The sequence below is a fragment of the Copadichromis virginalis genome, linkage group LG7 (assembly GCF_057382275.1).
Source record: "Copadichromis virginalis isolate Kocher_CV1m ecotype Utaka linkage group LG7, C_Virginalis_male_GT1.1, whole genome shotgun sequence".
NCBI classification, from domain to species: domain Eukaryota; kingdom Metazoa; phylum Chordata; class Actinopteri; order Cichliformes; family Cichlidae; genus Copadichromis; species Copadichromis virginalis.
Genome location: NC_140624.1, coordinates 11726441 through 11798529, shown reverse-complemented (window position 1 = coordinate 11798529; position 72089 = coordinate 11726441). Strand labels below are relative to the sequence as shown.

General features: G+C 39.6%; 1 long non-coding RNA gene across 1 annotated transcript; it reads left to right on the top strand.

Annotated features, from left to right (window-relative positions):
* The first annotated feature begins 21324 nt into the window (after nt 1-21324).
* On the top strand, nt 21325-71627 carry LOC146704534 (uncharacterized). Its single transcript, XR_014921664.1, has 3 exons — nt 21325-21654; nt 21900-22117; nt 71223-71627. It is a non-coding gene; the product is annotated as an uncharacterized LOC146704534 (long non-coding RNA).
* The last annotated feature ends 462 nt before the right edge of the window (nt 71628-72089 follow it).

The window sequence follows — 72089 nt, the reverse complement described above, 5'->3', positions numbered from 1 at the left end:
GTCTCATTATGTGCCAAGATTTGTCAAGTCAAGTCTCTCCACACTCTCAAATCGCGCTTTACAACATGTCGTTCGGCAGAACACTACAGATGGCTTACTTATCAACAGACCCTCCCACATGGAATGCCACAAACATGACAGCACAACACACTTGCAAAAATATACACAAACTGACATACAATGTAATCACACTCTGGAGACACGATTACACATACTGACACACAAACATGAGTCACATTTTTTAAGAAACCCTGATTTTTGAGATCATTGTGTAAGCTTTCTGGAGAAAATTGTAGACATTTTTTATTATTTTGAGGACTGCAATACACTTAAAAATAGTTGTAAGAATATTTCTAAATCTTTATTTTATCATGAATTATTTCCTCATGTCTAGTGAATCATACCAGAGGTGGCTCATAGTAGAATAAACCACCGATTAAAATGAAAAGCTTTAATAACTCATCTGCAAATGCTATCTTTACCAGCCTGGTCAGGTCACTGACCAAAGCTGAATTACAATAGCATTCCTCTACTTTATTATAGCAAACACAGTCCTTTACAGATCCAAGTTCTTTTTTTAAATAAGGAGTGTAACTCAGTGCATTGTGCCAGACTACTTCAGCTGCACTTACAAATGAATGAATGAATCACTGAAGCTACTGATTTACTACAGTGTGAATTCTGCTCAATATATTCACTGCAAAAGTCCTGTTGTATGATGTGTGTGAGTTATCAGGAACGAGAGAATGACAAATGCCTTGCACAACGATGCCAAAACCATTGCAAGAGTCAGTACAGTGCATTCAGAAGGTAGATTTAACCACTTGATTAGATGCATACATAATGCAATCTCATCAGTACAGTCATGGATAGAATGTAAATAGTAAGCAGGTGAACCAAATAATTATGGTTTATATACATACTGTATATTGATTTGATTTCCTACTACCTACTCAACTAAAACATGTTTAAAAAATAAATGACTTTATCAAGTTCAACATCCCAAAATCATGCAAAATTTTAAGATTCTAACCAGTCTACTTGGCATTATAACACTTTTCAAATTAGTAACCCTAACTCTTCCATAAGGACTATAATATGAAAGGTTAATCAAATCTGATAAGGGTTAATGGCTTAGGATGAATAACTATACTCTTTCAGCTGCCAACAATTAAAAGCCTAGGAAGACAATAATTCAGTACAACTTGAAAAACCTGAGTCTGTACAGTTAATAAACCAACTTGAATGAACATGAGGACAAAATATTTTTGTTAATATAAAGACTTTTCTTTCCGATGACCTTTCTCGCTAGCTCTCCAAACTCTTTTAGGCCATTGGAAGCCCTTGGTCAGGCTTTATCAGTGAGTTAACTCCAACGAAGTAGGCTAGATCAATAAGCCCACTCTCAGAAAGGAGCCAGAGCAGAGAGTTAGAGGCGCGGGGGAGAGAGATAGACGCAAGAGGCAGGGAGCAATCAGAGAGCTATGGATGTGTGCCTTCAGGAGTGGATCGATGCACTGACAGGAGCCCTGCTTTGTTCTCACACAGTGCTCAGATGTTAGGCATGCTTAACATGATTGCTTAAAGGTTTTTGTTTGCCTACTTGTGTTTTTGTTTGTCATTTGTCTACTTATAGTATATCATGCTGTCCCTTTTACAATGTAGACAGATCGTTAGGGTTGTTATCCTATGTCCCGTTGTTTTTTTTTTGTTATTGTTTTTTTCACAAAGTACGTCAAGATATGATTTTTTTTTTCAGCTAGACTTTTAGTAAGCATTTTATTCTGTCAAATTTCTGCAAAATTTCTACAAATGCTTAAGACATGGATAGCAACTAGTCCTTAAGTAACAAATACAAATATTTCAAATATGCTTCTGAATTAACAAACAAACAAGCAAAATTGTGTATTCAGACATATTTTGGCATCCACAATTTTCAGCTATGAAAACTATTTCTTTTTGCAAAATTTGGCTCTTACATCCTTGTCATTTCTCTAGATCAAGGGGTTGTCTTATTATTGCTAAATTGCTTTTTTCATCTTTCATCTCTACATATGGTCGTCCAAAGCATGTTAAATAATTTGCCATACTAAATGCTACGCCAGCAACTGCTTCTAACAAAAACTTGGGTGTGCCTTGGGTGTGTTAACCGCAAAGGACAAGTAGGTGTCAATAGATCTGCTCTCAGAGCGCATGGGCCGTTGAAACGCATGAGCTCTTTTCCAAGGCTTAATAAGATAGCACAGATGTGCCCTTGTCTCAGCCCAGCCCTACGTCTCATTGTACTTTGGCCTCCCAACCCTGCCATTGCAAGACCTCTATAGCACTGGCTGCATGAGAGGGTCTCATTAGGACAGACAAACGAAAACCGAGGGTCAAGGTATATAAAGGTAGCCACAGTTAAGGATCCTGCCTCTAAGATTAGATGGACGCTTCACCACATCCTAGGGCCACCCTGCAGACCTCTGGCCCTCCCAATCATGACCTCCAATATCCACCATTATTTGATGAAGCAGAGCTTGATAATTATTTTGCGTGGATGAAGAAGGGGGCACAGTGTGAAAGGAGTGTCTCATTCTAAGGGAAAGGATAGTAGGGGATGACAGAAAAAAACTAACAAAAAAAAAGATCAAAAGCAGGCCTTTCGCTTTTCATGCCTCAGAGGCTCCAAAGAGGATAAAGAACAATTGGGTCCTGGGTATCCTGTCCTCTCTGGCAATTAGACTCAGCTGATGAAGTGAAAGGGATGAATGGCAGGGTTCAAGGCCTTCTCTAGGATTCACACAACAGGATGTGTTTTTACCTTCTTCTCCTTTATCTTCAGCTCCCTTTAGAGCGGCAGAAATGCAGTTGAAATATTTCTAGATGAAGACAATGTAATTCAAGGTGCCAAATCTTAATCATAGGAACTGTTGAGACTCAAGAGGTGTGAGTCGAGTGAAAGGGCCAAGAGAGACGTGCATGTAATCGTACGTTCATGTACACATTTTTTTAAGGTCACAAAGACCATTATCTGTTTCAGTGAAAAAATAATGTGAGTGGATATAAATGTAGGATAATCAAGCCTGTGATATGAAATTTAAAAGCTTAAGAGAGTATCTCACAATTAGTATATCTAGTTTTGTTTTAATCTGCCTTTTTTCAAACCACATGACATTTCTTTAACATGATATAGTCACATACCCCTAACCAGTCGTGTTAGATACAACTACACAGCAAACAATAATTCTGTTTTTACTTTGCTTCATTATAACTGTGAATTAAGACAAAACATTTTAACTCAAATAGGCTTTTAATTACTAGGAAGGGTTGCAGGAAGTGTAGAGTTTATATTGTTGTTTCCCATGTGGGCTTGTCAGGGACATTTCGGGATTGAGCTAGGTTTATACACTGTTATGTCTAGTCTGTCATGCTAAATTCTTCATGTTTTTTCCACCATCTGTACAGTTCAGTTTTGTGTGCTGTTCATTATTTACATTTGTGTTAGATTAGTGACGCTGTGACACCATGAGTGCAGTGGGTTGCTTGTCTGATGATACAAATTGCAAAAAAAAAACCTAAAACTTCAGGTCATTTTGGTTGGTCCTTTGGCCAGGTATGACGAGTGGGAATGGAAGCATAATTCAAATATTCACATATATTGAAAACACCTCCGAAAACTGTTTACTGAGGTAACGAATGAAGTGATGTTTATTTTCATTTTCTCACTGTTTTCTTGTGTCTTCTTATTACGACTTCACTGACTTCTTAACACGAACAAAGTATGGCTGTTTGACTTTATGCAGCAACTCATGCCTGCTGGCTATGACAATAACATCCAGTTTGAAGACACCATCTTAGGGGGCTATTTGCACTTTACATACTTTCCATATATACTGTTTAGTGACAAGCCTGTGTTAGCATACACAGTTGTCTTCAGAATGATGCTCTCCTAATTGTTAAATCCATGCCGAGATAGTCAAGCTGCTGACTTTTTAATCAAGACTCAGAGAATACCCACAACTGCAGAAAGAAATAATTAACATGGCAAACAGGATAGGGTCAAAACAAGGCTTTGCATTAACCTAGGACAACTGGTAATAGAAGAAACACTCAGTTGCTAACTAGAATTGTAACATGTCACTAGCACTTTTGAAAAAGCACAGTATGGTCCCGCTTTAGGTCAAAAGGAAATTAAAAAAAATTTGAATATAGAAACTAGAAACTGTTATTATGAGTAGATGACACACTGGAAAAATGACCAGAGAAATGCTAAAATTAAAGTTGATTTGTAAATTGTTTTAAAAAGCAAAGCAAATCTCCCCATTGTCATTTTTTTAAAAGTTATTGAACAGTTAATAGAAGTAGAAAAATACATTTTTAGTCCAAAAAAAATTAGACTACTGAGAGGAAAATGTTATACTCTACATCCAGAGGCAAAAAGAAAACTCTAAATTCACATATTAGATTAAAAAAATAAGTCAATTAGCTTGCAGTATATTATCTAAATATGTGAAGGATACCCTTTCAAAAGGTCCATGTCAAATTCTTGACAGTTATACAAAATATATTAAACTTTAAACTTGGCCTGGCATTAAAATCCAAGCCAGATTCTCTAATGTGTAGGAAGAGGTATTAACCTGATACACAAAGTATGCTAAATGTTACATTTTGTCTTAATGACTGTTTTTGCATTAGTGAATCTGGTTTCAGTGCACTGAATTTTTTAGTTTTGGAGACGGAAGATGAAATGGGAAATATGCACGAAAAAACATTTTATGTGATTTGGATAAGGGCAAAGTTCTAGTGTTGTACTTTGAAGGCTACTGGATCCATTTCAGAGGAAAGTAAGTGAAATTAAGAAGAAAAAAATGCTGGGCACCATGTGTTAAGATGCTACTTGGAAGATGCTAAGCAGATACAGTCATGCCCCATGATATTCATATGCTGTATTTTCCACAAAATTGCACCCACACTGCTACTTTAATCTGAATACATAAACTTACAAACCACTTGCTGCTATTAGGTTATCATAGATTTCATTGAAAATTCCTTACAGTGCCCATGCCAGTAAATGGATCCCGTCTCTTAACTATACTGCTACACTGCACTAAAACCTTAAGATGATTAGTGATATTCTTTTTTTTTTTTTTTTTTTTTTTCTCTTAGATTAGTGATATTCTTAAAACCTAGCCCACTGATAATGTGTTTAAAGAAGCGATACGGCTTTTCCAAGCTTTGAGTTCAAAGTCTGAGAAGCATGGGGTCAGAGTGCCAATGGGCTAAACAAAGAGTAGCCAAAATGGGCTTTGGGGGATTTCAAACTCAGGCCCCTGAACCCCTTTGATCAAAACATAGCTACCGCTATAGAAATACTAAGTATCGAGTGCATGGAACTGTGCTGGTAGCAAAGAATCATGAGTTTGGCTTGTTGAATAAGAAGGTACAAAGTATGCTGGATATGTCACGAATATTATTATATAATAAAAAGACTTTAAGAACTATGAAAATACAATTTTTGTATGTAATGGTAGGTAGATTCTCAAATTATGTTATATAATGGCTTCCAAAGCTGCTATATTTTCAAACAGGATAGATGCAAGGGATGCTGTTGAACCTAGTATATTTGTTTAGATGTTTTCTATTTCACTTTTATTATCAATCATCACTTTTAGATATGATTTTAGACAAGATTTCTTTCAAATTTATATATAAAACTAATTACACATAAAGATTAATCAGGTGGTAAGCAGATTTTTCTTCCCCATCTGTTTTAAGGGTGGTATGGGCTAACTCACAAATATTCAACTGGCTAATTAGTTCTACTTTGACTCTCAGTGAATGCCAGTGTACTTAATGAAATAAACAAGAATAAAAATGACTGAAACTCAAACTTGAACAGATTTTCCCATCTTGAACAGCCCTGAGCAATTAAGCAGGTATGTTTTCATATTATTCTAATATTAAATCAATTACACCCAAGAGAATGTGACTGTGTCGGTTATCACGAAACTGTCAATGAGGCTAACAATATAGTATCAACAAATGTACAGTGAAATTGATGTCTTTTTTCTTAATTTAAGGAAAAGAATGTCATGAAGGGAATATTTATTATATGTAAGATATCTAAAGTTGTTAAATGAAAAAAGAAATGCGTATAATGTCAAACTGCACTTAATAAAAAAAGAAAACTTAATTTTATGTGATTATTAGCATCCTTCAGTACAACACCTCTGGGTATCAACAACAACAACAGATTAGTCTGGGAGAAAACCATATTGGCAAATGGAATATATGATGGAGAAGATAATTGCATTGTGAGAATTTCAATTAGCCTATGTAGGTCTTTGAATATTTCCTTATGGCACTGGTGGTTAGCTCATATTTAAACAGTTATCGCTGTGTTTCACAGTCCATTAAGAATGTTTTCAAAAGGTCCATAGTGAATGATGTAGTGTCTAGTACTTTCAGATAGACCTTATACTACTCCAACTTAGGAACATACAACTGCAATATAAACCACAACATATGTTGCACATCTGAGAGAGGGGCAGTTATGGCTTGTTACACCCAGAGTACTGCAGGCAAAGATTAAAAAAAGATTAGAGTCTACAAATGAATCTTTCCCTCATTGTTGTCTACCCTAGCTGTGGATTAAATCACTGTTTGGTATGTAACGCCATATAACAACGCTATAAATTTGGTTTTCATTAATTTTCCAACTTACCTCAAATAATTTGCTTCTTTGATTATGTCGCTATCAAACGATTTCATCAAATGCTTGGGTCTAAAACATTGTAGAGCACAAAATTAAGCAACAAATTTTGTTTTTTCCTAGCACACAATGCAAACCAAAGGTTTAATTTAGTATAAGACAAAAAAAACAGTAAAACTATCTTAATAGTGAAGCTAAACTAATCAGTTTTGGGCATTATAACTTGAAAATAACATTTAGTGATTAATTGACTATTAATGGCCATGATATAAAGAAAACACACATTTTATTTATTAATAATATGCATGAAACTCAAACAAAGGTAAATAGTTTTGAAGATTATGATGAATATCATATAACTTTACACCCCAGATTTAAGTCAGGAAAGGTTAACACTTTCTCAACAGGAATCTTCATTGCTTTATTTTTTAAGCTGACACAAACAATATAGCCAATATAGCCAATAGAAAAAGACAAACTTACTGCTATATTTTCTATTTATTCCACCCTGAAAAAGCCAATTACTGCATTAAAACATTATTTTTCAGCATGAAAGATATCTTCCTTTATAACAATGAACAAAATTTCATTTTATTATTTAATCTATTAGAACTGGTTGATGCCTCCTGATGACACAAATAGATGGGATGCACAAAATGTAATAGGCATCTTGTTTTAATTGTTCAAATTTTCTCTCTTTTTTTAAGGTGACAGGGCCATTACTCCAAAGTCACCACTTATCAGCAGTATCACCGAGGATTAATGGTTTCACTTCTGCTAGTAAGAAATGTTTAAGTTGTCCTGATTATCAGTGCAAGAAAAAGAATAATGGTTATTTGTCATTGTGTTAAGCAGTGGGAGAGACTAATCTAACAAAACACCGAGTTAAGAACACCATTAACCCTTTCTAGTGAAGCTGAGTGGGATGTGAGTTGGATTGTGCCCAACAGTGAAGCCCAGTGTCTAAAATAAATGCTTGTCTTTGTAAGAGCTGTGTCAATCTGACTCAGAGGTGCATTATCCATGAGCAGTTTATGCTATAGCAACTATAGTTACTCTGGCCTCCATACTGAGCTTAACATTTTCTACATTATTCACTATTTTTGGACTGTAATCACACTTTTATTGTGTAGGAGACAGTGACCTACAGAGGAAAAAAGGTTTGTTTTTATAATACTGCATAAGAAAAAAGAAAAGCTAATGGGACAACATCTACTTCCTTAAAGTTAATAACAGCCAGTCAGTCAAAGATACACAAACAAAAAAGGAAATTTCATAATGTTACAGTAAATATTACATTCATAACCCCATTGCAGAACACAAACTAAATATGGCAGTAAGTGAAAGATAACATTATAATGGTAAATGTTCAGACATTGAATTTAGTTTAGGACTTATACTTGTTCGCACCAGAACAATTACCACCAATATCTGGCATACTACCGATTTAACACATTTGTCTCGTAAAGGATTTTTTTTCCAGTGGTAGAGTCCCTGAAGCTTTTGTACTGGTGGTGCTGCTCCAGTAATCGCCTACATTATTTTCCTTGTCTGTCACCTTTATAGTATCTATTAGCCACTCTCTACTATCTGTTTGTGGGGCATTTTCTCTTCCTTTTTTCCCATGAATGTTTTATATATTGGAGGGAGAATGATTGTTCTTTGCAATGAGGCTAGCGCGTGGCCTCAGTAAGACAAATTGCTCCAGAACGTCTAAATGGCAGTCAATGATAACTCATTGTAAGGAGAGTAAGTGACTTCCAATGGAGTGGATAGGGGACAGAGAATAATGGCAGAGCACAGGTGAAAAATAGATGTTTGGCTCAGTGTAATTACTCCATTAGGGGGCTCTCTGTTAATCTACCAAGCCACAGCAAGTGTTTTTACAGCGATGAGGAGGTGACAGGCGAAAATGACTGCAACTGGACAGAGAGGAGCCGCGCTGCCTCCCCAGTCACAACACACTCTATGAAGTGTTTACTAATGGACAAATGTACTCCCAGTCTGTGCTCTATGCGGCATGCCATATGAGCTACTCCAGTCAGAAGTTCATATAGTGATAGATGTATTGATGAAGCTCCTCAATGAGCTGACATATTAATTACCTGCAGTATGGTCCCATGCATGCAGAGTGCTTTAACCTTCACTGTCTCTGTTTTGTGCTGAAGGATGGATCAGCTGTGTGCCTGTTAAATATGAAAATCTGGGTTAGAACAAAAAAGGGACAAAGGAAAACCCACCCGCTGGAAATCAACACCCCCATTCTGCTGATTTTCCAGACAAACATAATGATAACAATTTTTTGACCATTTGGTGTCTGCTGCTTCCGCCTGTGGCAATCTAGACAAAAGAAGCCTGGAAAAAAAATGCTCCAATATGGTCTTAAGAGTTTATTCTGACCATACAATCTGTTTTCTTAAGTCAACTTTTAAAACACTGCTACGAGCAGTGCCCACAGCATTATCAGTGAAGCTCAGATTGACCTGGTATTCACCTTTATACCATTTCCCATCTGTTTAGGTTCCACCCTAGAATTCATCCCAGTTGGCTGTAGGCCCACTTTGCATTGGGCTTTCTCCGTGAAACCCTGAACAAAACCCTGTAGGAGCTAGACTTTCTGTTCGGCCTATTTCAGAGGAAGATTTCAGCTTGCATCCCAGGATTTCAGCACCTGACTTTTTCCAAGTGCTTTCCAATGTAAAAAAAACAACAACAAAAAAAACAACAACAACAAAAAAAAACATAAAGACGAAAGCGGAAAAATTTAACCATTTGTTTCAGCGCAACTTTAAATTTAACTCAAATAAGTCGAATATCCCTGCACCTCAACAGCAGTAACTATGGGTTTATATAGTGAGAGGAAAACTGCCTGCAAACAAGCTGGTTACATTAGCCGACAACGAGTTTATTCGAATTTCTTTAAACGCATCTATTTTCATTCAAGTTACATTAGAGGCTACATCCTTGATTATAGCTGTTCTCCTTACTGCAGCTTATTAGATAGGAGGGACCGACCTTCAACTTGATGAGAAAAAATAAATAAAAATAAATAAAGCTATCAGCAGGCAGGAATGGCTCAAAACACACACAAAGGCACCAATACAAGGCGTCCAGCTGGACAATTTTCTCTGCCCCAAAAGCTACAGGTTGCGGTTAGGGGACTTCAAATGGTAAGGACAGTGAGAGGTGCCATTATCACTCAGTGATGAAAACGAGCACGGTGACCCGATTAAAGCGAGAATTTCTGGGTCATGGTCTTGTTTTTCAATGCTTAATTTGTCTATCGATAGTGACACGGTCCGCGGCTTGCACCTACCTGTAATATTATCTTTCTAAAAGTCGTGGTTCAGACAGGGCCCTTGTCACTGTAACCCAACACGGAGTGAGTGAGCGGATTAGCCCGCAGCGTGTAGCGGGGGGGAAGAGCAGGCTGCCTGCCTGTGCTGTGCAAGTTGCGGGCTGCGGCGCCACTCAGTGGACGCTCCGGTTTCAAGAGCTCCTGCTTCACCGTGGGGTCTCAGTCACTGCAGTCTGCTGTGCGTGAACGATACAAAGTGTTTCTCGAGTTTTTAAACCATACATAGATAGATAGATAGATAGATAGATAGATAGATAGATAGATAGATAGATAGATAGATAGATAGATAGATAGATAGATAGATAGATAGATAGATAGATAGATAGATAGATAGCAAAACCTTCTTTAATACTTCTATTGAAGACAAGTAATGATAAGTAATAGCTGGACCTACATACAGCCACATAAGATATGCATAACAAATGCAAGCGTTGCTTTCTGTCTTACATTGCACAAGAGTATTGGGAATACTATGGACCTACACTTTAGCCTTCACCTGAGCTGAAACTAGGTATAGCTTGTTTAGGTGGCCTTTGGTGTGTGATGTATGGTAACAAATAACAGTTCACAGTGTCTGTGGTCTAGCCTTCTCAGGGCTCCCTTTGCATCAGACACAGTCCCCTTCATCTCATGCTAATGTAGTGCAAAAAAGATATCCAGCTTTAAAGACATGGCAGTGAGTTTAAAAAAAGGCTGTGCTTAGTGTTTGAAGTCATAAATGTGACAGAAGACTTCAAGAGAAAAGACCCAAGACTGGCAGTCTAAAGATGAGTGAGAGGCGGACAGGGAACATGTTTTTTTCCCATCCAGAGGGATATTCTGTGGCCAAGCTTGATTATTAGAGATGAAGGACAAGCTGAGAGGATGTGGGATTGTTAAATTCTTGAATCCTTTCACTAAAGAGCCCCCTCCTATAACATTCTTCCGCGCTCCATTTCTGTGCATTTATGGCGCACCCTTGATTTTGTTCCCTTTTCTTTTTAAGGCCGAATGAAATTCAGATTCCTTGATGATATGCAAAAAGCAGAAGAGAAATATGGAAATATAATTTGAAGCTGGGCTGGCATTTAAAAATAAAACTGCAATATACATTTACAGTGTTTATATTCGAAAACCAGATAATACTGCTACAAAATGACCGAATTTCCTGTTTGACTAGAAATTATAGGCTCACCCCCCCCCCCCCCCCCCCAAAGAAAAAAAAAATTAATCACTACACTGTATATGTAGAGAGCACTTCAGCTGTCTATGGTGTTATGTGAAACCCTGGCTGTGGATTCAAAACCTTCTTTCCCCTTTCTGTGAGAGGCTGTGCTTCATTTGATGCCCTGTCCATTATTGCCAGCATATTTGAAAAGTGCTAAGCCTTGAAACGAGTCCCATATTATTTCAGGCCGGACTGAATATTTCACGGCAGGAGGCAGAAAATGAGACCTTCCCTCAAGAGACTGCCTGCAGTGCATTCTACTTGGTGCAGCAATCGGAAGGTCTCATACTGTGCAAAACACACTTGAACAAACAATTATATATTTATCCACCACACTTGTGAGATTTTTTTAAATTTCTTTATTTTTCCTATCCACTTGGTTGTACCAAAAATTAGGTGGGGGGGGGGGATGCAAGTAAACTGTATATATGGAGTTTCCTTTAGTTTTGGGCTTGCAGCTATCGGTATCAGCACCTTCACCAGGGACAGTGAGTATTCACCAACCCTTAGAATAAGGTGTTTTATCACCACCTCAGGAGCAGAAACACATTCTAGGGAAAGAGGAGCTTCCTTTGAGTTGCATCCAGAGTAAACTGCAGCAGGCTAAAAAAAATGAATAAATAAATATAAGCTAACCAGATTGATACCTGAATCCCCTCTGCCTTCTTTAAATCCTATCTCGTTCTTGTGAGATTAATCTGTGTTCTGGTGCATGATTTCATGAATGTGTAACAGACTCTTCTGTGGACAGTTGTCTCTCTCTTTGACTGATTCACGAGAGTTAGATAGCGGCATAGCGCTCTGAAATGTTTGCCGGCAGAATATTCATGAGTTAGGAGTGGCAGAATGAGGAAAGTTCCCGAGAAAGCTGTAACACTTACTAGTAAAAAAGAACTCAAGAACATATGTAGGTGTGTTATAGTCACCCACTCAATTTGCCCTCTGCACATTTATACATTATTACTGTTTGAGTCATTCCTGGATTATTCTACTTGGCAAGCACCAATAATACTATGTATGTAGATATGCATTAGGGCATTATGGTAACAAAAAAAAGCTGTTTCTGTGGAGATGTGTTCTTTTATCTGGTAACATATATAAATACATACACATATATTCCCCTTTGACATTTGATTTTATCATCTACCTTCAAATTATAAAATTGTGGTCGGCCACAAATGACATCTATTCAAATTTAAAGTTGACATATAAAATGTGCTTCAATTTTATACCATAATAGTGAACAAACTACTCAATTTGCACCTAAAAGTAGATTTGCTACAGGAAAAAAGTCAGACAACAAAGCTTTGCTTAATCATTAAAACTTCAGCTGCCAGTGACCTTTGGGAAGGATCCATATCTCTGTTCCTGGAAGAAATGATGTGAATGGCAAGCAGTTGTGTCCTTTGTGTTTTGGGAAGATATTGAGTGTTTGAAGTGTTAACCCTGACACTACGCCTTTGGGGCGAGCAGGCGAAGGAAACATGTCACACAATAGGATGGGACTTGGATCTTTGCTTCCCCTATCCTGACCTCTGACCGTTATTGGTTTTAAGGGTTGCTGCAACCCCAGCTCCTTAGGGGCAGTGTCGGCCTCTATCATATCAACCCAATATGTAGAAATAGTACCACTACTAGCTAATAATTTGTACTTTATGTAAAATAGTCTCACTGCCATTTTAATTATTTCTTTTTGTTTAAATGTATCATAAATTCAATATGTTGGTGTGATGTTATAAAGGATGTTATGTTACCATTGCAACTGCTGTTAACAAATTTCTGAACAGCGGTATAATGATTTTTTCAACCCAGTAGGACTGCAAAATTATAATTTCGATCCTCGCTTCAAGGTTTTTTTCATTCAGCCTGTTTATAATATCCTCATTGTGGCTTCAAAAGTCTTGGCTGTCTATTAGGTATTTGCTGTCATGGAAATGACCTTTGTTAATGAATCTTTGAATTTTGGTTGACAATGTTTTTGTGTGATCTCTGCATGTTATATGCCTCCAGTAGCTTCGCTGACATAATCCGCTGGGGCCACACATAAAACAGTGTGCCATCTGCACCTGGAGCATGGCTATCAGCTCTTTTTTTTCCCCCTCACACTGCTTTTGCTTGAGCCTTCTCCTGCCTGTGTGTAGCCTGACCCTGCTCTTCCCGTTCCAGGCTACAGAAGCCAAACCAAAGGCAGCTTTCAAGGGGGACTGTCTGCTCAAATCAAGTCAGAGGCCTTTTTAGAATTGGTTCAGAGATCATAACAAGTAGAAGTCAGGGAAGAGGCTGACCCTCTCCTCGAGGCTTGATCGGATCTTGGCCCAGTCAAACCCAGCAGGGCTCAGTCTCTGGACAGCTTCGTCTCTGCAGGCTTTGACTCTGTGATAGTGCGAATGAAAGAGGGCACCAAGAGAGCAGCAGTTCTGATGTGTCAGGCTCAATGTCCTGGCAGTCTCGCAGAGCAAAGTGGGCAAAGCAAAGGACACAGCCAGCAGGCACGGGGCCAGAAGAAGACCCCTATATTGTGTGACATGTCATCTAATGGCTGTCTTCCTCTTTTAAATCCATGCATCTGAGATAAGTTGGGGCCAGTGACAAAGGTCACGATGTACAAGACAAATAAGCAAATGTAAGAAGGCTCTTTAATGACCCAAATAAACATATTGTTAACATTTTATAGTCAAATATTAACAGTAAAATACCACATTGTTAACAGATAGGAAAATTATTACTTCCCCTTATTAGTATCCATTAGCATCTGTTGATTTTTCATAGACATGTCTTATCTCAATCAGTAATTCAAATTATGTTTTTCCCCTTTTTACACTCCAAATAATGCCTGGTGTTCAGCAACATCTTTTTGGGATGAAAAAGTAAATTCTGAGATTTTGTCCTGCAGTCACTCACTTGGTTTATTGTTGAACAACAATGTCAGATGTCAGAAAACGTTTGAATTCTGCTCACTGTAAACATGGCTACACATTGGGATGGAGAGAGCTAGTTGTGTCTTGTTGACACAGGATTATTCACCCTGTGTTTCTGACCCTTCTCTACTTGACTTGGGCTCCCCTCACTCCCACCTCCACAGATCTCAGCATTCATTAAGATTACGTATTTACTTTAAGCCTGCCGCCTCTTTGCATAATGGCAAGCAGGTTCCCTGGCCGGCACAGTGTGTTTCAAGTGCTTGGTGAGGATACGACTGAATTTTAAACACGATGTGTCTTGCTTCGAAGTTGACCTTGCACAAAAAGCCCAGTGATCTCATTCTTCGCTTCAGTTGAAAGCTGCTGATTCTCTCTGTTACAGTGTTGCTCCTGTAAGAAAGGAACTCTGTATGGCCCGCATATCACTGCAGGCCACTTCTGCATACTCCCTCCACTTTCTCTTTTCAGCAAAATGGGAGGGCAGGGAAAATGGCATAATTCATAATTCTTTGATATGGAAATCTAGGTTAATTTCGCTCTCCAAAGGGAGTAATTTACCAACAGAGAATAATGTCCAGCTAAATGCAGGAAAGGAGATCAGCCATTTTCAACTTCAGCAGGGAAAAACTTATCTGAAGTTATTATTGTACAAAGATGAAAAACACGATAAAACTATCATTTACATTTGGAGCCTGATGATCATGTATCTCGCAGTATATAGTGTTAGATGTCATGGTTCCTTGTGTCAACCACAGTCATTTCCCACAAGGCGATGGCAGTAAGAGGATACCCAGCTCCCACTAGATGTAACTTTATCTCAGACTTACTTAAGGTCAGTGAACTCACAGGTCAGCAGAGGTCACAGAGGAAACCCCTATACACTGAGTACACATGATTCTGTCCAAATGGATTACATTAAATAGTCTTGAGCTTCAGCATAGCTTTCAGCAGCTTGACTTATCTGTGAGAACACAAAGGAAATACAGCCTATGAGGCAAAACTTTGTAACATTTTTTAACTTTTTCAGAATATCCTTCCTGGCAACCTGTCCAGGGTCCACCACACCCCTATATACCTAACGCTAAGGAAATTGTATGCATGTATGGATTGAATATCCTTAATAAAAGTTATTTTTTTATGTTGGTGTTGTAAAGCTACAGTAGCCAAAGCCCCAGTAATAAGGAAAAGACTTTTATGAAGTGCTCTTCGAGCTAATATCATCATGCTGGTACCATTTCATCCATAGCTTTATGTGACTGAAAGCATTTATTATACTGACACCAAACAGTTACTTTGATACTGTGCCTGTCAGTCAGAGGCATTGCCAAGCTGTCCAATGCGACTTGGGGTTATGAAGGTTAATACTGGCTAGTATTCAAAATTCAAATCATGACAGGATGGGTTCATTGATGAATGACTGATAGTTGACCCCATATTTCACTTGTCACTGTGTCCACTAAAGATTTCTCAGACAAGGTTTGTATGAAGAGGCTTGCAGCTTAACCCTCAGTTGTCTTCGTTTTCCCTCACTCGCCTCAGCTGATGACTCTGTTACTTATCGTGACTCACTGTCAAATCTGATTAAAACTGGATTTCCTTTACAGTGCTGCAAAACTCAGGGATTTAAGACGTATGTAAGTGTACGTCTGTGTGTTGAAAACAAAGGCACTGATTTCACAAATCCGATATTATAGACAATATAATCCCGCAGTTTTTAACACAGTAATGAAGCAAATACTGAAAATCAAGACAAGCAATTAGAGCTGGTAAAAGGTTCATTAATCTAACCAAACCTTTGTCTGTTGTTTAAATATCTTTTTTATTACATAATAGCAAAGAGGATTATGAGTAATTTTGAAGAATTGTGAATCTATTCTTTACTTGATGGCAATAAGTATCATTACTTTCCATAAGATTATCCAAGTATAAGATTGTTTAACTGTTTGGTTAATCATGACATTTATAAATTCATAGTTTTATTGGGTCCTCACAGCATGTCTAACCAGTAAATTATCAACAATGTTACACCATTTGTTTAGGCCATTCACAGTTCTAAACCAGTCTATGTTATCATCTAGTGCTACTTTTCCCCAATACTCAACTGAGTCTTAACAGTCATTGTTTTGTTTTAACAGCCAATCCATTTGGACAGAATAATGCGTACTCAGTGTATAGGAGTCTTTGCATTATTTGGTACAGCACGACTCAGCACAGAGTGCCAGACTCTCTTTGTAGGGCAGCTAAGTTCATTTTGTGTCATGAGGGTTGAGCTATAAAGACGCAATAGGCTAGTGGGGTGTTGTTGAGCCACTGTTTCCTTTTATATGCCTGAAACAATATGGTAGCCTAAATCATAAACAAAGGGGTGTGCTTTCAACTTGACATGAACATATCACCGCACAATTAGTGTACAATATTATCAATCTGACTGCTAAATGCAATAAGCTAAGTCGGTGCTACTATAACTATCCCGCATTGCTTCATTACGTGTTATTACAAATGTACAGCTCAGCAGGTTGTATATATAAACTGTATTCCCTGAGAATGTGTATTGCTCTTGTCTATCGCACAAATTTCCCCGCCGTGGGATCAATAAAGTCTTGTCTTATCTTTTCTTATAATTGTAGTGATCAAGGTTTAAAGAAAGCCACTTTGTTATACTGAGACACTAAACAGTTCTGGTTTTAAGCTAACCAATACCTTACTAAACCATCAATCACACTTCAAGGTAAATGCCTTTGCTCTGGAGCAGGTTGTGTTAAGAGAACGTAGCAAATGGAATATTTTCACAAATTCTTTTATACTGACAGTTTGATCAAATGGCAAAATATAATCTTAACTGAGGGAGTATGTTTTTTAATTGCAAACCTGTGTACACTGATACACTAGCAGTTAAGTTACCAACAAATGGTATGTCTGGTGTCTCCACCAGACATACCATTTGTTGGTACAAATTTGCATACATTCATCTGGTGATGAATGTACAGAATCTACAGAACATCCACAAAGCTTGATAAAATACTTTACTGTCAAATCTGTTTATGGTAAATGGTCTGGTATTCTACTCTACTTGAGGGCTCAAAGCACTCCATACAACATGTCTCATTCATACAAGCACTTTTTTTGGCTGCTTCTAAGTTTTCTATCTAATTTTCAAACTCTGATAAACACATCCAGGTTCAGTATCTTGCCCAAGGATACTTTTGCATACAGGTTGGAACAGCCAGGGATTTGACCACCAACCTTCCAATTGGTAGATGAAGTGGTAGAGAATGTACACTACTGGCACTGTATAACACAAAAAACTAAGTAGCCTGTTGTAGCATATTTGATAGAGATTATTTAATAAGTAGAGTTCATTTTACTTTGATTTAGATAAAAGCCGGTGTGATTTCCACAACTTTTTCATTACAGGACCATATCAGGTTCGAATGTTCTTCTTGAATATCACATTTAAACGCCACGAGTTTAAAGTTCACAAGTTTAAGCATTTCACTGAGTTTGACTGAAGAAAGCAGCACCCATTCAGTCCATGTTGTGTGGAAGATGAGTCAAATGAATGGTTTAATAGGAGTATACACAGAGTTTGAGGAAGAAGCCATAGGTTAACAGTAGAAAGTTGATAATCACTGTTTTGATGCCCAATATCTCTGACTTTAAATTTCTGGGTTTTAGGTTTTGTCAAAACAGCTAAGACACAGAAAACCCAGCTATCTAGTACACCCTTCAGATGTTGAACATACTGAAGCCTTTTACCACCTAATTGCTAAATACATATTTTCCACAGGATAGTGGACTCCAGGCACAAAATAAAAAGGACAGTCTAATTTGTGGTTAGACAAACAGCTAGAAAATGAAAAGTAATGTTGCAAACAGAAGCTGTTAATAAAACAAGCTTACCAAATCAATAACACTTGTGATATATCAGGGTCCATTTCAGTACTGAAAGAGCACATACTAAGTGTTTCAAACTGATGTATTTTAAAACATCTGTATTTGAAACTACCAAACTTAAAGCTGGTGGTATAATGTCTTTTGTTTTGTAATGACCTATAGAGTGACACACTTTTAGGCTACAATACGCGTGTTACCTTTTTTACTGTCAAATGCCATAAAGCCATATGGTTTTATAAGAGTAACTTCATCTGGCCACTGCTTTTCAGAAGTCTTGCCTTGGAGTGTGCTCTTTCAGAATTTCAGCTGGAGGGCACATTGGTGAAACCTTGTGGTGATGAGGGCAATATATCAGTCAGAAGCATTTTAAGTCATTGCGTTGCTGAACACAAGGAATGACTTACATTAACTGCAGTTCAACAGTCATAGAGTCAAAGGACAAAAGGTAAAAAACAGGGTATAATCTGAAAAGGTCAAGTCAATCAAGCTTAATCTGATACACAGAAAGTCCATATGTACAACTGTCATTTTTACTTCAACTCCAGGGAAGTTGAAATAAGCAATATGAGGCAGTATTTAGTTGTTTAAAGTCTTTAAAACCTTAAATTTTACTCCTTAAATGTTGTTTAGAAAATAATGTTGTGTTTTACTTTGTAATTATTTAATATCTGAAAAATATTGAGTAATACAGGCTTGATATGAAAAACTGCATTATGTATCAAGAAGTGTTTCTCACATTTGGACCAAATTTATGGCTTCTTCTTCTCCTTTTTGAAAAACTAAAATAATAATGCAACCCCAGCTAAATTACCAGTTGCATATAGAGACCAGAATCCATCACAGTGAATTTTTGTAATTTTAAGCAAAACCCTTTTCCTTTACCAGGGCCTACTGGAGCAGTCAGGATGCCCCCGTTAGGTCTCCCTCCTGCCTAGACCCAGCGTATCTGCACCGTACAGCCATTAACCACCATTACCGGGCAGGGCCATTTCATGGTCAAAGAGCATTTTAGTGTTTGCTCTCCCTGGGGCAACAAAGTCATCCAAGTGAGTTTCAGCCCTGCTTGGCTACATATGCTATGTTTTACATCTACTCTCTTTTTAAGCTTATTTTTTATTAATTTCGCCCCGTTATGCACTTTGACTCTGTGAGTGTGACTTAGAATGAACTGTGGATTTTGCAGAAAATAATAATTGTGTTGGACATACTTGCATCATCCATTAATTAATGAGACCTGACTTACAGTAGAAAAAAAAATCCTTAAATGATCTTTAAACCCCAACACCAAAGAAAGAAAACCTTCACTGTACAGTATAGCTCCGTGCTCACAGACATTATGTAATGGATGAGTGTGTCGCAGTGCTCCAAAATAACATCAACCAGCATCCATTGATCCATTATTAACTATAGTTTTATGATTATTGGCTGAAACCGCTAATTGGCTGAAACCACTAATGGGGCTCTACAGACTTACTCCTCTTTGCATCACACCATATTAAAATTGTCAGGCTCTCACTGTCAGATGAACCTTTTCAACCCTGTTCGACTTTTTATCCACTATGTATTCAGCAATGGGTGGAGTGGTGGCTCATTAGAGGGCTGTGATTGCTGAGTTAGAAAGTTACAAAGGTTACTCTCCGCAAAACGCCTGACTGAGGGCTGGCTCATTTAAAACAGTAACAAATAGTGTTTTGGACGCCAAAGCCCCATCACACCCCGTCCTTGCTGCTAATATCTCATGCAAAGCATCCAAATTAAATGACAAAATACACAGAAATTGCCCTCCTGGACACCACACAGGAAGTATTTTCACAGACTTGTTGGCAGGACACATGATCTGTCTGAGCTTTTCAAAGTAGTCACAAATAGCAAGAAGGTCCTGAGTTCAATTCCATCACCAGTATTTCTGTGTGGAGTTTGCATGTTCTCCCTGTGCTTGCATGGGTTCTCTCCAGGTACTCTGGCTTCCTCCTATAGTCCAAAGACATACAGTTAGTGGGGTGAGGTTAATTGATGATGCCCATAGGTGTGAATGTGAGTGCAAATGGTTGTCTGTCTCAGTGTGTTAGCCCTGCAACAGACTAGCGACCTGTCCTGGGTGTACCCCACCTAGGACAGCTCCCTGCAACCCTGAATTGGATAAGGAGAGGGGAATAGATGGATGGACAAAATCCAGGTTGTGATTTGGGTTTAATTTGTTAAAGTTAGAGGGACTTCATTATCATGGTTTGAATAACAACTAAATGTTTACAATTGTGGTCACGCTTTAAAATTTGCCAACTATTAGTTAGAAACAAAAGTCTTTATAATGCAGATTTTGTCTATTTTGACACCTGACTAGTGCCTTTTTGTCTATTCATAATTCCTATAAACCAGGCATGCAATTCCCTTTATGTAACTGTCCCCCAGTGCAGCTAAGTTGGTTACAGGGCTCTTTAGACCTCAGTAATTCAGCCAAAGATTTCCCACATGTAGAGCATTTTAAAACATCTAGGGATGAAAAAGAGCACCGGGGGAAGGCATGTCTCAGTTGACCTCATTCTTTACGGAGACAGTGGAGGACTCAGGAGATCTTTATTCCCATGGGCATTTGTCCAAATAACAGAAATTGGTTAGAGAGACAAATATCTTTGACTTCCACCATAGCTAAACCACAGAATGCATACAGAAGATACCTTGGAAAATTACCCTACTCTTATTGAAGTTGTGTCCTGGCAATTTTTAGCCTTATTCAATAATTTTGTAAGTTAACCTGGACTGCTAGCTCAGGTAGCTGTAGCTCAGGCAGTAGAGCAGGTCCCCTACTAATCGGAAGACTGGTAGTAAACTGTAGTTCAATTCCTAGCTGATTAAATCTGCATGACAAATATCCTTGGGCGAGACACTAACCCCACATTGTTCTCTGATGTTGTATAAAGAGGTGCTCAGACAGAATACAAAAGCTCTGTCCATTTACATCCTGTAAAACAGGCAATAAAGAAGGGACTTAGTCAATACTCTATGGGTGTACATTGTTAATTGATTGAGTTGAGTGTTGCAAAAATATTTAAGGTTGGTTTGTTCTGTAAACTGATGGGTGATGTCGTTGAGGCTACATCCATATTTCATGGCATTTACAGCATAAAGTTAAAGCAATTAACAATGAGATGATCTTAGATGATCTGTTAATCTAGTTTGGATACAGTTTGGAGAGTCATGTGATAATCCATATAGGCCCCTCCCCCTAAATGTAGCCCTGTAGAAACAGAGTACCATATTTTATGTGTTTTGTTTTCATTAATGTGTGTATTACACATTTGGATATAAATTATAAGTTATTTGGTAAATTTATTTATTCTTTAAGTTCAATTTTAAAAGTTTTCAATTTCTTGGTTTACACGGCCTACCGGGGTCTGATTGGAGGGAAGGAAACTTGACCCGCCCTCTCCTAGCATGAGGACACACGGCATGGAACACCAGAGAACTAAGAAGCAAGTTCACAAAGTGAAAACAAAGCTGTTGTATCTCTGAAAGTGTTTAAAAATAAAAGCAGAAGTGGCCGAGGCGACAGCCAACACGCTTGATAAAGTTGAACTTTTTGGTAAGTGATTATCGAGTTAGAGTTTAGCTAAGCTAATGTAGCTAACTATAGTGTTGGCATGACAGCCGATGTTACAGTTAAATACATTTTTTTTCCGGTGTGGATGACAAGTTATGTGTACTTACAGCCATATAAGAAATTTGTGAAGGAAATTTAGAGGCAAACAAAAATGTGGCTCTCATTGAAATATGGTCACAGATTGTAATGCCATGACTGTATACAATAAGGGTGTTATTGTTATGCAGGCTGGATTTTTGTCTTTGAATCTCCCTGGAGTTGGGCCCCGGATTTCCTCCTTTGCCTAGGAGGTGGTGAACCCGACCTTCCATCTACCTGAGAAGGAATCCACCTATTCCTTCTGTTCTGTTGGAGAAGTTATCCGTTGTGGTAGGACTAACATAGATCACAAACTGTTGTTGACTAATACCATTGGGTGCAGCCACAAAGTAACAACTGCTCTAAGGTTTGACTAAATACTTTACGCTATCACATTATTATTTTTTGCATAAATCCTACTGATACCCACTTTGTAGTAGCAGTTTTTGTTTTTATTTGTTGTTTGGAATCACCATTCATTTCTACTGCGGTTTAAGGTTTACACCATATGCCACTGATGGCAATGTTTTATTTTAGCATGCAGTTAATGCCATGTTTTAAGTTATTTATTGTGCTCCGGTATTGCAAAATATAGTGAGTGTTACAATCACTGTCAAAGCCTCCAGCTATTTCCTGGTAATCACACACATTTTGGCACCTACCTCTCAAATCTAAATACTGGTCCACTATTTTGTAGCTTATCTAGACCAACTAGTGGGTCTGATTATGTTACATAAACATAAATCAAATCAAGCTGGCCATTACAGTCCGTGACAGTACAACTCATCCAACTTGCTGAATAGATCTATCCCAACTGGTGGTGGGACTATTTAAAGATATGTACTGAATGGAAATAATGAGTACAAATGCAATTAACATTCGTTCAGTAACAATACTCACCACATTCTACTGTATGTTGCGGTTATGATGAACTATATTGTAAAAGTTTTGTATAGTAAGTTATAATTTACATCCCTGGGAGTCAGAATTGTTGTGCTCTGGATAAACTTGTGTTTGCTTATTTTTAAGGCAGCAATTTATTAATACAAAATAGACCTACAAATATCTTTCTAATGAAAGCTCTCAGTGTATGTTAACTCTACCTTGACAGAACATGACTCCAAATGTTACATTTTAATCTGCTTGAGTGGAGACTCAAACATCTGTATTTCATCAGAAAAGAAGTAATCAAAGTTGACATCAAGCTGGTCCTTAAAGTTTGTTTGCAAGTGCCAGCAATCTGGCTCAACATTGGTATGAGAGTAATGAAACATTTTTATTAAGAAATTATGATATGTAGTTATCTAGAGCAGTGGAACATAGTATGCAGCTGTTGCTGGCAGACCCCACTTAAAAGTGTTATGCACGGACTGTTGCTACCATCTGGCTATTACCCGTGAATATGAGGTTATATAAAATGCAAACATTAAGGTTCAGTCATACCTCAGCAAACTACAAAACCATATTTGACACATTAAAGGCATATTCTGATTTTTGGGACACACATTGGTAGAATGGGGTCAACAAGTTTTCCAGATAATCACAGAGATAAAGCGTATGTGCAGATAAAGTCTTCTTTGCCTCGTGCTTCAAGAGAAACTTGCTGATTGACATTGGCAAAAGACAACAACAGCACCGGGCAATTCGGATGAAAGCGAGAGACACCACCTACTGTCATGTCGTACAGCAGCTCAATAGTCCACCGAGCACTGACAGTCACCACAGCTGTACATTTTACGCTACCTGAAGCCCAATAATTAGCATTGCTTTTTGAGGAAAAAAAAGCCCAAAACAAACAGAACATACACTCCAAGATTTATATAAACAACTATGCACGCACACACACACATTCAACCGCATGTGCACGTCAGGTACGCACGCTCAACACATTCAGTGGAACTCCTGCTTAACTTAATTGTTCTTTTCTGTAAATTGGAGCTATTTGTGTAGTTCGTTTTTGTATTAATTTGTGTCAGTGTTACACTTGTCAGCTTGAAGTTGACAAGAGAGCCATATTCTTGTTGTACAGTAGGAATCCAAACATGCTGGTTCTGCCTCATGCTGCTGGTGGATGACACTCAGGGAGAGATCATCTTGCTCAGTAGGCAGTTTCCTCTCAGTTGAACTAGACAGCTGTTTGTTTCTCAAAACTTGGCTATTTGACATATGTTGTATCCATGTTGTCAAAAATCACTCCACACACAAATTAGTTCCCCCAAATTGCATCTACTCTTGTAATAAGCTGTTTTTTTGGACTTTAATGACTATTTTTAACCACTAAAAGGGTATTTCTATTACTTAGATGTGTTTTATTTCAGTTAGAATTCCTTTGTACATTAAATATATTATAATATTTTAAGCTTTTAACCGGTTTAGAGTATTATATGATCTAGGGGTATTGCTGGAGGAAAAGGTTTTGTGGATTTTGTCCTAGAGGCAGACATAGCAGGACAAATCAGCAGGTCTCAGGACAAACCATCCTGTCACAAGAGATGGAGAGCCTGGCCAACTGTGTTGACTGATTGTTAGCATTAGTGGCTTTGAGTGTGATTAATATGCCTTCCTCTCACATAGCACTCTGGAAAAAGAGAGGTGTAGCTTAAAACTAAAAGTGGAGGCCACATTGCACATTTTTAAAGAAGATAATGCATAACCTGAGTGTGGCCAGCTGTATGTAGCTGGATGGATGGCTCTCAGAGTCCAGGTGCTCTTGCATTAATTCCTCCACCTTGAATCAGAGGGAGGATGTGCTGGCCTAATGAGCTTGTTGTGTGGGATGCTGTGCGTGCTGCTGAGATGCTGTTAGAACACACTGTGCTCCAGCTTAGTGAATTTGAGGCGAGCGTAATTGCTGTGTTGTGAAGGGGATCTTCTTCTTCTGCATCTGAAGCAGCCCCTTAGCACCTGCCTGTTTGCCTGGGCCTCCTGTCTGCCGCGGTCATGGCACTCCCTTCGCTTCCGCACACTGGGACTTTGGCACTCACCAGTCAATTTGGCTGTAATTTGAGAAGATTAGGTCCCCGTACAGTTAAGTCAAACATTGCATCACTGCCTCTCTGTTGTGGAGCACAAAAGTTCTTGCTGTGCTCTGCCACTGTTGACAAAAGTACGCGAACACCTGGGCATGTGCACATACAGTTTCCTCAGTGGAAAGGTATGTACTATATAAGCTGGTGTACCACTTGGCTTACGTTGCATATAGATTAATATTTTTTATTTTATTGAAAAGTAGTTTATACAGTACTGATAAAAATTATTATTACAATATAAAAAATTAAACTTCAAACTTTCACAACCACAGGCTCTGACAGAGGAGCTGTAAATTAACCTGAATGGCTCTTACAAAGCCGATTCTTCTACTCGTCGTTTCCATTACCAATAAGGGTATCTAGGGGGAAGTAAAGACATGTTCTGAAAGAGAAGAAAACTTTTACATAAAACTGCAAATCCACATAACAGACAGAAAAAAACAATCTCCTCAATTACACTGTAGCACTGTGTAGCAATGGTGCACAAATAGGGTTTGCCTTAAAGAGTTATTAGAAGAAAAAATTACCTTCAACCTCATTTTCAGCCAGACTCAAGTCAGCAATATTTGGAAAAATGTGGTTTTGGAAACATGGGCTGTGGACAGATTGAACATTTCAATTGAACCCTTGGGCTAGACTCACAAAGTATTCAAAGTATTCAGTTGCTCAGTAAAAAGTAAGGAAATATCAAATCACAATAAAACTTAAGTTGATGTTGATAAAATATAGAATAAAACCAATTTATACGTGTATATGAAGAATAACTTATTGTTTATGCATTTTTGCAGATTTTTCCCACGAATAACTAAACCTTTGAATACTGAGGCTAAAATTGCCAGTGAAGCCATGTTTACAACAAGCTTTATCAGATGCCCACATTCATGTCTGCCTGTTTCTAAGTTGTTGTTTTTTCTTTTGCAGTAAGTATGACACTGCTTAGAATACTAAAGCAAAAATATACGTCAAGTCCAGTCAGTCGCTCATTGAGTTGTAGACATGACATGATAAAATGCCACCTTCAGTTTTCCATTTTTGTACATGTGTGAAGGCCATAAGAAGGCTAAGCTATTAACCACGCTGCTCATTCAACATCTGCACGAGGTTCATCTGTGCAGCAGAGAGCCGTGGCTCAGGCACTCCCTCTGTGCCCCTATGGAAAAAGAGGCCTGCCAGAATGAGGAATGATGGCTAAGGCCCTGATTATTAGGATTAATTGTCTCTTAGTCATGCAGTGGAGCAGGAATGCCAGGGTAAAAGCAAGGTGGAAATAAAGAGGGCCAGCCAGCAGTCGTCATGTTTTCTTTACAAGCACCTTTCACATAACAGTTCCTCTCAGGTACTTCACTCTATCAACACCATTTAGACTGGTGATAAGCATGAAGTCATAATAAAATACGAAATGCTTTTGAATGGAAGTTATTCTACTTATCCTCTGTGCTGAAAAACTTGTTTTAAATAAAGCATTGCCCTGGTAATAATACTGGTGCTGTGTAGCCTATGAAAACACACCTGCCAGGTTAAAGGTTTCTTACACAATCTGCTTCATATTCATTTTGGCCCTAGAAATCTCAAGTATTGATCTTTGACATACTCACTCTCTGTTAGCTTGTTTATAGATTTTACCAGGAAAAAAAAATAAACACATTTCATTATTTTTTTATTTTCATTTTTTGCCAAAAAAAAGTTACACAGACAGTCTGTGCCAAGCTCAAACTTCTTTCAGCATTTAAATAGTGTAGATAAAGATATTTTTAAGAAAGACTTTGGTAAAACTTTTGCGAGAACGGTCACATTATTTTCACAATACCAGACCTGACAGAGTCATAAAAGACGGATCCCTTTGTTTAGCATTCTTTTCATATTTGGCTCTTTAGCCTTACATTAAACGCCCAAATTTTTACCTGTTTTCATTTAAAACAGACAGAGCTCTGAAGTTGCTTCTCGTCCTCAAAGTGAACCAGAAAAGATTTTCGGGAAAGTTACAAATAGATGCCTTTCCACCAACAAAACATCCAAACAGCTGTCACTTCCCGGCGTATTCATTCATCATTATTAGATAATAAGTGGGGAATAGCCCCTGAAAACCCCTATTACCTTTATGTACTCTACAGAAGTGTGCCACAGATAACAGATGAGGCTGGACTTGATGTAAAATTAAATTACTTGTTTCGTATTGGGTGCAATTAATGGGCTTTAGACGCAGCGAGGCTCAGTGCGTTTAGAGATGTGTCCTATCAACTCGTCCTGGGGATTAACCTATCTACTTTGCATTGGCCCCTGACTGCATGCAAGCAATGCTAATCTGTGCACAGCTCCCTTCAATAACTTTCAAAAACTTCTGCATTAATGATGGAATATCTGTCAGCTGGATGTCATTAATTTTGTACATGATTAAGCGTGTATTTAGGACACTTGTCAAGCGGTTGTTTTGAGCTGTGGCAGGTTTGAGCGCACATATTTTTTTTCCTACAGTCTCTTAGAGCCAGAGCTCTGTTTTCATCATTTCAGATAGCAAAACAGAGACTGGTTAGTGTAATTATGAAGTCAAAAATATTAAAATATCTCTGAGTGAATCTGCATTAAATTTTCAGTGGCAATTCTCTTATTCCTTAAGATTTGCTATAATTAAGTATCACAGTTTTAACTATTACCCACTCTCTTCACAGTTTATGTTTCACCTCACAGAAATACGTCGGCTCTGCATTTTCCCACTAAGTCTGTAATTTTTTACATTTTCTTTCTTTCTTTTTTTTGCTTTTGTATAACTACATTTGTTCTGTATGTCTTATAAAGCATTGCAGGGTGACCACTTGCTCTCCTGTGGCCTTGACTGTGGCAGCACAGCACCTGAATAAAAACCATCAGAGAAATGCCTTTGATTGTAGAATACCCTTCCAAATTTTGTATAGCCTTCGGTAAAAACACGGAACAACAATTCAGATGTACAGTACAGCACAATGGAGGCACTCAACATGAACTAATCAGTGTTTAGGGAATATATAAGTCTCTTTGACTTTCATGCAGTTGAGGGAAGAAAAAAAAAGAGTTTCCAAGTTGTTTGTCATCTAAATAAATCTTCCCTGCAGCATTTCTTCAGACTTCCAATAATAGTGACTAGTTCAAATGCCAAATTATGCTTTGCTCTGACATATTGCCCACACCATGTGGTATATGTGATTGTGTATATGTTTCTGTGTGTATGTGTGTCACACGGATTGTGTCTGTAAGAGTCTGTGTGTATGTGTGCCCGCTGTTTGTATGCATTACTGTATGTGTTAGTGGAGGTGGCTGGTGGCGGTGTACCAACTAGTCACGGACCTGGAGGATTAGATTTACCATTTCAAAGATGCCTGTGTTTCTAAAGTTTACACACATACATGTACACACACACACACACACACACACACACACACACACACTCATACAATCACCCACCCACACACTGCTTCCCCAGCTTGTCAACGTGCAACGTGGGCTGTGGAGGCTTGTGCGAACAGATGGGAGGAACCAGCATAAAATAAAGTTAAACTAGAACAGAATGACTATGCAAGTGGCGTGGCCGCCCTTTGTTTGCTAGGAAGGTGATCCTCAGCAGCTGGGGATGATGGAACGCATGATTAAAATTACCAGAGGGAATGATTAATATCTCCTTAAAGCACACACTTCCAGCATATCAATCATCTCATTACACTGGAAATGTTAATTGTGTGAGGGGAGGGTTGGGGCCCCTGAACCATGAAAAAGTAGCCCACCCCTCGACATGTTTACTTACACAACAGAACGGACCTAACAACTCCATGCGTTCTGTACTGTGTTTTGAGAGTTTCCACTGTTACCACTAAAGCAGGTCCCACTCAGCAGGGGACACTGTACTCAACAGTAACTGGACTCTTCACTTCCTGACAAAAAACTTTGTTTAGGAGCAATCAGGAGGTGTATGCTGGCACAGGAGTTGTTTTAGAACTCATGTGTGATGCTAAACAATACTAAATGTGCTTTTTTTCCCCCTTTTTTTAGGGGAGGGAGGTTGAAATTTGCATTAAAGTTGTACACCCCTGCGCACACTCCTAATAACATTCATGGAAATAGTTGAGTGTCATGTGTTAGTGGGATACTTTGTTATATATGTCATGAAGTGTTGGGCTTTTTAACTGAACTGAGATTAATTTCCTAATATCCCAGATTTCCTGTAAGATTTTTATATTTAAACGACACAGGCTTCAGTTTTTGGGGGGCAACATGGAAACGATGAACGAGCAAGAACAGAAAGTTTTTTGTTTTGCTTTATGTTAAGCGATAAAACATCGTGAAAAAAGAAGACTAAAGCCGTGTACATTTTGAAATAAGGAGAGGAAGAGGTCCCAGTGCCTATGGTGGCCTAGATTGCCCTTGCCTTGCCTTCCTTTCCCCTGGTTGCCAGTGTGTCCTACTCTTTGCCCTCTCTGCTCCGCTGCGTTCGCTCCCGTCCCCCCTCCCACCTTTCCCTGCGTGCCTACGCTGCCTGAGCCAGCTGCTCCCACTTCATCTTCAGCAGCGTCACCAGGCGGGGTATTAATCATGTTTTTCGAGGGGGACACTCTGCTATTTATCTCTCTGACACTTCCAGCATTCAGAGGCCCATTGCTGGGCACAGCCCATTGAGTAGTAAGATTACACATTACATCGCTCCATTGCTTCTCCCTGCCCTCTCCATTGACTAGCTGTTCAACGGTGGCATCAAGCTTGCACGATCGGACATAATTTATGCCCTACATGTATAAAAACACTATCCTGTGTCTACATTTTTACCTTCTACACTTCACTTTTACATGTACATGTGGATGATTGTGATTAAGCCTGTTTTCTGTCAATTGTGCAGCATTTTACTAATATTCAAATAAGAATTCTGTGTAGGATACAACAGGGTACTTACTTTCAGTCACTGATCTGGTTTTCAAAGAGAGAGCCAGAGGAATAGTTTTATCTGTGAAATGCAATTACAAATCCTGACCCTTGGCTTTTTCACTTACACTGCGTATTGAGGCACTTCGGCAAGAACTCCAGTGTAGTTCGTGCCATAGATTCAAATCGCAATCCAATCTCCGTGCTTTTGAGTAGGCAATGAGATGCGGGAATGAATGCACCACTCTTCTGGTATTTTGTTCAGTTTCAGTTTGTTAAATGTACGAATCCTCGGGCTAAAGTAATCTATTACGTCTTCCTGTTGGAACTTTCAAAAACAACTGAATTAAAGTAGGGATGAAAAAAGGTGTCTTAGAGAAACAGGAAGCAGTTATGTTGGCTGATGGCCAGTCTAATGGGCTGATGGGAATGCTGAATGAATGAGTGATTCTCCAGGGATCCCCTTGGCTTTTGGTGGAGTTCTGAATTGAGAGTGTCAGCTAACTCCTCCTCTGTTGAAAATGGAGGGTAAAAGTGCATTGAAATCATGCCAAATAGTAAATCAAATATGTGTTCAAAAAGGAAGTGAACATTTTTAGAACAGTAGAGTTAAGTACACCCTCAACCCCCACTTCTGTCCTCCCTCTCTTCCTCTTTATCTCTCTGTCTTTCACTCACCATTTTCATGCACATATTGAAAGAATTTGTGTTGAAGTCTAGATAATAATAATAACTGTTGTTGCCGAGCGCAGCCCAATGCAAAGAGGAGGCAAAAGAGCTGAGGTTTGTGCTACTACAGCCTTTGATTTATGCATTCCTACACATAAGTTCAGAGGTCAGGCACAAGGTTTGAAATGGCTTGTTTGCCATTTCTATAACCTGACTCAAATTCTTCCTTGTTGGGGGGGGGGGGGGTAAAATATGATCCTAATCCTTCTGTCAGCTGAATGATATAAACTTAATTATTTCAGAGGCAGTAGAGATGTGGCCCACATTTCATAACACTAATATACTTTTAATTTAGTACATCTGACTCAAAGGCCCCGGCGTCTTCACGATCCAAAAAACTGTCAGACGATATCTATAAGCTGAAGTTATGATAACTTAGAGATAGTGGTGTGAATTTAAGGCTGCAGTCTGGTCACAACACTTTATGAAAGCTATTAATGAGATGGAAATACACTTTATGCAAAACTGAAGTGAAATCAAGTTCAGTTTTGACTTCTGCATGACTGAATAGTTTCACAGTTTTCTGACATGAAACTATTGCATTAAATATTCAATCCTATTTGAGCCTCTGTCTAGGAATCTCCATCATAAAAGAAATGTTGTGTGGTTTTGAGTTGCTGATGCAGAATACCTCTTTTGACTTAACTCATCTGGATTTAAGGTTAGCAACAAATTACCAACCACTGAGTTTAACTGAACAGATTATTGTTCTACATACATACAGATTATTTTTCTTTCACATTCTCTATAAAATCACAAAGATTTAATTTACTGGAATTTACTTGAATCCAGTATATTTGGCATATTTAAATGTAATGAAGGATAAATTGCTTTTTAATTAAAAAAACAATTATGTTGTTCTACGTGTCCTATAAATTCAGAAGTAATCACAGGAAAATATGTTGGATAATTTAATATATGTTATGCAGTTGGATATACACTCATTGACTACTTTATTATGTACACCTTGCTAGTACCTGGTTGGATCCACTTTTTACCTTGAGAATTGCAATACTGACAGGACAGCATTGACACATTGCTGTTGTGCTAAAATATTCCACTAACAACAATCAAGACTCATCAGCTCAGGCAATGTCCAATTTTATTACCAGTGTGAACTGCGGCCTCAGTTTTGTGTTCTTCTTCAGCTGTACCCGATCTGCTTCAAGGTTTGGCATGTGTACTAAAAGATGCACTTCTGTATAACTTTAAAAATAAATTTTAATGAGTGGTTATTTGGATTACTGTTGCCTCCTATTGGCTTCTGATGTCAATATGACATTTTTAAACAGAGAATTACAGCTGACTGTAACCCCCGGAGACACTTATGTAGGAAAATCCCAGTAGGGCAGCAAAAAAACTGAAAACTGTTTACATGAATGCACTGAGTTGCTTCAATGCGAAAGTGATGAAGTGGCTGGTGAGTTTATATAAAAATATTTTATTACTTCAGTTATTTAAGAGATATTTGGAGTATTTGTTATTTCTTAATTGTCTTTTTATTAAAAAACAAAAACTATGTAGCGCGTAATGTTGGCCAGTATGTTAGTCCTTCTATACTTTATATAAATGAAGGAAACTGAAAAGTCATCCTAACTACAAGAAAAATCATACTCGCTTCCACACCCCAGATGTTTTATCACAAAGTCTTTTGGTGCTCAAAGTCCAAGCTTCTGCTGATAGGAGACAGGAAATGGCAGCAACCAAGCTTAATGGCTAATGTCTACCTACTCTGTCTGTAAGTGGTTCTCCACACAGCTACAAGGAGTGGGTGTTAACGTAGGGAAAAGAGGGGTGCTATTAGTTGAGGTGCGCTGTAGGGGGCAGAAACACTTAATAAAGCGTTGATAAATGACATCTAAAAGCTAAATATATCTAAAGATCAAGGGCAGGGGGAGTCCGATTTGCATTAGTCTTCTTGTTTCTGTGAGAGTGAGCATGTACATTCTTATGTCTTTGTCTGCTTCCGAGTGCCTGTGTGTGGTAAAGGCTCACCTGGTATTTCAGTTGTATCTGTCATGTATTAATATAAGGCGAGGGTTTTGAAATGTTAACCATCAGTCAGTGTGTCACTGGTTCTAAGACTGTTGGCTTCTGTATAGAGGATGACTCTCAGATGAAAGCCCTGGACTCTCCTCAGAAACCTTGGAAATGGAGCACAGTATATAGCTAGCACTGATAACAAGAATTTGGCTTCAAACAGAGGGAACATCAAATAACTCTGTATGTGTGTGTGTACGTGTGTGTGTGTGTGTGTGTGTGTGTGTGTGTGTGTGCGTGCGTGTGTTTGTGTGGCGTCTGCCAGACATGTGTTCTTGTCCGTGCAGGTGTGTGAGAAGGCTTGTAACTCTATATGTGCTGTACATTTCTGTGTTTTTATCCACAATTATGGTACACTTGAGTCTGTGTGTACACGTGTGTGCACATGTGAGTATCTGTGTGTGTGTGTGAGTGAGTGTGTGTGTCTGGTAGCAAAACCCTCCCATTTTAGCTCTAATGACACAGTATGTTGTGGCTAAGGCCACAAGATTTGGACATATGTTCACCTTTCTTTTGATGAACAGAAATTGAGACTAGAAGAAAGGGGACAACATTTGGACCAGAGATCCACCAAAGGGAGTAAGATGAAAAGGGAAAGACTAGATGGCTAGTGAAACCCTGTCAAGACCAGCAGAGTGGCCCATTCATCTGCTCTAATTCAGGGCATTAGTGCCTCACAGGATCAACATTGTCAAAGCTACAAACAAGAATTGTTACAGACTTCACTGCTGTAGTTTCTTTTATGTGTCTCACAGCATTCTTTTATGCAGCAAATTTCATAACAGTGTGTAATAGTAGGGTCATTGTGGTGGCATCAAAGCAAAGAACAACACAGGAAAAAAGGATCCAGCAATAGTTTAGTACACACACTTTACACTGATATTCTAATATGTGTTTTGCGACATGCTGAGAAATTGTCATGCGCACATGCTGCGGCCTTAAGAGGAACATGAGTAATAATAAAGGGTTAGCATGATTTATGACCCTATCTGCCACTGATTCCTGGAGGATTGCTGATATTCTATCTCCAAATTTTGTATTGATTCTGATCGGACTGTGTAAAGTTGTGGCATGACCTTTCTTTACAATTCCCTTGCTTGGGTCTCTCTCAGCATCTGTGTCTCCCAGCACTAAAAAGGCTCATTAAGGGTTTCGCAGGTGCCTTTATTGCTATGTCCCATCTTTGGACCTATGATTGATTGTTGGTATACAGTGAAATTGGAAATGTTCTGTGCTGTGATTGTTTTGTTAAACACCCGCACAGCACTTATTATAAAGGTCACATCACCTTGGTTTCCTCATCCAAGAATATATGAGACCAATCTACCACAGAAACAGTTTTATTTAGACATACAGGCAAGCAACAAATTAAAGGAAAACATGAGCCTTTGACCCCCTACAGGGGGGATCTGGTAGCTCTGTTATTTTATGGGGGCATTTTGCTGCCATGGTTTGGATGCACTTTTCCCCTTAAATGTAAGGATCACTGCCAAATAAATAAAACAAAAAAAGATCATATGAAATAAAATGAAAAACATGAAAGTATATAAAAGTAAAATACATAGTTGTTCCAAGAGATCTATGTTAATTTGTCACCACCTACTATCATATGTTTTATTGACTATGTCAAAAATTTCAGCACTCAGCTTTAAAAATGTATCTTTTTGTTTCAGTGAAGGCTGGTATTCAGATGTCTGTCTCTATCATAGCTTAATGTCACATAGGGCTGGGCGATATGACCCAAAATTCATATCTCGATATTTTTTAGCTGGATGGCGATATAAGATATATATCTCGATTTTTTTTTTAAGCCATAAAGTAAGAACAAAAAGAGAGTTCTTAGTCAAAGCTGTGTCCCAGATGTCACACAGGCACTTTTATTAACATACAGCACAGATGTACATGAAAAATTACTCAAAATTAAATTATGAGCATTCATTAAATAATAATGCTCCATAAATAAAAGAAAACAAGGTTGTTTTTATGCTAAACAAAGAGCTCACAATTGTGCAGTCAAAATGTAAACTAAAAGACGCTGAGCGTAATAACAAAGACAGACAGATTTCACAGCTGCTCTGTTCCCAAGTTTTACTGTGTGACTGATAGCCTGGAGTTTGAAATCCGCTTCATAACCACGTCTCTTACAGGTGCCATTTATGGTCCTTATCCACACACAATACGGTAATATTACGTTGATGCACAGTACGTATCACTCCGCGAAGCTCCTCGGTAGCCGTAATGCGCCGACAATCTATCAAGCGGTGCAGCTCCGTAGCTTACCAAAGTCGTACTCAAACATTTTTGACAGATTGCTGAGCGCCGTGTACCACATAAAATCAGTTCGCGGCCATCAAGCACAACCAGAATTCATACATAAGGCGCGCTATCAACTTTTGAGAGAATGAAAGGATTTTAGGGTTAGCGCTGTTAGCTCGTTAGCATGTTTAGCTCGTTAGCACGTTGACGCCGTCCAGCCCCACGCATGGGGCGATGCGCAGTAACTCGTTAACGGAGATTTGCCGTGTCCGTCTTGTCGCTGCCTGCATGTGAAGCGATGGGGGACGAGGGGGAGTTGTCTTCAGTGAAGGCGAGGCGGAGTAACGTTGCGTAGAGACAAAAGTGGACGAAAGAGAGGCAAACTTGCGGCTCCACAACTATAATTATAACGTAACATAGACTATATCGATATAAAGGATATTGTCACATCTTATATCTCGTATAAAAATATATCGATATTTTTTAAAAACTCGATATATCGCCCAGCTCTAATGTCACATCACTTTGTAATTCAGTACACTAATTCTAATTAATCTAATCTAATCTAATCTAATTAATCTGTCATATTTTGTATTTTGCATATCCTTTTCAACAATGCCATTATCTGATTATTTGTCTTTTATAGTCAAATTTGTATCGCTGTGGTTAGACTCAGCAGCAGATCATCAGCAATATAAAATGTGTGTCAAAGCTTATAAGCATTAAGCCGGACTTCAAAACACATGAAGCTCTGTGAGCAATTTATGTTCTCTTTTCTACGGTCAGACTTTCAGACTGTTGTTTTTGATCAGATATCTATCTAAATCACAGCATTTGTTTGGCAGTAGTTAACAAGAACAAGATTTAAAAATGTAAAAATGAAACAGTCGTGTTCAAATGCAGGAAAAAAAGGTAAGCCAGTGGCTTTGGGTTTGAGCACAATGATGGAATATAAGTCTAAACCACTCCTTTACAGGATTTTGAAGTTTATAATTAATGAAATTATTAAAAATAAGTACATCTGCTGTAGTAATCAGCGTAATTGAATTGTTGTATGCTTAATGAGTTGCTTATTAGAGTTTGTGAAATAAAGTCTTTAGAATTTTGTATTTTCATATTTAGTTAGCTTACATTTACCTTAATAACACCGAAATGAGATTTAAAATATGCATTGTTATCTACTGATAGGTTCAAACTATTCCCTCTCATAAAAATGTATTGACCAAATTAAAGTGTGATGCCCCACTTGTCTCTCATTTCCTAGCAGCAAACAATTTAGTTTTATGTCACACATATTTTCAGCCTCTGCTTAACTAACATCGGCTCCTTTTTTTTTTCCTTTTGAAATGTGTTGAAGAAGCATTCATTGTACGTTGCGCAGGCTGTTCATTTGAACTTCACAGTTGAAACAGAACGTATGCAAAAAGAGGAAAATCATCGATCCTTTAATGCCATCCCAAAGGGTCCACTGGGTGGGGCAAAATAAAGAAGCCCTTAAACTCTGCAATTGCCAATAATGAGCTATCATTACTCAAATTACAGCAAGCACTGATTGGATTTAAAGTAATGAAGAAAACAACACGATCAATCATCATCAAGGCCCAGTGTCGTCATGTCAGAGCTTGGGCCTTGCCGCGGTGCAGCGTACTCTACAGAGGCCAGGACGGGGCCATGTCCTTGGGGCAACCATTCATCCTCCAACATCAACATCTCAGAAGCAGCAGCACCAGAAGTATTAACTTTGATTTTCAAATACTGCCGTGACCATCGCTGAATAATAAAATCAGAGCTACATCAACCAGATGATAAGACAGATGTTTTTATCAGGAGTTAATTGCTGGTACAGTATACGATTATATTGGTGTACGCTCGTTATCCATGGAGACTGCTGGCCAGATGCTGACTTTTGTCTGTCTTTTGGCGGTCATTTCCACCAGATATGAAATTTGTGGAGAACTGAATATAATAGTTACTTTTCATAATCGCTCTGATAGCTGGCTTGTCAAGCACCCACACGCTCCATTATCATTTTAATACCCTGCATGGACTTATTCTGCCAAGGTGCTGACAGAATGGTTTCTGAGAGTAAGTCATCTTATGGAAAGGAAAATAGTTTTCCCCTGGTTCACCACAGATAGCTCAATTAAGATAAGAAGGAACAAATCTAAGTCGGAGGAATATGTAAATGGTGAAGAAAAACTGCAGGCAGCACAGGCATTATTTGTCTAATAACCATATTGCTATTATTGTTTGCAACAGTGCGAATAGTCAGCCCATTCAATACATCAAAGCACTGTAGTAAGCCTTCAGTACTGTATGCAGTTTATTGTCATTCTCTGTGTGCACTCTGTCAACTCATCTTCTCCCACTTATTTGCCATTCAACAGTTCAACCAGCCCGCCTGCCCTCAATCTCAAGCAGGAGATGCAGAAGGCACAGAGCAAAGTTTTATTGCTGATCCAATCCCTGTTTAGATTCAGCGTGCATGAAAGCTCCTAAAGTTGCCTACCATCAATAATGAGGTCTCATTTACACAAATTACTCTGAACGCTGATTAGGTATTATCTAACAGCAAGGGCCACCTCGATCAATCATCATCAGCCTGTGTAGCGTCAATGGACATCGAAAGGTTAACCCAGATCTTGGAGGCCCTGCCAGTGTCAGCAGAATCAGAGTGGGAGGCCTCTATGCTGTCGATAGAGCAGCCAGACAATTAGGTAATGATTAAAATAACGGCACCTGGGACTCAATAAGAAAATGAGCCATCCCGGCATAATTTGAGAATGATTTGTTTACCAATCCATATAGCTGTAGAAGAAAGTCACTGAAGTGCAGTGTGTTAGATGTACTAAGTTCTTTCTCTGCCACTACAAACTTTCTTAAGCAGTGGATGGACTGTTGTGACACTGTTAATAAAGGTAAAATCAGCTAAAAAAAAAAAGATGCCCGAATATTGTCTTACATGTATATGCATGTATATGCAGTTATTTGTTGCATTCCACTTTCAGAGCCTATTAGTAAAAGCCTATGGGAGACAATCATAGCCTCAGACTTGCTGGTGCTACTCTTCATCCTGACTAAGCTACCCTGAAGATGCAATGTTTTTGCAAAAAAAAGTTCTATGATGTCAAAAGGGAAAGAATGCTGCATAAGAGGAAGTGCAGAACTTTTTTGCAGAAGACATTTGAGCACATTACAATAGGACGAAGAGCCCAGGTGTCCATGATAATTAGGCTATATGGTGACCTAATTTCATCTAACTGCTTCAGTTTCAGGGTCCTGGTTATGTGCACAATAGTTCACTATCACATACCCCTGTGATGCAAGCCTATAAATGTGTTCACATTCATCCTTTTTAGTGTCACTATTAGTTAAGATGACAAATGAAATACACTAAAGCCTGAGGCAACAAATGTTTTCTATGGATGTACAGTGCATTTATGTATTATTAGAGCTTCAGTGAAAACCGTTAAAACCATTAATACTAGATGTAGCATGCTGTAGCGCATTAGATGGACAGGATTGCCTCATTTACTCTTCAATTCTTTACTCTTCAGTGCAGATGTCAGACAAGAATCCCAAAAGTTTAAATAAAGTTTGATGGGATTTAAAGGGCCCACTCACTGCTGTGAGGCTTACTCTCAAACGATCCATGAAGTGAGTATGTTAGTTGACAGTGACTCTTTTAAAGTTGTGGCTTTCAGAGAAAAATAGCGTATGTTATGATTATGATAATTACAAATTCCGCCTTGACAGAATGCATTTGTGAGATGGTAGCTAACAGTTTTAAGAAAAGCTCTCTTCCTCTCGGGCTGTGAATGCTGGAACAGAAAAATTTAAAACAGTAGTGTCACGATGAATATGCGGTTGACAGTAAGGATGGATCAACTGCTTGTGATCTAGGAATACGCATTAAAAATGTCAGTTAGACTTTCAACACTGCGAAATTTGCATTCCAAGCACCCGAGATTATTCACGCACAAAATGGCCCATATACAGACCACAGGCATAATTTCTGCTCATACGTGGGCTTCAAAGCATTACCATATACTCACAGGCTGTGTAGACCTCGCCCGTGCACTCCTGCTGAGTAGGAAATGCAGCTACATTCAAAACTTTTGTGGCATTCTTTATCAGCTCTGTGTTGATAGCTGGTGCTCCCCTTAAGACACAAGTGAAAACAGAGTACTGTAGATACTGTAGATGCACCTGAGGGCTAATTGACTTCCGTGGCACTGGCGTTACATCTGTGGCTGATGCTTTTGATTATTGAATAGTGCACTCCTGCCATTTGCTCAAGAAACTCCGTCTTCTCACTACAAATAGAGCTGGGCAACACACGATGGACTGTCTGAATGAGCATTCACTTTTAAAGAGCGACGGCTGTGTATTTATACTACACATGCATGTGTCCCTGGTATTCTTAATAGTGATCACTCCTTGTGACACAAGATGGGAAAGAACAGCTTTGTCAACTGTACCGCAGCTTTCTGATTTGAATAATGAAATTAAATCTCACATCTCTGCCTTTGTTCCATATTATTTGAATAGAATTAGTATAGGACAGAAAGCAGTGGTAATAATTTGAATGATTTAACCTCTAATTTTAGGAGTATTTGTACTGCATTTCAAAGGAACAGATGGCAAATGAGAGTAAATTTTCCAGGGAGTTGTACCTTGAATGACAAAATATTATATGGCATAGTTTGTATAGTATAGTATAGTAATATTTCCCAGACATTTTGAAATGGTTTATAAATGTCTGGAAATGAAATGTTGTGGGCATTGCTAGAAATATTGCTGTGTTTAACATTATCTGCACAAGTACTGTAGGATCTGTGATGACACAAAGCCAAAATCTAATACCGGATAACTCATCACATACTTCTTATTCAGCATCACTTGGAAGCTACCTCAAGCCAAATATTTGCTCTTTGAAAAACCTTGTTACCCAAATCAGCTGGTGGCCCTCAGTATACATCCATCCCATAAGGAGTGAGTGCCAGAGCATGCTGTGTGCATCCACTAATACAAATGAACTTTCTCAGATAGGTCCAACACTTACGGCAGTGAACAAACACTGCAGCCTCTTTATGTAATGGGTAGCAGTGGGGCACAGCAAAGAAATGATGAGACATGAAGGGCCATTGCCTCTGAATAGAGGTGAGTGCTGTCGGGCTGTTCGGATTAACACATGTCCCCCACAGCCAAGTCACATGCATTCGCTGCTCTCCACCAAACAAGCAGGGTTACAAGTGTTATTACTCTCACCTTTCAGAGGGGGTTTTGGATAGAGAGATCATTAAATTAACCGCAGGGCACTGCATTTGTGACCAGAAGTACATAAGCCACTCAAGGGTGGTGGCCTACACTCTGTGCTTTTTGAGATGCATGTATAGCTGTCCTCAGAGAGCAGGTATGACACTGAGGTGAGTGTGGGTCGGTAATGTGTTAGCCTTTTGATCATTATGGGCTTAACACAGTAGATCTTCATTATTGAGCCTATTTTTCGCTGAATTCACTTAGCTGAACATTATTTTTCCGTGACCCAGTTCAATATCTGCTGCTTCACACTGACTTGACTGGGGAGCTCTTTCCTCTTAGAGGATGGTGAAAGGTAATGAACGAGTGCCTCAAAGAATTTTTCAGCCATCAGTCTATAGCCTTTCAAAGCGGAGGTGATTGACAACATCCTATCAGTGTAAGTGTGTGGTGTATTATCATAGTTGTCCATCCTGTCTAACAGGAGAGGATGTCCCTGTCTTCAGACGATGCTTTTTATGAAGTGGTTCTGCCCGATCATTGTCAATAAATAAATCTGATAATTGTCAGTGCAGACAGCTGTTTGTGACAGCTTTGTTGTCTTGACTCACTGCATCCTGTCATTCTCACAGAGAGAAAAGTGAGTTTTATATACTCTGACTGCCATCGGGGGAGCAGAGACATTTGCACATGAATCAATTGTCAGCATCACTGTACGCTGACAACTCGGTGACAGCTCAAATATACTGAATGTTGTTGTGCACATTTTTCTAGGTGGCATCCAAAGTTTGTGCAGATATTTTTCTCAGTCATGTGATTCAAGGAATCTGGAATATCAAGGTTATATCTATCATTATGAAAACAGAAGTGCAGAAATCTTCAGAATTATGGACTCGAGCAGAACAGGAAAGTAGATGAAACATCTTCTCTTTTTTTTTTCTTTTTTTTTTAAAATATCTTCTCTTTCAACAGCTACTTGAAAGTGAGCCTCTCCGATTATGATTGTGGCTCTTGTTGCTCAAGATAACTGCTTGACATTTGCTAAATCAGTCAGTGTCAGTCTTGCATACTCAATTTCCCTCCACTTGAAAGCTCTCTCCAACTTTGGCATTTTGCAATGCACTGTCACTCAAACAGAATTTGCTATGTGTATTGATAAACAAAAAGTCTGACAGCACAGCAAACAAAAACCGGCTTTTTTATTACAGAAATAACTCACAGTGGCTTCCATTAGACCTATAAACTGATAAGTGTGGTAAAGTGTAGTAAAAGTAACACTCTATATGCTTTAACATATAGCATTTTAGATCCATCTTGCAATATTGTGCCTCTGGCTGGGGCGAAATAGGCTTTAAAAGGGATCTTACTGTGAGGATGACAGTTGTGGAAATCCTTCCTGATTCAATATTTTTATCTCCTGCCTCGCAATAAGTTAGGCGATAGGAGTTCAACATCTTAGCAACACCACACAGGAAGGTGGTGGGGAATTGTACATTTTATGTGCTGTAGGGACTGAACTACTATAGTCTCTGCAAAAGGACTGATTACTTTAAAATTTAGAGCTCAGCCCATAGTAGGCATCACAACTCATGGGTTAATATGTTTAGGAAAATGAGGATGACCTCATGTCAACAGCAAGGCACTTACCCTAGTAGACCATGGCACATTGATCCAAGCTGGTGAGAGGAACACTCTCCAGCTGCACTTCATCCTGAACATTTCTTAAATGTTTTGCCAGTGTCAGTGCACTCTGAGTGCTCCCAGTGAAAAGATAATCACCGCGATCAGTGTTTTTTAAGGCTTGACCAGCCACAATAATCAGTTCACATCAACGATTGTGCACTCACTTGTGCCTAATGGCTCTTAAGTTCCCCTGCCCTGCAGCTCTTCTGCACCCTCTGAGTCACAGCTCGCAAGCTACAGGGCTGATCAATTGAAACAACTTGAACATTTAAAGGCCCGTCAATAAACAGTCCCATGTGACACAACACTACCTGTGGAAGATGTGGATTTGGCTCATGTGCCATAAACAGAACTAATTATTAGGTGCCATAGCAAACACTTTGTAATCCCATTTTGCAGTGTTTATGATGTAAAAACATCATGTTATTATAGTTTGTAGAGTTGTGAAAGAATTATAAATGAGTGATTAAATCATGTCATCTTTGCAGAAATTATGTAAGTGTTTTTTTTTTTAAGCTTTTTTTGTTGTTGTTGTTGTTTTTTTGGTAGAATGTGTAGTTTTACCAGTGATAAATACAACAAATAAAGTAAAAAGTGAAAATGTTTTTTTTTTAATTAACCTCAGGACCCAAGACTTCCCAGCAGAGCACTGTAATGTATCTAATTGATCTGTAGCCACCTATATTATTCACCTTACCTGTCTTCTTTGTACATTCACTGTAAAGCTTCAACCATGTCCAACCATGTAAAAGTTACACATCACACGAACACTTTCCAAAAAGTAATATCATGCTATTTTTCTATACTGATGTAACCTCTTTTATAAAGGACAAAGAATCGAATGTATATGTATTATTATAATGATACCATGGTGATTTAGAGCATGTATATATTTCCATGTATATATTCTATGGTTAGAAACCCAAGAAAACAAACACTAAACAAATAGCTGAAAATCTGAAAAGTCTATAAATAACACTGCATTAGAGTTGAGGGGAAAAAAAGAAATGTTGTATTTGCATGAGGCGCGCAAGCTGTAGTCACCTCTCTGTTGTTGCAGATGAGATTGAAGTTGATGCTATAAATGGGCCGGGTAACTCCCTTAAGGGAGCCTCGGTTGACATGTGTTACTAAATCTTATGCAGTTGCCATCTGCTGCTGTGTTAACTGTTGGGAATGCTGACCTCCGCAGACACTGAAGTCATCCAAAACTCATCACATCTGGAAAAGCGGCCAGACCTTAAACTTAAAAATAAGAAATCTTGTTTTTCTTGTCTGTTAATATAAAAAAAGCCAGAAAAACACGCACACACACAGCGCCGCTCATTTGAATATTTGTAATGAAAAGCCAAAGTTATTTGGAAGAAATATTTGAAGAACTGTTGACTTAGCTAGCTACGCAATCTGAGGAACTATGTTTACTTTGCTGAGTGGCCCAAAGTAGAAGTGTTGGAGTGAACAAGTCCAGACAGTATAACAGACACTATGGAGTTGGATGTGGGTGGATACACTTGCCTGGAGCATAGGGTCATGACATAAACGTACCAGGCTCCCTCTCTTAAGCAGTGAGTGACAGGAAGAGGCAGCGTGTTGTTGCCTTTCACGTGGGAATCACAGCTTGCAGCAATATTGAAACAAAAAACGTCTGCAAGACTTTGTGGGAAAATTCAATTGTGAGTTTTTTGGTCCCTTAATGTTTCTCTTAAAGTAAACTGCTGCCCAAAGTTTATTAGTTCAGATAACATTTTTGTCCAAAGAAAGGAGCAGCTGTGTTTTCAGTCCTGCCCACAAGGTCACTCAATAGACATGGACTAAAAATAATTCCTTCTAAAATTTCTTGATGCAGTAATTGTTGTAGTTTCAAATGCCTCGAATGTTCTCATTCCATATGTACTTATTTATTATCAATAATACCAGTCTTTGTTTTCACCAAGATGAATGTTTAACTGCTGAAGCTGGTTTGCGGAGTTCTGAGTGCTGAGTTCTTGATTTATTCTGACTAGTGGATAGGACAGAAACGGCATTTTAGTAGTGGCATTTGCCCAAAAGGAATGCTTCAAAGTACACTCTTCTTTGCAATGTCTGACAGTGAAGGCATCAGTAGTGTCAGAGTATCTGCTTTGCTGTCTTGAACCGATGTGCAGCGCTAATCAGTTTGTGAGCATTTGGAACTTCTCCTGACTACTGAGCCATACAATCTGCACACCTCAAAGACACCTTTCCTATGGAACAGCAGGGGGCTGCTCGCTTTACAGTTTGTAAGTTCTTCACTGAGTCTTGTGTAGAAGTTTGCAGGCTTATTACTCAAGGGGGGGTCTTCACTGTTTTCCTTGCATGTCCCATGGGTGTCTTTTTCAGCTGTAATGAGGCCTCCTGGACCAGAAAGCTCTCTTTAAAACAGGGAGTAATGAGTCCTTGTTGGCAGAGAGAATGGGGATTTGCTCTACTCGGTGGAAAGGGAAGGTCACTGAGAGGAGTTTTATTTTGGGAAACTGTCTTGTTTCTGAACCAAACAAAGCTTAAAGGGAAACACTACAAAGTCTTAGTCCAGAAATTGACTATCGTGGTCTAAAAGCAATTCAACACCTGCAAAGTTCTAAGGTAGAACTGACAGCTTATGTCCCATATCCTTGCCCCCAATGGCAAGTATTATTATAGCTGGCAATATCATTTAGATATACCATTTTCATACAAAGCATTGCATATACATACATTATAATGGATGCATTTTTACTGGCTATATTCTTAACGGAATGACTAATTAGGGAAAAATGTTGCATATTGTTAGCACTCCCATCAAACATGACATTAAAAGAAAACAAAAAACTAAGTCACGCCATATACATATCACTATTTAGTGTTATGTGTACTCGTCCATAAGGAATGTTTCTATGCTGGTGTCTCTCCAATCACTAAAAAAATCATTCACTTATTTCATAATTTTATTCTAAAGGGTAAGCCTTTAGGCTCGTACCTCCTAAAAATCAGAAAATCTGGATCTATCTATTAGACTCATTTAATGTTTGGGTAAATTACTATTAAAACATTATAAATACTCCTTGTCTCTCTGTTTAGCTCAGTATACACAAACACAATCACAGTGAAGGCTGCTGCCATGACAGTTGTCCACATGACTTTCATTGACACCTCCACAACGAGGGTGAGCCTCAGAACATCAGTGCTAAAAAGGCTGGTTTGTTGCAAAGTGCTCTGTTGAAACATATGAAGTATGGTAGGAAGAGGTGGGCAAGATACAGGGAAGACTGAAGTTTTGAGACACTTGCCAAGGAAAGTCAATTCAAGAACTTGAGAGAATTTCACAATCAGTGGACTGATGCCGGTGTCAGGGCAGTAGAAGCCACCACACATTGACATCTTCAGGAAATGGGCTACAACTGGCACATTCCTAATGCCAAGTCCCTCCTGAATCTGAGATAAAGTCAGGAGTCTCTTACCTGGGCAAATGAGGAAAGGAACTGGACTGTTGCTCAGTGGTCCAAAGTCCAAGGTGTTTGAAGTCCAGTGTGAAGTTTCTTGAGTCTGTGAAGCCTGTCAGACTGTCATCTGTTGGCATTCATGGTGGTTAGCCTACTAAGTCCAGAGTCAACACAGCTGTCTACCACTAGATTTTAGAATTCACCTACCAGCGGTGCAAGAACTACTACCAAATGATTTACTGACAACATTACTGTGGTTCACTGGCTGGCTAACTCACCTGGCCTGAGGGATATTGTGGAGAGGCAGATGAGAGTTTCCTGACTTCCTGACACCTAACCCAAAAATACAGATGAGCCGAAGGAAACAGTCAAAGCTACATTCTACATAATAACACCTCAGCAGTGCCACAATCCTACCACTTTTCAGATTTTGAACATTTCAGTGTTATAAAGACTTTTTGTGATTAATCCTAGAAAATATTATAATATTCTGAGATACCTCATTTCTGTTTTTCTTGAGCTGTAAGCCATATGCATAAAAATTAAAACAAGAAATATTTGAAACTTACATATGAATTTATTATGAAAATAATTTTTTGGGTTGCACTCAACTGGAATATGGACATTATTATTAAATAGTTCAAATAAATAAATATTCAGATTTTTCTATCGTTTTGCAGTCTTTCATTGATTTTACAGGCATGACCATGAACAGCAAATAGATCAAATATCAATTATTATATTTCTCAATAATTCACTACCGTTGCAAGAACATCCCATGTTAACGTTAACCTGAAAATGGGTTCTCGGCCTACACCGACCTACGGTAGGGAAAATTGAATGCAGCACCTGCAGACCTGGGGTGGGGTAGAGAGGCCAGCCAGCTTGCAACTGCCTCACGTCATCCTTCTGCACCAGTAATAGCAGTGGAACAGCCTGCCACCATGACACATTCACGCATAATTGGCCCTGACAAGAGGGCAAATCATCAACACAGACCTGATAAGCATTACAGCCAGATGACAGCGTACAGAAGTGTATTAGCAACAGTGTGACATATCATATTACCACCATGAATACAATAAAGGAGATACTAAAGACTATGGCAGCTTCAGTGACCATCTCTTTCTTAATTTTTCTGCTCAGCCAATATGCCTTATTTTGTGTTTCTACATTTTTTGCAGACTGCACACTGGTAGATGTGCACTTTAAACCATTTGTATTGTCACAGCAACCTTGATGTCTTAGTCTAGGACAGATTTAATAAGTAATTAAATATGAAGCTTTTCACAACTTATTATAGATGTGAGTTTGTACCGTTAAGTGTTGAGGGACACAAACAGATGGCGCATGTGGCAAATCTATATGAAAACACGAGTTCTTCGCTACCATCGCCAAGGTACAGCGAGAAAGGCTTGTGCTCAAAAAGAAATAAGTTTTTATGAGTTGTTGTGTCACTCACTCTAAATGTACTTACTTTGATTGGAGCTTTTATGACAGACTTGGGAGGCTGATTTCTGACATGCAGACAGTGGAAAAGCCATTTCCCTTAATTGTTTTACCACTCGTATAAAAGGCAGTGCCATGTGTAACAGGAGCCTTCAGATACTGGGACAGGTCTTGAACCTGATAACTTGTACATGTTTTATAGCTGTTACATTATAAATTATTTCCACAGACCTGGGCCTTGAGGGATCATATTCTCTCAGCTTCAGTTACTGGTAACATCTTTTAATGATATTAACAAATTTGCAGCTCTAGTGTTTCAGTTTTATCTAGGAAATCTTAAACGGCTCCATGGTAAATACTTGGTTATGATATTATCAGGCACAGCCCATTGTGTGCTGGGTGGATCATATGGCTATTAAAAGTGGGCCAGCAGTGGTAATAACGAAGCTCATAAAGGCCTGCGTTGCTGCCTAACGGCGTGTCTGCATTTCCTGTTACAACAGTGAGATATTGGCTGGAAAAGTAGAAAAAGCGCATTCATTTTAGTGGTCACCAAAGCAGCTGCACTTAATTTTCCATGGGTTCTCATGAACCTTGTTTTTAAACTTTTATTCCATATTTGATAAAGGAATGCATTTCTGCTCAGCCACCACAGTGCCATAATTGGAGGAAATAAATGTCCACATACAATTTTACGAAATCCCTTTAGCAAATTGAATGTAGTTGCTGCTGGTTTTGTATTTTTTTTGTATATCTTTGTAGAACAATTGCTAATAAATGGTGGTGTTATAAGTTATTTAAGTCACTAGTTTGTCTATATCAAAAAAATACCTTGCATGCCCAAAAAATGTTGACGTGATTGGACAATGGGAAATGAAAGATTGTTTTAGTCACAGAAACTATATTTAAATTTATTTGACATTACAATGTGGAAAAAAATACAAATTTAGATCATTCTTATCTGTTTTACATCTGATATAGAAGAGAATGTGCATGAAATAATAACCTGCCAGATATCATCCTAAGCCATGAAGCCTTACTCTACCTCTGTGGCCACACAAGACATGACAACTTTTAATCTCAGCATGGAACTATGCCAAAGCCCATTTTATCCCTAAGACAGGGAGAGGGATTTGCTTCCACTAATGGAGTTCAAAGATTGCAGCATGTCAGATAAGGAGTCATGGGAAGTGAGTGACAGCGCTGGATATGAAGTGAGGAAAGGTTTGAGCATAGCTATGCGAGTACCAGTGTGTTGTTTAAAAGGGTTTTTGCTCCATCACTCGTCAGCCACTGTCACTCTGCCTTTTTTTTTTCTTCTTTAGCAACAATTCTGACTTCTAACTGACAAACTGAGGAGAATGAGGAAATGTTACACCAAAGCAGCTCTGAATCAGAGTTAGAGGGGCACAGGCAGCATCAGACCAGACAGCTATTTATAGGAGATGACAGTTTGCAAATATCTCAATCTGGGGAAAGGCACTCGGGGTGACAATGAGGAGTGCCATGAAATTGGAGGAGTCAGCAGCCAGCATTTATTTCATCAGGCTTTTTCCAATGAGGTGCAATTGCCTGACAGCATGAGGTTACTGGTGGGTGTGTCATAAGGCCCTGCAAACCCATTCTGTATAGATATGTTTTTATAAGAAACATATAATCCAAAAATACAACAACAAAAAAAAGCATAAAAGCGACAGGAGCGCTAATAGGAAACTTTCACTTCAGGTTAAAATAAGTTGTTGTGGTGATGCTTTGCAGTAATGCTACTGTAAGGAGTTGCAACCAAAAAGTTGTCAATTATAATAATGCTGTACTATTTTTTTTTTTTTTAAACAGTTCTAGGATAACTTGTGCTTGATTGCTCTTTTAGATGCAGTTTGATGAGGGTTCATATTAATTTGGTCTTGTTATGCCCCAGTATATGCTACATGTTAACTTGGTTCAGGGACAGGAGGTTGTTGGCTTTGTGCTAAATGAATATTGTGCTCACAGTTATATTTGACATATCTGACATGGATGTTTAAGCTAGAGCAGCGGTCCCCAACCCCCGGGCCTCGGACCGGTACCGGTCCGTGAGTCGTTTGGTACCAGGCCATGAGAGTTGAGGCTCAGGTGTGAAATGTATAGTTTTCAGGGTTTTTAACAGTTTTCAGCGTTATTTTTGTTATCGTTTTTATCGTTTACTCGGTTTTCCTTGGTCTTTTCAGGTGTGTTATGAATAAATCTTCTTTTTTTCGGTACCGGTACTAGTTTTATTTTGTTGTATTTATCCGCGACACCTTAAAGGCCGGTCCATGAAAATATTGTCGGGCATAAACCGGTCCGTGGCGCAAAAAAGGTTGGGGACCACTGAGCTAGAGTCTGGCTACATGTTAAATCATATAAATATTGAGGATGATAAGTTTTGCATCTTCTGTGACTCAACAAATGTAAAGTACCTACTGTACATAATATATAAGTAATATGATAACTTTTTCAGTTTAATAGGCATTTACCTGTTGAGCAACTGACCACATTTCTGTTGAATTTGGCTATGAAGCTGCATTATGCTAATCATAAAACATCGCCTTATATGACTGCTTAGCTTCACTCACATGCAAACCTTTGAATTGCACTAATTGCACTTTACTTGGCTACTGTATACTCGACACACAACCGCCCTCAAATCCCTCTCAGCCCCCTCTGAGTGATGCAGGAATTAGTCTAGTTTTTGGATCAAAGTTGTGTCACAGCCAGTGACTTCCATGAGGCACTGGATTAGAGGAGATGCTAAACCAGTTTGCCATCAGATATGTGCAGCTGAGTATTACAGCTGTACAAACAATATTAAACAAACAGGGAAAGTATTTTCTAAAGGAAGCCAGTAATTCACCCAAAAATCAAGGGTAAGGTGGGGATGAAGCCACAAAGACTAAACTGCTTGCAACTAAAGCCCCATCCTGTGACCCAAATGATTTCCAGCATGCTTTTGTAATTTTAAACACAGCCATTTGGTGCTTTGGACTGTACTCGAGTGACTCTCCCAAAAGTAAATATGAACTAAAAGCCACGTTCGAAATGCAATCATGTTAAGTGCAGGCATATGTTGAATCGCCAGCCTATGCTATGTAAATTGTCATTTCAGTCAACTCTGACCTTTAAATGAGGCCTGGAACCAACTGATTTCATCAGCAACAGCTGCATTTTCTTCATGACTTCTAAAACGTTTGCATTCCTGGGAAGCTCAAATTTCTGTCCCCTTGCACAAACCGATGCCTTTCTTTCTACTTTTAGTCTCAACCAGTGTTATGTTAACCTGGGTTTTATTGAGCATGGCAGTGTGACGCGATGCACACGCACGTTAAGACATCAGATGTCATGGTGCTGTGCGGCATTTGGGTTTCAGCTGTGATTACAAAAACTATGGGTAACCCCACAAAAGACAACTTGAGGATCTGAATGTAAGCAATAAATATGACCCATCTGCATTTATAGACTTTATTCTCTCAGGTCCGTATTCCCCAGTCCTCTTTTTTAACCCACTTATTTAAATTGGAAACAAAAAGCAAATATAATTACAGTGTAATTAGGTGCATACCATAACAACTTACCTCTACATTTGAGCAAAAAACGGAATAATTAAAAAAGAAAAATACAGGTGTCTAAGTTGGAACAATTGTATCTCCCTTTAATAATTCTGGCCTTAAGTTCTAAAATATGCTTCATTCTATAACAGAAAAGCACAATGACATCATGACAGCTGAAAATGATGAGAGAAGGAATAAATAATGGATGCGTACTAATCAAAACATGGCTTCAAGCTTTATGTGTTTTCTTTCCTGAAATCAAAAGTAAGCGTTTTAATCTATTCGTGCCAGAGATGCGGTTTAAAGCGAGGTCAAACATGTAGTCCTGTACATGTTTTCCAGACAGTGAGAGAAAAGCTAATGTAAAACATACCATTAAGGAGGGGCTGTTTGTGAGGTGATACTTTTTAATTGCTTCAGACAAATTTGTTTTGAGCCAAGCGTCAAATTCAGAACATTAAAGCAGATTTCAGCGAATGAGCACGTAAAAGGCGTGTCCTTGGGGAGCACTGCGATGTACTGGTAATGAGTGGAGGTAATGAAAGACTTCACATAGACAGATGTATCCATTTAAAATAGTAATAACTACAGTTAAGATGGCAAAGTGCAAATTGCACATAACTTTCACTAAAGCACATGTTTATTCAGACTCTGCGGGGACCTGCCATTTTTACTGTGTCCCTGGGAAGGTAAGGGAGCTCCTGATGACGCTCATTGCCCCTCAAACAAGGTCAAAACTGTGATAGAGCCAGTATGACTGAAGTGCTACTGGGTACTGTACCTCTGAGATCAGAAGAGGCTCACGGCACCACGTACAAGAAATCAACTGTTGTATAGCAAATGCTTTACTTGGTGATGAAATGCTTTTATGCATAGTAATTTAATAAAACTTCATTAATTTCCTCCGAAAAAGGATGTACGTTTCAGGTCTTATACTGATAACTTAAATGCTTCATATATTTAATTGCAGTAAAACATCATTTCTATGCAAAAAAGATTTCCATCTTGAAAAGTAAACTCTTGTCCCAAACCATAGATGGAGCATGTGTGACCTAGAAAAGATGTTTACCCATCCATATGGATGGTGTATCTTTTGAGTGACATGGCAAATGACACTTTATAGAGCGATGTCACTCATCAGGCTGCATGTACATGCTGGTTTGGAGGTTATGCTTAAACCCCTCACCTCTAGTCTGTTGTTTCAGGTACAGCCTGTTAGAGGTCAATAGACTGAAATGACAGAGCTGAACACTTATTCTTTCTGCACTGATGGAGAGCAAAGAGCAAGTTAAAGACAATACTGTTGTTCGACAGCAACCCGGTCCTTACCCGAGTAATCATTTGTGCCATTTAATTCCCCTGGCACTGTGTCACAGAGGTGCTTCCATGACAGCTATGTGGTTTTTAAGCCTTTGTTGTGGAGTCACGTGAAGTGATGGATGGTGCACTATTGAGTGAAGATCAACCTCTTCCCGTGCAGGGGAAGGTGTCTGCACTATGTGTGTTTGTGCACTCAGCAGTGCCGCCCCTGCCTTGTCTTCTCCTTGGAGGACCCGGCCATTTATCCTGATTTAGTCTGGAGTGGTAACATCAGTACTTCCCCTTTGTGTTGGACAGAGACTGATACTCAGCCTCCTAAAGCTTTAGCTTCTGCTCCAAATCTGTGGTGCAAAACTCTGAAGAATGGTGTTTGTTTAAAACTCTAAAGAGTGGAGTGGCATGTGTGTGTGTGGTGGGGGTGTGTGCACATGAGCGTCTTTGTGAAAACTGTTCACAGTCAGTATGCACAGAGCTCGCCTGTGCCAAAGCAGTGCTTCCCACGCAGCTAATGGTGGGGATGTGGAAATGACTGGCTGGCCATGGCGGTGGAGGCTGGGGATGTGTTAATTGAAAGTTAGGATCACTTTGTGGCCATTACAAGGAAACCTGAGACATGTTAACTCAACGGAGTTAGGCAGCACCTGCTGTCGCTAGCTAATTGTGTTGGGTTTGGTCATGTCTGTCAAGAGCGGGTTCTCATCACATTCTGCTTCCAGTTACAGCTGTATTACTGCCAGAGTTGACATTACGGAAGCAACCACAAGGGAGATGAAGCCAACCTGCAACCTCACTGCAATGGCTCGGGCTGACGGATCCTCAAAAGCCAATATAATCTCAGCCATGTTATTCTTTGTCATTTGCCAATTAATTGCTTTTTGTTCATGTTTTTTTTTCTGTAGTGTTCATTCAGCCTAAGGTATGTGCATAGTATTGCATTTTTATGAGTCATTTTCTTCTCTAATTCCTTTTGTTAATTGACTGAGAGGGTGTCTGTTAGGATAAGAAAACAAAAATGAGCTGTGTCTTTCCAATTCATCCTCACTTACATATGCATCAGTCACAAACCAGGGTGCTGTGCAGATGACTCGCTGAGGAGGCATACTGTGCTTTTGAGGACCTGCTAGGGGCAGCAATGTATAATCTGATTTAGACTAGAGCAACCTCCTATTTATTTTTAATTGTCCCACTTTAGCATTTAAGAGCTATTGATCCCCGGAAAAGCATTAAGTGACAGAATCACTATTACTGTTAGTGCTCCCTGCTTGGGGAAGGCACATCAAAGGACATTTTAATGTCACTGACTTTCTGAGGGAATTTGAAGCCTGGTTTTGAACAGGCCAGCCTATGAACGGAAAGGACACACAATAGACAAACGCAGAAACAAATGTGAGGGCAATTTGCAGCTAATCAAAGAGTAGCCGGGAATTGATTTCTCTAGGTGAATGTTTGTAGAGCAAGGATTTTATAAAACAACAGGCTTTCGTAGATAGATGGATGGATAGTCTCTTGTTACAATGACTCCACACACAAAAATATACCCCTTTCAAGTGAAGCCTCCCCCCCTTTTTCTGCCACCATCCCCAGATGTTTTGATTAGCAGCAACTCGTATGCTGGTCAGATCTCGGGATTAATGATGGATAATTTGCCTAAGGTTGGCATAGCACACCGCCACGCTGCCAGCCTTTGGATGCCATATGGGCAGAAGCAGCTGTTTTCATTACTCTCCCTTGCCCAGATGTGTCAAACAGGATGCCGACTTCAATCCGCAGTCTTGCTGGCACTTGGTGGGGGGTGCTTTCTACTAGCTTGGCAGCTAATTACTTTAATGTAGCCGAGTACGGAGTCCCTGCATGTTTTTTAAAGGCCTTTTATAAACAGCTGAATGCCAGCTGTCACCTCTGTGCACAATGAGGGAAGATGGATAGGTAGAAGCTGAGTGTATGATGAGGTTGGCTGCGGGCACAGACCCAACCCGGACCAGGGGCAGGGCAGTCCCGCTCATGAACAATGGGAAGGTCATCCCAAATACATGCCGGTGAGCCATGTGGCCACCGCACCACAGTGATACCTCTCACTTTACTAAACTGCATTTTCAGATCTGACCTTGCCTGTGTGTCCGTGGCTCTGCATTTGCCCTCTCTCCACACACACATACACACACACACATACACACACAAAAAAGCTACAGCGTTGAATGAAATGAATGTGAATGTGGTAATCTGAGCCGCGACGGTACAGTGCCAAGTCACAGCAAAGACCACACACAGGATAAGCTGGCACAGGAGCAGAGAACGGCAAGTGAAAACAGAAAGGAGGATGCTGCCAGAATGTCAGCTGGGTCTTTACATGAGATTGCACACACCATGGAACATGTGTTCAATGTGTCCCATTTCCTGCTGAGCAGCTCTGTTTTATTGTTCAGTGATAAATCCTGAGATTTGTCACAACTGCCACATTTTTCATTGTTCGGGCTTCGGCACCACTGCTGTCTTCAAACTGTGTGCAGTGTGCTTTAAAGTGATTGACACCAGTCAGATAAAACCTTCCTTTCATTCTGATGCATTGACACATGTCAAACGACCTGAATAGTACAAATAATAGCTCTGTGCAGTCAGTCAGTTACATCGCTGCAGCAGCACAGGGCATCAATAAGTTTTCATTATGTTGAGATGCATGTCTATATTATGACTTAAACAGTGCCCAGCAGCAAGAGCTGAGTGTTGACATCATGAAAGGGTCAACGACGCCTGTCTATGGCTTTGATATTTCCATCAATAAGACTTCATGTTTCCACACCTGTATGTCCTCTCTTCTGTAATGATCAACAAGGGGTTGCCATCAGTCAATAGAGCATTATAGTTTCTTCCCAGGGCAAGAGATGATGAAAGCACTGTCTTCATCCAGCGCCTCCAGTCATCAAGGTGCTGTAACACATCCAATGACCTAATGTTTTAAATGTGTTGGGGGTTTTTTGTTTGGGTTTTTTGCCCCCTGAGAAAGGTTGAATTCAAACATTTGGAATTTGAGGCATCGCTCGTCTTATTGACAGGCCTAAGAACGTGAGTGATGTGGGGATGGTAACAGCAGCCGTGCTTCCTTGCAGCTTGATCCAACAAAGTCACAAGGGTGTTGTTTTGTTGTTGTTGTTTTTGTTAAGTATTGATCTTAATGTTGCGCTTCATGTTCGGCTTCCATTGGGGAAAAGATGAGTAAAGAGTGCATTTAGTAAATCAAAAGATCTCCTTTTGAGCAAGGGTATCAGAATCCTTTTTTCTCGTTTTCCCTTTCTTTGTATTTTGAGTGTCATTTTGTTCAAATTATTGACACCGCCTTAGGGAAGGTAACGCCGAACCTTTAAACTGTTATTATCGTGTATACAAGAGCCGCTTTAAATCCTGAGTGTAGTTCATAATTCAAAGTGGTGTTTGTTCATCGTGGCTCCTTCTACACTTTACCATGTAGTGTGCATCCCCTTCACAGCACTTTTATAGTCATACTCACTTTTGGGCCTCAGCCTCTTCTCCCATAGGAGCCTATTATCCTTCTTAACATATGCAAAAGCTTGCTGGATTGTGCATCATACTCACTTGGGGACTTGACACACTCGTATTATGAGGCTCATAGTTTGTGCGGGCTGCTCAGCATTATTGTAGGGGGTGCTTCTCATTTAGAAAGCTCTCCTCTTTCTGAGGGCTTTCACAAAGAAAGTCATAAGTTTTGAGCGAACATGAAGGGTCATACATCAGAGAGAGGACATTATTATATCTTGGTATGAGTTTGAGCATCCTATAAAATTCACAGTTTAATGACAAGATCGGAGACTGGATATATCTATTAATTTTTATTCATAGCTGCTGTTTATCCATTTTATCCAAGGGATGACCTTGCATTCTTTCTTTCTAGGGCTGAAAATTCTTTTTTGGGTATTTTATTCACCTACAGACCATTGCATTCTATTTCAGAGAAGCAAAATGTTGTAAATATTTTTTTTTTAATTAGATTTGAGGACACAGAAAAACTAGCAGTTTTTCTCATCATCACATCTGTTCTAAAAACATACACTCAATAGAGATGGGGGGCACCTCAGCAACGCTTTGATTTCAGCTATGAAATTTTAATTTGAAAAAAGAAAGGAGGGAACATATTGCTTTCATTCAAATCTAACTTTGTTCCCTCAAACTGGAAGATTGGATTTTCTTAATTAAATTATCCCCCTTGTTCACATACTCAAGGGGGCCATTGGCTCAAGGCAGTGAGAAAAATGTGTCTGGGTTTTTGGATGCATGGCTGGCATAATGCTGGTTTGTGAAGAGAATGAAATGTTTTGTTCTGGTTGGACTCCTTTTTTCCATTCCATTTGGACTCCTTTTTTCTAACTGGCCGTCCCTGCTTTCTTCTGTGCTCCTCTGTGTTGTGCCAGCATCAGCCCTGAGCCTCTCACCGAGAGAACGCTTTGATGTGTCCCCACTGTGCCGCCGCCCCCCTGTGCCCTGATTGGTGGATAGCAGGCGGGGCTGGCGGGGCAATGTGGGAGTGGATGGGGGATGAAAGCGAACGGGGCAGCGAGGGGGCACCTGCACACAGAGCCTTGCCTGTGTGTCTGCTACATCTTCAACTGCTTCCCTTGACCGCAGTCTGAACTCCCGTGTCAGCGACCATCACACGGTCACTATGACCTCCCTTTCTCTCCCTCTCTCCGTCGCTCTCTCAATTTATTTCCCCTCTCTCTCGCTCCATATCCTCCTCTTTTCTTTTCCTCCCTTTTGTCCGTCTCTATATAAATGTGTTATGAGCAGAGTAGCAGATGACAGGTGAATCTTTCTGGGTGTGAAGTATTAAGCAGAATGTGAATCAAATGAAATTCCTTCTCTATTCAGACATTTATTTTACCAAAGCAGAAATAAAATCTTACTTAAGAAACCACGAGGTGTGGCTTTAATACTTCAGACTAGTCTTAATAAATGCCAGCTGGAGATTTTAATAAATGTGACAAAAATACATTAAAAAAAAAAGCTTCACTGCTAATCACTCAGTGTTAGGTGAATGAACAATGTCCAGTTACATCTGTCAACTCTAAAGCTGCTCCCTGATTCTCTGTTCTTTTGGAATTTGATTAACCATAAAACGGTGCATTATGACATTTCTATTTATGCCTATTAGAGCTGCCAGAAGGTCAAAGCAAAAGGACCCCCCCCCCCCCCCTTTTTTTTTTTTTTCTTTTTTCTTTTTACTTTTATTGAGATGTCTCAGCAATAAGGGTACTGTTTCACCACAGCTGTATGCCAAGGCTGGTCAGTGAGAAACAATGAGCGTCTCTGTGCCATCACATTTCAGGCATTGCTGTATGTAAAAGAAAGGAGGTTATGGTTCATGGCTGAAACATGGTTAACGCTTATTAACGACAAAGCATGTTTACATATTGTTTTGCACGTACAGCATTATTAAAATACGATTTCATCACACAGCATGCGGGTGCTTTTATCAAGGTTGAATCTGCATTGAGAAACCGTGTTAGGTGATATAAAACTGCGCTGGTGTGTGGTTGGTTCCCCTTCAGTTCGTTCGTCTAAATGCTGCTGACATTACAACAATTAGTGCTTAGCTTTTATTAACTGTGGCGTTTTATAACCCAAGCTTTAAACTATACTCTCTTCATAACTGACTTCAGGTATGTGTCCACATGCATGGTGTAAAATGTTTTGTGTCCTGTCTTAAGGATGTAGCTGTTGATTCCTCTTCACTTGCAGGCCCAGTTGTGACCCTCTTCTCTTATGCCGCAGATGTATAGCCACGTCTGCGCTCTCAGGAAACACTATACGATTAAGATCTGTCCTCTTTTTAGAGCTGTTTGCTGTACATGGATCTTAGCTGACCCCGTGTAAATGTAGTTGTTGCAGAGGCCACCTGCTTATAAATGAGGGTCATGGTTCAGGTGCTAGAGGTCATATGAGTTGGCCCTCTCTGTGCATAAGGGCACCTTAGTGGCTGCCATCACTTCGACCCCCAAATGCTGAACGTGCATTTGATTGTGTTAGGACCAATAACGTATGGAGCTCCAAGGGAACAGAGAGGTCACCTCTGGGCCCATTGAGATGTGAAAGGTGACAGGCACCAGGATCTAAGCCAATAGAACTCAAAGAGCATCTGTCAGATGTCCTGGACAGAAGTGTTTGCTCAGCAGATATACAGCTTTCTTTTAAAGAGACACTCTGTGGATGGAATATACTCTTTAATGCTACATAATACGTTGGAGTGTCTAAAAAAAATTATTTTCCTTTTTGTAAGGCTATTTTTTTTTTTAAATAATAAAACTGAATCTTCTAATCAATCTCATATCGATTTTTAGCTCCTTTTTCACTCACCTAGAAGACTGAGAGAAATTCCATGGGATTGTTAAAGAAGTGTAAAATACTTTCAAGGCTGCCTATGCTTAAGAATTTCAGAGCAAAGCATCACAACGTACAGCACTTAGGCCAAATCCCAAAGGCCGTGACTGGCACAGCATGTCCCACATTAGCTCAACCACAGCTCGCTGAAATGGACTCGCCTGAGTGGAATGAAACCCTTAAGGCACCATGCACACCACGCCAGCGGCTTTATCAGACAAAGATCAATGGACAGCAGCATTCACTCTGAGCACCCAAGCTGCAAGGACAAATACAGTAACTTGGGGGGCTGTGAGAGTCATTGATAGGCTTAGGCTGTGTGTGTGTATGTCTCACCCCCCTTTAATCAGGTTTCTCAACAGCAAACACTGGGCGTCAAGTGATGCGTTTCAGGCAGTGAGGCCTTTCAGGCAGGACAAAAGGTGGAAGAAGCTGTGGGACTCAGGGCCCAGCCCTCTCATTCGGTGAATGTCTCTCAGTTTTCCAGTGGCGCTCAAAAGGCCTTTGCCCTTCCAGCTGTAAAATTGGCAGACAGGGAGCCTCTAAAATCACCTACTACTGTGAGTTCACACAAAACTACAGCATTTACTTGGAAGGAGCTAACCAGGCTGCAGCACAGGCCAAATCAGACACTGGGGAGAGACTAAAAACAACACATTTTTGCACATTTTATGTAGAGCAGTGGTAAAAGAAAAGCGTACACATTAAGGTATGGGTTATCAGTTGTGCAACAAAATAAATGTTTTCGATTAAATATAACATACCCACATTGTTATATTACTGAAAGAGTTCTTAGTTTACATCAATCTTATGACCATGTGGGAGAAAACAACTCAATATTTTATATATAAATATCTACATATCAAGCACTATCGACTGTTAATCTAAAAGAAATAGTAGTACATGCTTCTAAATGGCACTGAAAATCACACTTTTTTTATATTTTTAAGCAATTGTGTTTATGCTCTCTTTAATGGCTTATGCTCACTTTAATGCTCAAACATTGATTCTGCATGCTGATCCTCATGTTTGTCCCCCTATAAATTAGAGCGCTAAGTGAAAGAGCTGGAGGTCTGTGTTCATCATTATTGCATCACAAGCCGGTGAACTGAACAAGACGGGAGCCACAAGCCCCTCAGTAGAGAATATCATTTATTTATGAAGTGGCCCGTGACTTAAGAGGCTTGTGGATCTTATGAGGGATTTATAGTGCATAGCATCAAATGTTGATGTGCATTTAAACAAAGTAGCAGAGGTCACCATTACAGAGCTGGTTATAGTGGTTTCAGAAATCCTTCTAGGCTCTGTCTACTAGTAAGTAACACTAACTTTAAGCATAAAATCCAAACTTGAAGATGATTTTAAACTGATTGTTAAGAAGAAATTCCTTTCGATGTGCTAATGCTGAGATATTGTTCATTACCAGTTCTGATGCAAGTACAGTAATTACAGGGTCCAGATAACAACTATTTTCTGTACATAAACTAGAAATTGCCTCAAATATTATTTGGCAGTTTAACCGCTGTTAATGTCGAGTGACTTTTTTTAGCCTGTGTTGGCGACTGTGCTTCTGTCTACAGGAAACACATCACGTATGACTATGCAGACCTATTTCTTTCACATTTCAAAGAATCGTATTAGCTGAGCAACAACACTGCAAATGTTTGTTCACCTTTTTGCCATTTTTTTTATAAAATATTAAACACAAACATACCGAAGTAGCTTTTGAACCTGATAAGATGAAGAGAAATAACAGAAGGTGTATGCTAATTATAATCATAGGTAGTCTTTGCCAACCTTTGCAAATTTCTGCAATTGGCTAACGACGAGGTTACGACATGGGCACCAGGACACTTTGAAGGGAGGCAGTAAAGGATATGTGCAGTTGACATAGCTCCCGTCAGTCGCTGTCTGGCCATGTTGTTTACATGATTCATAGGACTTGCTGCTCATCACGGCCTGTGGCACTCTGTCAGGAAAAGAGAGAAAGGATTGTAACTTTGGCCCTATTGTTTAACAGCTCACAAAGACGGAGGACACAGAAATTATTCTGAAGAGCAGGAGGCACACGGTGGAAAATGACCTTTAACTGCACTTCCTTAGCTGAATCTCATCCAATTAGAGCACTGTATATTTTCCCTAATAGCAGCTGATGAGGCAGGGCGTATGAGTGAGCACGCCCGACCGGCGTTGCTATGCAGCGAGATGGCTGCTTAGCACCAGAGGAGCGCTAGGGAATAAGTGAGCAGAGAGCTTTAATTTGATAGGGTTAGAATCCTGCAGGCTCCAGGGTCGTGGGTCACCAGGAGCTCGTCTCACACTGAATATGAAGAAATCAGAAGTAAATTGCTTACATCTGCTGCCAGTGGCTGTGAAGGCTGTGATTGGCTCCCAGAGGTGTGCACTATCTAACACAAGCAGTGGATGGGGGCCTTGGCGCAAAGAAGGCTTGTAATTGGAGTAATTCTGCATTAATAGATGTTAAAAATCCTCCAAGCAGCTGGTTTGAAAAGCAATGCCTTCATGAAATGCTGCAGGATCAGGAGAAGCATTTCTTCTTCTTCTGTTCTTTTTTTTTTTTTTTTTTAATTTAAATCTTCTTTTTTAAATGTCTGCACTACAGTGCAAACCCCACAGCCATCTATAAGTGCTCTGGTTCCCCAATGAAGGCTGTGGCTGACAGGGGAGCAGATAAATAAGGTAAACAAAAGTGCCATGTGAAAATTACTATCCATCAACATTGTCCACAGACTGGAATGAAAGGAAATAGCATGTAATATTACTGTCAGTGAATAATACCATATCAGGTCAAAGCTTCAAAATGCCATATTGCGTTTTCCACTTTCCATCTATGGATTCTATACCAGCAAGCGGGTTGTTTGTCTTAAGTCTGTCATGTTTGCTGCTCAGATATTTCTCATCTATTTCCATGCTTCAGATATTTTATTATAATTTTCTCTTGTCAGTGTGACACTGTCTAGTTGTTCATGTTACTCATCACAGTCCCTACTTTGGGACTGTGTCCAACAGAAAATGGGACAGGCTGTGAATTATCACAAATGCTCTGGCAAATGACACTTCATTGGAAGGTCTTTGTCACCAATTATGTGTCTATTAAGAAACAGTCAATCAGTCAATGTGCAAATAGCTAACCCTCCAAGGGCTCAGCTATTGACAGGATGCTGTCAATAGTCCATCTGATATGATTTAGCTGTGGAAGAACTGTGTGCTCACCATAGACGCTTGACAATCCTGCTGTATGTTTGGAGGCTAACATCTACTCTTGCTGGTTTATTGACCAACAATTATTTTAATGAGCCTTTTTAATGGAAATGTATTTATTCACAGAAAGGAAGCTGAGCCGCTTGCTGTGTGCGTTTGAACCTTTTGATTACAAGGTCTTTGGTACATCAAGCATAGGTCATTTCTTTTCTTAGCAAAATAAAAGTTTCCATTTCACAGCAAGAGCTACACATTTTTGAGTTGCGTAACGCAAATGAGCCACTCTTCTCTTGTCTTGTGGCCTCCAGCATATTAAGCAGCGGCTACATCTGACTTAACCAAAACGCAAATTGGATGTCTGGCAGACTAATTTGATTTCCCAAAAACCCTGAAACTGAAACCCTGTTAGTTACCTCAAATGATGGACACTAATATTGTGTTTTCAGCATGTAACTGCAGCTCGGCATGGTGTCCCATCCCAATCAAAACAGTTGCTTCCCAAATGTTATTACATTATGTTGCCATTTTCAGATAAATGACTGTAAAACGGCTCTGCATCACCATTGATGTCCGTGCACAAACACATTAGATTTACTGGCTTACTCTGGTTTCATAGAGTCTCACTGTCTCATTTTAGTAACTTATATACTTGAGATAATGTGCTACGAAACCATTACCACGAGTGAAAAAAACCCATCTCTTAACTACATACAGTACTAGCATGGAGGTAAACATTTTTTGATCATCTAAAGCTTGAATGCAAAATCCCAGAATCCCCCTTCCCCACAACAGTCAAGCTAAGTTAATTTTCAGTGTTTCAGTGGCATCATGCTGCTCTGAAAGCTGTCGCCCGACATGCAGAAATAAGAAGAAAACAGGCATTGCTGTTTCATATGGGTGCTGCGAGATGTTGACTGCTGCTTCCAGACTCTCTTCCTGTCAAACACTGCCTGGATTGTCAGTTAGAAAATTATAAAATGAATGACAATTCTGTGGCAATACCCAGTCAGCTGGTTGCAATAGTATTCACATTTAGACACAGCCTGATGGATAATCAAACATGAAGCGAAACACGGCCGCAGAGCACACGCTAATACACTCATGCCTCGCATAGTTATTCCTTGCCATACAATGCATTTGATTTGCCTCAGCTATTGCCATTAGGTAGATAAGTGCATCTTTTCAATTTCCCCCCAGGCACACTGGAGACTCTTTATGTTCAGGATAGATCAGACTGGCAGTGAGAGAGCTAAGGACCTGATAGTCCTCAACTATCCACCATAATTACCATGACAGACTCACTTAAGCATCTCCTCCATCTAGCACTGTTACCGGCACAGATCTCAGAATTCTTGTTGTGCATAATGGTCATAAACCTCCAGGAAAAAAAAGCGAGAGGTTATTGAATCTACAGCTTGGAGCTAATAAGAAAAAGTATCACAGGAACAGGTGGACTGCATATATTCCATCGGGGTGTTGTTTAAAGACTGACAGGGATCAGATTAATTAGTTACAGATTGTATAAGGAGTCAAGCATGTTGTCTTTTTTTTTTCACTTGCTGCTAGCACATAAGCAGATTTTAGAAATGTCACCAGCTGAGAAACTAACTTGAAAATAAACCCATTAGCAAAATCACCATTCTTAGGAGAATTTCAAAAAATTATCTTTGCTCATCTTTATTTTTAAATCCAATTTTCCTCATCAAGAAGAAGATTCAAATGGTGTGATTGCTTTGATTTCCCCCTCTCTCTCTCCCATGCTCCTTTTTTAGGCACATTTGAATAATAATTCCTTGTTTCTGATTCTGATTTGTGAGGAGGGCAGAATAAACAGATAATCATTAAAAGCAGAGTAGTCTTCTGCTCATAAATCAGTTGTGGGTATTCCAGCTGAGGTAGCTCAATAAGATTCCCTTAAACATTGGCCCATGGTAATGGGAATATCTGAGGGTCAATCGGGGTTAGGCAGTCTTCCTCAACAGGAAATGAGCTTTTGGTGGGCTGTGTTCCCAAGGTAATGAGCAATGTGTATGTGTTTAATCTTAGCTAATATTGTTATAATAACTGGATAAATTATTAAAAACAATCAAATGGTAACATTCTAAAGACCACCAGTAGAATTTGATTTTGTTGGGTTAATATACTGCTTTTAACGGTGCGGTGGAGCTTGGTTTTAAGGCATTTTAACTGTCTAAGTTCCTTTTTTAAGTGTGAATTTGATAAACCTTGGACTTGTTGGGATAGACGATGACACTAGCTGTAAACTACATTTTATGTGGTCAAACTGCCCCTAGCAGAAGTCCTCTTTATCTTCATGTATGCATCCTCTTTAACTCTTTGCACATAGTGCAATCATTTCGCTCCCACCAGTGAGCCAACGAATTTTGGTTCCTTTCATCTCCTGTAAAGTCATTATTGCCTCGAATCTGCAGTAGTGATGGGTGCATGAAATTCATCTCCTGATATGCAAATGGATTCATGAATGCTCCATATTGTATACCCACATGCATCTGGCATGATTGGGCAATGTGGGACAAATAGCCCTTAGCCAAGGCATTTTCCTACTCAGCAAAAGCTAATGTTAAGGTTGGACTCATGTTCACAATTACCATGATAAAGGTGAGCAGGCAGGGGAAGAATAAATTGTGGAAAGAGAAACTCCTGTGCCCTATACGAACACAATACATACTTAGTCCTGAAATCACAGAACAAATGCATCAAATAAATACTTTATTCATGTGGAGCTAATTTCACCCCTCCATTTTGATCACGTCATTCCCCCTGGAAAATTGCAATTAAGTTTGGAGAGATAAAACATGCCAACTACTCTGCATTTCAAGGCTTGATTGGCCTATCAGCTAGTCAGTATGCTGCCATGGTTTTCATCACTGTTAATTGATCCTTTCTTTAATTAATCTGGAAAGGAAAGCCCATATCTCTATCCTGTCTGATCGTCCCCTCTGTCTGTCATAACACAATAAAGGCCCTATCCTACTGCTAGTAACTCTGCCTTAGCTTCTCCCTCTGGCTCTCGGCCAAATGGACTATTTATGGTGCACCTATCTAACGACAAGCCTGCTGTATGGAGTTCAATGGCTGGGTTCATTAACAGTGCTTTACCCGGCTACGTCTAATTTGCATGCAGTGACACCTTGCTTTTAATATAGATGTGAAGGTTAGTGGTAGGCCACGCCACTTTCTCAACTACCAATAGCCTAAATGTTGTTCTTCCATCTCCTCGTACCCCCACTGTGGCTAACACAGCCACATTTTCCTTCTCATTCAATTATACTCTAATCTTTTCTTGGCATGCTTTGTTCCTTTGCTTGCGTTTGTCACATATGTTACCATGCATTATGTTAGCATAGCCAACTGTCAGATCAAATTAAAATGTAGACATTGGTTTTTTTGTTGTTGTTTTTTATTTCAGCAAAGTGTTTAATAATCACAACATTATCCTATAATTTGAAATAATACAGGTAAGATCAAATATTACTTTATTTTTTTAAATCTGTGTTTTAAAGTCATGCTACAAACTTGCCTAAGAGGTCTTTGTTTGGGGTGCATGGGTGTGATCTTCATTCAGGAGGATACCTCAAGACTTTTTGGAAAAAATGTACTTTCTTTGTCCAAAGTCTTTGCCCTCTCTTTTGTGTATTTTAACAGTTGGCCTGTGATTCTGACAGCTCTACCTGCTGTAATGGGTGCCTCTAGGAAGTGTGAAACAAGGTCTTAACACTTGGCTTTTCACTATGAATGTGTGGTTCTTTCTGTGCTCACAGTTAAAGTTACAATTGGACCATAAAGCGTTTTTCCCCAACAGACTGTAAAGAAATGGATGGGAGGCAGCTGAGAAATGAACATGTGAGTATCTGTTTCTGTCTAATTAAATCCACAGAACAGCCTCAAGCCTTCCTCTGCCAAGACTGGATTCAAACAACTTGAGGATACTGTAGCTGCCTTCTGTGGTAGCACACTGCCACCTATTGTTCGAGGGACTCCTCTCTGCCTCTGAAACCTTTGTCTGGCTCCTCTCTTGATTGCTGAAAAGACAAGTTAGGTGGTAACAGATAACTGATGATAGTGACATCAGTCATCTGCCAGCATAAAACACTCTTTTAAGATCACATATCTCTTTTGAAGGCTTCTTTATTACTATTTGTACAACACATAGACTACCTCTAATGGCACAAATCATCAGAGCAGGAGAGTAATGCAACCCCAGCTCTTATGTGTTATCATTGTGAAATGTGTTTTCTTAGTGTGGGATTCTGCAGAGGCCCATTTGTTGTTGTTGCTCTCGAGAACAAAGCAAAAGAAGAAGTGGCAGCTGGAGGAGCAATTTTTGTCCATCAAGGGCTATTGAGAGTTCAATTATTTATCTTGTGAAGTGTTCCAAGGATGTGGTCAGCTCATCAGGGTTATAATGCACGGAGTGAGAGGACATGTGCATGGAGCATAGGGAGAAGGATGTTGTTGTAGTCTGAAAAAAGTCAGCTAAAGCTTGTTTCCAGATACCAGCACTCCCACGCTCTCCGCAGCTAATGAGGAAGTCTTTAGAAATGGACATTGTTCGTATCTCCTCTGGTGAGGAGGACAAAACACTTCATGTCAAACACCTGACAAACTTAACCTGACAATAACCAGCGGGGACTGCAAAGAATTAATTCATTTGTTGTTTAATAATATTTCTTTACTGAAGTGCACAAAGTAAAACGCCATGTCAAACTATCTGGTTGCACACTGTTGAGACTCTGGAGGTCCCAGTGACATTCAAAATGAAAGAGAAATATGTTGCCCAAACAGGATTATGAGACCAAAGAGGGACTATGTTTGCGAGTTCTCCTTGCGAAAAGCAGAAGAAGATTTTAGTATTAAAAATAGAAACTATTTATATTTAAAATATCTTTATTAAGTATCACTCAGCTGCCAGTGATGGGAAGTCTTTTAATTTCTAAACTGGATCTATAGAGAGACCTCTATTTTCTTTACAGTTCCCACCAGTGTACCAAGTGTGTTATTCAAATATAAACAGTGGATATGAAATATATATGACAATTAAACCACATGTAACATTTTTCTAGTCTTATCAACCACTATATGTCATGTTTACCCGCACATTCCTGGAGGAATTTCACTATCAAAGACACACCAGTGACACACATGAGGACAGTTTTAGGGGTTTGGTATGTTCCCCGAGGATACATGTGGACTGGAAGAGCTCAAGATCCAATCAGAATCTTCTGGTTAGTGGAAGACCAGCTCTAATTCTTGAACCATATTGTATGCATTACTATACAACAGGAAAATAAGCATATTTCATTGAACTGTCTTGCATAATTTTCTAGTTTTGACAAAACTTTGGCTGGACAATGAAGATAGAGCACAGCAGGAAAAAAATCCTGCTAGCAGCCCCTTACGGGCCATCTGCCTGACGCATTACTATAGGAGACAATAGTGTTTTAAAACCAGCCAACAAATATTTCCCTTCACTGGAAAGCAGGGCTTTGGTCCTGCTTAACCCAAGGTAAGCAGAGTGGCAGGGGAAGTGCTGTACTGATTAGAGGAAAATTTATCATCTGCATTTTAAGCCAAGAAGCCTTGGGCCATAATTTTTCTAGCAAGGATACATAACAACTGTTAATGCAGAGCATGGCAGCAGAAAATGCATTACATACATAAACAACATGAAAGTCCCAGATGACATCATGGATTGTTTTTGGGTCCATATTCCTGCATAGCAGGTAGAAAATATGTAGTATGCACTATAGAAATATCTACAATATTTAAATACAGAACACAGCAGATCTTCAGAATATTGGGATCTTTTTTGACCATTTTTGTGAAATATCAGAGATTAAGTGGTAACTTAAAAAAAATCTGAATGTAACTTGAATACATTTGAATGAAGACAACGCAGAAGTGTGATCCAGTCAATCTCAAGCAGCTGTTAAAACTGTGCCTGAAGAGAGATCCATCACCAGTTTATTCAAAAAAATGAGCCGCTTTCAGAATTCCTGCTAATGTCCATCCATTTCTCCTAGTCAAATGGACTCTGGAGAAGTGACTGATTTTACACCGAACTCAATAATCCACAGCCTGTGCAGTGCAAGCAGTGGAGTTCCACTGTGCGCATGTTAACACCATTAAATCACCTCAAATGTCTGCATGATTCAATTTTTTTCACAGTGTCCGACAACCGAATTGAATTTCTCCAAAGTGGCTGTCCATTTCCTGCCTGTGTGACGAGTGGCTATCGTTGCCAGGGATTTCAGAACCATTCTCCCATTTGCTTAACTTCCAGATCACATTTTGAGCAAAGTGCGCAGCTACCCATTTTCCAAAAATAAAAATGAACTGGAAAAAAAAAAGTTAAATGAGAATGAGACAAACATACAGTTTATAGAAAGTGATTTTAAATTCGGTGAGGTTTTGTTTCTTTTATTTCTAATCAACTGCATGTGGTTATGTGACAGAGATAGGGTTCTTTCTTTGTTTTTGTGCGTGTGTGTGTGTGTAAATCTGTATCCACAAAAAAACCATATTCACTGTCTAAATTTTGGAATTGCAGCCAGATGAGGCCCTGGCCTTGTACAAGCCTGTCACTGGCACTCTATAGCACAGCGGCTCTTAGTGGCCGTGACTCCATGACCTGCTTTCCCGTTCATCATGAATAGCTGCTGGCACCTCTCTCCAGCCTGTCTACTAGATGAGGAGCAAGTTTAAAGAGATACACCATTTTTTCAGTACCATTACATTTTTGCCTTGATTATGTTATTATACTATATGCTGTGTCCACACGGTTCTGCACAGTTTGACAATGCCCTCCGGGTCAGGTATAAGAATAACAAAAAGTAGTCTCCTTCTGTGTTCCTCAAGACTGTTTGTACTACTCTCCATGCAAATGCTCAGCTGCAAGAAGCGCAGAGAAAGTTCAGAAGCATCGTTGAGCATTTACGAAGAACTGACTCAGTTTGGCGTTCTCTGTTAATGGATAAAACCTCTGAAAACAAAAGACATCGTTTATTTCCAATTGGGTTTATGAAGGCTCAAAACTTTCTCGCCAAAGATTTGAATTCTGCTATAACAGTTTTCCCTTAAAAATATGAGACGTCTAATCAACTCTAAGACAAAAAACCATTTCTTTGTGAGTGCAGCTGTAGATGGGCTGAGGAAGACAATGTTCACGTGGGCTGGGGAACACTGATTCCCTCTGACAGACTGGGCCTGTTTGCTACCTGCTTAATCCCCAGCATTTTAAAACGGTGTTTGGAATAAACGGACTAAAGGGAATAGAGTACCTAAGAGCTCAAGAAATTGAGAGCTCCACAGGCTTGATTGGCAGGTCTTGTCAGCGAGTCTCTTCCAGTAAGAGGCACCTGCCTCTGCTCTAGTGGGATCCCTGCCTCCAAAGTGAAGCGCAAAGGCATTGTCTTAATTATTCCCCAACCCCACGCCCCCACACCAGCGCATCTCAACAAGAAGGAGGGAAAAAAAACACAATTAACGGTAAGCATTTAGGGGAGAGAGATTATTTACTGGGGCCCATCCAGTGGAGGCAGACGCTCAGTGGTCCTGAGAGACAAACATGTCCATCAGCCTGGGGAAGCCTTGCAATCCAATTAAAGTAGAAGTCTTTCAGGCGGTCAGTGCTAGCTGATGGTGTTCATCATCCACCGGTGACATTGCTTGAATAATTTCTCATTTTAGTCCCTTACTAGCAAAACATTTCTTTTTTGGAATAATAACTGCAAAATATTCAACAACATGAGATGTTTGTATGAAGAACAGAAGACCAACCCGCAGCAGAGAAACACAGAAATCACGCTTGCTTATTCATAAAGTGTTGTTCAAGTAGTGATCTTTGGAGCCCAACACAATGGAGTCAATAGGAAGATCATTAGCCATCTATATGGAAAAATTTATAAGTGTTAGTGGATTGAACAAGGGAATTCTTATGGAGACAACAATAGGAATGCAAGCATGTGACGGCAGGAAGATTCCTGTGTGCACTATGTGGACTTTACTACAGTCGCCCAGGCTGAGGAAAAAAAGGAAAGGAGGAAAAAAAGATTGCTGCAATTCAAAGAGCATGACTTTACTTGGAGAGGCAAACCAAATGAGAGTCTGGGCCTTGGGTCCGTGGGTCAGCTAGCAGGTGGGAATGAGGTGAACCAGAGCGGGGGGAAAAACAGGATGGCAGAGTGGGGACGTCACATCTGGGCTGAATTAGGAAAGTAATACGGCGGGCCCAGGAAAGTGTTTGAGGATCTGGCAGATCTCCTTTCCCTAAGAACAGCAGGTTAGTATGTCAGCAGGGAGTCCAGATGAGAACGATTAGAGGTGGCCTTTGAGGAGCAGGTGCCTCTTCTACCTCTGCTGCTTAGCACTGAATGCACGGTCATTAATCTTACATTGTCATAAGGCATTTAAGCAGATGATACTTTATGAGCTTGTCAAATTCCGCCTTGTATGTGGTTTGTTTTAAATGCATAATTTCTTATGCATGGACCATTATGGAGCAGCACTCGGTTACATTCAACAAGCACTGGAATTAAAGCTAGAATCTTCTGCTGCAGTGTAATGGAAGAAAGAAGAAAACAGGGCATCTTAATCATTGTAAGTGGATTACCTCACCTAACATTACATCATAGCTGATTTGGTGAACAAATTATTTGACAATATCGCAATTTAAAATCAAGTGGCTTGCAGCTTCACTACTGCATGACCAGTTGCTGCCAACTGCTGTATTAAAATGGAGATACAGCCACTGGCAAAATCCTGTAAGAAGCCAAGAGTAACAACAGTGTCTCCTTAATAGTCTCATAATTTCCCCTATGGCTCTATCATGCTCACTGTCTCACTCTGCTCCGCTACCCCGCCTTGCTTTGTATACCAGGGACAGACACATTTGAGAATTGATTCAGCGCTACATTAAGTAATCTAGTAATCATTTACAGCAATAGTTTTGGGGTTTTCTTTGAGAAACAGAAGCATATTAAACAGGCATTGGTGTCACTACGAGGAGAATGGAGCGGTTTCCGTGCAATGTGAGTGCTATCTGACTCGGACGGCCCGCGTTGGGGTTTTTGCTCTCCTTTACGACCTCAAGCTGTACAGTGAAGTGGAAGAGCGTCTTTTTCATGGTACAATTTCCACCCCATTTCTTTGCATTTCATTGTTATCCCTATCTCCAAAACAATTCAGTCATGCGGCTCTATGCAAAAGAGCAAAGCATGCATCTGCTCACAGAACAAGTGGAAAGAGAGCAGCTGTGGACACAGACCGCAGCATGAGAACTACAGTGTAGCTGTGTTTGTCAACATGAAAGGCTCGAGACCAAAAAAAAACCCCCAACCTGTTTTACAGTTTTACATCAGCAGAGAAACATTTTGTTATTCGTTTTATGATTGTGGGCATTTTTGGTACATTCAGGCTCGCTTGAGCATTGAGATGGTGATGTAAGTAGTGATGCTGGGGAGCCGGATTAGCAGGTTGTCATACTTTGCCGTTTTTGTTAGTTTTTGTTTAAAAGGGATTTCAAAACGCGGCTTTCTGTAGTGCTCATGAAACCTGAAGTGCTTTAATAGGAGTTCTGTGGTCTGTAGCTGTGAGCGATCTGAAACATGGACAAAGACGGGGAGATGGAAGAGAAATCTAAGCCAGAGGCAGTCTAGTTTGAACAGCTATACAGACTCGCCTCAAGTGCACCGGGCAGATTTTGGGGTGTAAAAGAATGAAAGCGGTAATTCTCACCTGGCGCTGGTTTTTGTTATAGAAACAAAAAGGTTGCTTTTTTTTTTCTTTGCAGAAAATTTAAGAAAGTTTTTGTTATTCTACTGGAAGCACTTGTTAGCAAAATCGAACAATAACAATGAACAATTATGAATGAACAGTACTTTCAACTGTAATTGAAATTGTGTAATGCCCTTCAAAATGACAATTCCAGTTGTTGTTGTTCAGGACATTTTTAAAGGAAGAAAAACAAATTTTTGAAAACCACTTTTTCATCCGCTTCAACTAGTGCCTGAGTGAAGTGCTGTCTTCTCCCCTCGCATAGGTTTCAGATGGAGGTGTGGGTGGTTGCAGATCAGTAATGATTTACAAATAATAAGTGGTGGAATGAACAAATCAATAAATCAGTAGATCTCTGGATATTTGTGAGGCAACCTTATTTTTTATATTTATCTGGGTCTTTTATTTGTTTTCAGCTCTCCAAGGCAGGAGCAGGAATCCCAAATTATCCAGGGGGTTAGGGGGCGCAGTGCCCCTGAGCCCCGAGCCCCATAGCAGAGGTAACGTATTCAATGGCCTGGGGCGAGTGGAGGAGAGGAGCGGCCCTGCTGCATACTGATGGCAGGGAGAGAAGCCAGTAATTGGAGCTGCAGAGGAGAGGGGAGAGGGGGGCAAGCACTGGGAGATGATGGCTTTGTTTTCTCTCTTCCTGTCTGTGCTGCTCAAACTCCTCCTCCCAGGCCTCGCTCTCCCTCACACTCACTAAGTAGAGATATGGAGAAATTGAATAGAGATACTTGCTAATTGGTCTCTTGCTGCTTGCTTAAAGGACCATAGACATTCTTTTTCATTTGCCTATTGAAACTAATAAACTACATCTGTCCGTGTGTCTCTGTGTGTGCGCCTGCGTATGTGCGTGCGTGTGTGCAGTTATTCAAGGATTACATGAAGCGCTGTGTTGTTCTAACAGGGAGGAAAAGAGGAAAATGTGAGGCATTGCTAATACAGTAGATTTAAAAATGGTTGTTATTGTTATTAAGACTGAAAGGAGAAGCCGTGCTCACCAAAATGAAAAAGAAATCTCAGACTAACCTATTTGTAATACCCTATCAAAGCTTGACGAGTTCATTTACTGCTTTATTTCACTCCACTGCCGTAGAACATATGCACTGCGTTCATGAAAGCCAATTTAAACCCTGTGCTGCCTGATATGATGTAAATTGGTAAATACTATCCTAATCAGAGCACATCACAGTTAATTAAGAAAATTACTTTGACAAACGGTTTGAGACTGGTGTAGGAGCTCAAGCCAATCAGGCTCATTCCTTATGGTGGTGCTCCCT